Source organism: Bubalus kerabau, chromosome 7 (genome assembly GCF_029407905.1).
Source record: "Bubalus kerabau isolate K-KA32 ecotype Philippines breed swamp buffalo chromosome 7, PCC_UOA_SB_1v2, whole genome shotgun sequence".
Lineage (NCBI taxonomy): Eukaryota > Metazoa > Chordata > Mammalia > Artiodactyla > Bovidae > Bubalus > Bubalus kerabau.
The window spans coordinates 13583875-13655963 of record NC_073630.1 but is presented as its reverse complement, the minus strand read 5'-3'; the positions used below and the strand labels follow the sequence as shown (position 1 = coordinate 13655963).

The 72089-nt window shown below is 37.1% G+C and overlaps 1 pseudogene; it reads right to left on the bottom strand.

Annotated features, from left to right (window-relative positions):
- Positions 1–15667: 15667 nt before the first annotated feature.
- On the bottom strand, positions 15668–53251 carry LOC129657381 (beta-galactoside alpha-2,6-sialyltransferase 1-like; annotated as a pseudogene).
- Positions 53252–72089: the final 18838 nt, after the last annotated feature.

Here is a 72089-nt window from a genome sequence, read left to right as displayed (position 1 = left end):
AGTTTTGATTACTGCTCTGCATGGGGGAGAGACTTTCTGTATTAAAGTCCATATTGTAATGTTACTTTGCCAACAAAGGTTCATCTAGTCAAGGCTATGGTTTTTCCTGTGGTCATGTATGGATGTGAGAGTTGGACTGTAAAGAAGGCTGAGCACCGAAGAATTGATGTTTTTGAACTGTGGTGTTGAAGACTCTGAGAGTCTTTGGACTGCAAGGAGATCCAACCAGTCCATTCTGAAGGAGATCAGCCCTGGGATTTCTTTGGAAGGAATGATGCTAAAGCTGAAACTCCAGTACTTTGGCCACCTCATGTGAAGAGTTGACTCATTGGAAAAGACTCTGATGCTGGGAGGGATTGGGGGCAGGAGGAGAAAGGGATGACAGAGGATGAGATGGCTGGATGGCATCACTGACTCGATGGACGTGAGTCTGGGTGAACTCCGGGAATTGGTGATGGACAGGGAGGCCTGGCGTGCTGCAATTCATGGGGTCGCAAAGAGTAGGACACGACTGAGCAACTGAACTGAACTGAACTGAACTGATGTCCTTGAAAACTGGAAAACCACTTACCTTTTACTTTTTCATATCTGGAACTTTACATGCTATAGAGTAGCCACTCAACAAACACTTTTTGAATTAAGTTAATAGTGTTTCATGGATGAAAAAAAGATATTGTTCTAGTTCCCTGTAAAAGTTAATCAATGATATTTAGATAAAATTACATGATAATATCATAAATTTTATAACTAATACATGCCTAGCATACAGGGGAAAAACAAGGGGCCTAATTTATATTTGCAGGTCAGGAAGTAATTCTTGGAGGAGCATTTAGTTGAGCTTTAGTTGACAAATAACATTAGAGGAGAAAGATAGTGGGTAAGAGAGGTTTTATAAAGAATGATTAATATGTTCAGAACCATAGAGGTGAAAAATATAGGCTGTATTATTAAATCTGATATGGCTGAGGTTTGAATTGCATTTGGTAAAACAGCGAGATATGAAGGTCTAGAGTTAGTAATAAGCAGATAAAGGACTGTGTGCTAAGTTATTAATCTATATTTCATAGCCAAAAGCCAGGAGGAGCCAGTAATAACTTTAAGTAGGGGAATAATACAATGAAATTTGCATTTCATAGAATCATTCTGGCATTGAAGAGAATTAAGACCCTTGTATGGGGACTGAGTATGACATTTTTGTAATAATGTAGTGATGAAGTTCAAACCTATAGCTGAGGCATTGAAAATAAAAAAGAATGGAATAGATTTGAGATGTATTAGAATAAAAATTGAACTTGGGAACCAATTGAATTATGGTAGTAGAGCAAAGGAAGGAATGACTTAGGTGACTGAATATAGGAGGATATCACTCATGGAAATAGATACTAAAGAAAAGTGGCAGGTGATGTGCAGAAGAAATAGAATTAAGTCTGACCTGGTTGGTGGATTTGAAGATACCTCCCTAAAACTCCTAAGCCTTTTTCACTTGCTGGTAAAGTCTTCTCCTGCAGAAATTTAGTAGTAGTAGTTTTCCAAGTGTTTAAGAATGCCCTGGCATTTCAGTCATTTCTAACAAAAAGGAGCTGTTGGGTTTCAGAGAAAGACTTTCCTGCCCCTAAATAATCAGGTGAGGAGAAGCTGCTCCCAGTTTCTGTCTTTGCAACATGCTCTATGTCAACATGCATCTTGGGTCTTCAGGTTATGAGATGCAAGCTTCTGAATCAAACTTGACGCTTTGAGATGATGGAGCATAAAAAAGGAAGTACTTAGGTTTTGATTAAAAAATTTTAACTACTTCACTAATGTTGAAACTGCTCTTTTTCTGTGTGAGGTAATGATGCATCTACATTGTTTAAGTCACCTTTAACAGGGTATGGTGTTTTGTGGCAGCTAAAAACACTCTGATACAAAGGCCTGGGAGCTTGGAAAATAAAAAATAGATTAGAAAATACAAAGATATTAGCATCTAAATGATGAGTTCATTATTACATATAATCCATTTTTAATAGAGAATGCATATCACATGTTATGCATTCCACATCCATTCCACCCTCCTCTAGCTTGCTTTCCTACAATACAGAGGCTGGAAAGATATAAAATGCATTTTCCAAACTTATTGGGCTCTGATTTCTAGATGTGATTTAGATTTGGCAGATCATATGAACACACAAGACATTGGAAGACAGAAGTGAGAAGCAGGCCATATGGCAGCTTCTTTTGCTATTTCACCTGGCAAATACAGATACTGAGGCATTTGCTGTTTTATGCCACACCACAACAGTTGTGCCATAGTTCAGTAACTGGCTCCATGAAAGCAACAGACAGGGTACACACACCAATTTTGTTGATGCAGGTTGTAGTAGGTACAGTGTGATTCTGGAGACAAGAGCAAAATCTGTAATTTTTTTCTTTCTTTTCTTTTTTTTTTTCTGCTTTTTGGCCACGCCATGTGGCTTGTGAGATGTTACTTCTCCAACCAGGCATCAAATCTGGGTCCATGGCAGTGAATGTGCTGAGTCCTAACCACTTGATTGGCAGGGAATTCCCTGTAATTTTTTCAACAGTGGTATCCTGAATATCTGTAGGCATGTGAATATGGGGATTCCTAATTATGGTACATTTTGATTTTTCATAGTTGCTGGTGACAATGTAATGTGGTTCTAGCATTTAAAATTTATAATCTTAAAAAGAAACTTCCTTGGCATACTGATCCCCTGGAGTGATTTGAGTAGTTGTTTCTGAAACTCAACCTTGCATCTTCTCCTTAAGCCTTCTCACTGATTTCTTAAGCCTTTTAATATACTACAATGTTTTAGTCACTAAGTTGTGTCCGACTCTTTGCCACCCCATGGACTGAAGCCCGCCAGGCTCCTCTGTTCATGGGATTTTCCAGGCAAGAATATTGGAGTGGGTTGCCATTTCCTTCCCCAATATACTACAACAATATCCAATTAATATATTTTAATATTCTGAAACAAATTGCCTCTTTCTTAAACTAGAATAGAAATATAAAAAATATAAGTAATCATTATATACACATTTATTCATTAATTGTATGTTTTCTGTGACTGTCATTTTTTCTAGTATCTAGCAAAGTGCTAAGCACATGGCAATTCATAATTTTATACATATATATATAGAAATAAAAATAAATTTATGAACAACCTACCATCATATTCATGTTGTGTTTATTTCAAAATATCTCTTTTTACTGGATTATAAAAATAGCAATAAGAAAGTATGTTATACATTCATTGTGAATATTTTATGATGTAATGCAAAAGGTGAACTGGCATTTAAGGTATAAAATGTATATAGACATTCATTTACAGAAGACGTAGACTACATAGTATGCATCGTTAATGAGAGGTTTTTTAATTCAGTTCAGTTCAGTTGCTCAGTCATGTCCGACTCCTTGCAACGCCATGGATTGCAGCACACCAGGCTTCCCTGTTCATTACCAACTCCCGGAGCTTGCTCAAACTTATGTCCATCGTGTTGGTGATGCTATCCAACCATGTCTGTCGTCCCCTTCTCCTCCTGCCTTCAATCTTTCCCTGCATCAGGGTCTTTTCCAATGAATCAGTTGTTCACATTAGGTAGCCAAAGTATTGGAGCTTCAGCTTCAGCATCAGTCCTTCCAATGAATATTCAGGACTCATTTCCTTTAGGACTGACTGGTTTGATCTTTCAGTCCAAGGGACTCTCAAGAGTCTTCTCCAACACCACAGTTCAAAAGCATCAGTTCTTCGATTTTTATGTTGTCAAAAACAATCTTTTTACAGTGACTAAATTGGTGAATACAGATATAGTGCCTGACCTAATCTCACTCTATGTTTATCTACTGTTCCTAAATAAATTTTCCTATTAATTCGCATAGAGTTTCTGTCCCCAGACTTCCCCATTGACTATTTCTGGTTTACTTTAAAATGTATTCTTCAACTTAATGTGAACAATTACTGGAAAGAAAAGAAGAACCCATAGAGACAACATATATAATGTTGTTCACAGATAGCCATAGGTTGACTGTTAATAAATTTCTGCTTAACATCTATTAGTTTATTAGTCATCAGAAAACAGGACTATCCTTGAAGTAAGTAGCATTCAATCTAGTTTTATTTGAGGAATTATGCATACTTCCTGAAATTACAGCTGTCTCTGGGCTCTGACTACATTGGTTCAAATCTTGAAATCTATCATTTACTAACCAAGAGATCCTGAATAACTAAATTAACTTCTCTGATGTGGAATTTCTGCATGTTTTAATTATCTGTCAATTATTCTACATATATCCATGCTTAATATAGTTATGTTTAATAATAATTATGCTAGCATAGACCTCATAGGAGTTACATAAAGATTAAGCAGGATTTGTTTGCTCCTAAAGTGCTTAGCCTAGTATTTGTCACATAGGTATAAATTCAATAAAGGCTAGTTTTTCTTAATTGTTAAGGAGCATTTGGGGCTCTCCTATTTGAAACATTTCTCTGACAGGTCTTTCAGTGTTTCCAATGAACAATTATAGCCTTAGTGTACAAAAGTTATCTAAAAAAGATATGCATTTAAATTTTGTATGGGCATGAAATTATAACAAATGCATTAATTAAATGGCTTTAAGTGTTTATGTCAAAGAATATAATATCCACCTTGCAGAAAATAAGGATGATATGGTGCAGGCATATATATTTTGACTAGAACAAAGGAGAGTGACAATATATTATGATAACTATAGAGTTGTGAAAGAGAATTTCAGAAAAGTGAGAAATGATAGGTCATTTTTAAAAGGCAGTAAATTAGTTCTGCCATCTAACTCAAGCTTCTTAAAAAAGATGTTAAAAATTTTGAATGTCTAAACAAATTTAACCAAAAAATATATCAAAAGTATGATTGCAATACTCAGAAAACTTGATTTAATGCATGATAGCAAGCTGTGATATCTTTGATATTTCAAATATAAATGTTAATATACTGTATTGGTGTTTTTCTTTCTGGCTTACTTCACTCTGTATAATAGGCTCCAGTTTCATCCACCTCATTAGAACTGATTCAAATGTATTCTTTTTAATGGCTGAGTAATACTCCATTGTGTATATGTACCACAGCTTTCTTATCCATTCATCTGCTGATGGACATCTAGGTTGCTTCCATGTCCTGGCTATTATAAACAGTGCTGTGATGAACATTGGGGTACACGTGTCTCTTTCCCTTCTGGTTTCCTCAGTGTGTATGCCCAGCAGTGGGATTGCTGGATCATAAGGCAGATCTATTTCCAGTTTTTTAGGGAATCTCCACACTGTTCTCCATAGTGGCTGTACTAGTTTGCATTCCCACCAACAGTGTAAGAGGGTTCCCTTTTCTCCACAACCTCTCCAGCATTTATTGCTTGTAGACTTTTGGATCGCAGCCATTCAGAGGGATGGAATGGGGAGGGAGGAGGGAGGAGGGTTCAGGATGGGGAACACATGTATACCTGTGGCGGATTCATTTTGATATTTGGCAAAACTAATACAATTATGTAAAGTTTAAAAATAAAATAAAATTAAAAAAATAAGCAGTATCTACAAATATAAATGTTAAGAATCACTGATCTGATCATTAATCAAATGTACAAGATGTCTTCCTTATTCAATCATATGAATATTTACACAAAAAGTTTATAATGATTTCAATTATTCTTTTAGTTGACTTTTTTGCATTCCTTTAGCAAGACTTAATTAGCTTTCAATAACTTGCATGGAGCACTTGTTAAGGTATAGTAGATATTACAGAGGCTCTGAATACATTAATTTTGTATGACTTGAGCTATTAATATATTATTCCAGCAAGGTTTTTGGACAGTTAATTAAAAATGTTTAACAAGGCTGCACATTGCAAAGTACTTAAGATAATCACCAAAGTAAGACACTTTAATAAAAATACAAAAGAAAAAAAAGACTTTTATCATGGCAACAAAATAATATCTTTGTTACTCTAAATAATATGTATAAAATATTATTCCAGTTTCTAATATTATTGGGTACTATCAGTCACAGTGTGGATTTCATCCTAAGCGGTGAACTGGTATTACTGTAAATGTGTTATGTTCTGATAATACAGTCAGGAGCTAGTGTTGCCACATGACAGAATGTGTTAGAGATATAACTTACTTACTCTGTATCTCCATTTACGCTTTCTCAATATGTTCAATCATAATTTTAAAAAATATCAGTCTCAATATCACATTAATTTCTTTCTCGGAACAAGATATTTATAACCTGTCTGTCTTCTGGGGGCCCCTGTCATTAATATCTTTGAAAGCTGGGTGTATGTTCTGGAGAGAGAAATCACTGTAAACAAGTGCTTGCAGAAATTTATATTGTGTCAGTGGATTTAGAACATGTTTATCATAACAGATCAAAGAGTATAATTTAGTTCTTCATAGAAAATTATAATTTAGAGTTATAAAATGTCTTGAAAATTTATGCTTATAAAAATTTATTGAGGGAACCAAAAGACTGATTTTACAGAGGATGTGCAGAGATTTTAGTTTTGTTCTGATATACCAATTATACCTCACTAAAACTGTGAAATAAAGGCTGAATCCAAGGGAAAGAAAATTGTCTATATGCACAACTAGCACTAAAGCAGAGACCTTCATTCCATGTAACTTTTCAATATAATTTCTACTTGTAAATTATAGTCCAAATGATTAGTAACAGAAGATAATAAAGCTTGTTCAAAATGCAGTGTAAGAATCACTGTATAAAAACTTAAGGCAAGAGCATTTAAATTTCTAGATTCTTGTTTCTATCAACTAAAGCAGGTAGATTATGTTAAAAATTCAACATTTTTGCAGTTTCTTTGAGGTACTCAAATGATCATGATATTAAAGATGCAATTTAAGATTAATTTTTAAAAAATCATAAGGGTCTGCATAAACTTACTTGTAAGGGATTATGATTCACATTGTAGAAGTTCTTTTCTGCTTATGTTCTTTCAACTAGAAACATCTCCAGAGTTAGTAGTTTTCAACAACATGCACACATATTACTTTTAGAGAAATTATCTTAAAAGCATAAATTGAGTCATACCTACATATAGGGTAAAATGTGTGGATCCAGAACATAGTTGTGTATTGCAAAACTTTTTTTTACCATTTTTTTGAGAAACATAATAAGTATTTTTCAATATAGGAACAAAAGTTATAAAAACATGATTTGTTTATTTAATCATTATACATAGTTCCTTCTTGCTTAATGTTCATTAGCTATACTTGCTGTTACAATAGCCCAGAAAGAAATTTTAGAGAGCATCTTTTCTTTTGGGTAAGCCAATATATGTGGATATTATAAATAGTAAGGCCAAAACATTGTGATATTACAAAGGAGATTGAAGATAAGTGAATTTCTTCTTTTAAAAATGACAAAATGATTTTTCTCATGTATCATTATTCCAGCAACACAGAGAAAAACTGAAAAATTACTTAGGGCCCATGCCATTGATTTAATTAATCCAGTTTGTGACTAATTTTCATGAGTTACAGAGGTAGTTACTGGTGATAACAAGATAAAAAGTGTAATTGTTTTCTTGAAGTTGTAGGAGAGGAATAAGTAAAAAAGAAATTTGAAAACAGTGTGCTATGTTCCTAGAACTGAGAGATCCCAAAGGAATGTCAACAAAACACACACTGCTGAACATCATTTGAAATTCTCACAGCAATATTTCAAGGAAGTAATGACTCCCTCTTTGCAGAAGTTAACTGCTCAAACAGGCGAAGTGTTCTTATTTATCTGAGATTGCAACTAATAAAGTTTGATTTCAATCCCACCTTTAACAATAAAAACTCCTTACACTTCGGTCTGACATGGTTCAGAAATTTGTATCCCATATTCATCTTATCTTTTTTACTTGGCTCTACTTCATTTACTCTTCTGCAATCATCAAGTCAGAAAATCAAGTTAGGAATATTTCTAATTTAAAAAATCTTAAAGTAATAATATTTTCTGATTAAGAGTATTTAAAATCTTTTTCTCTCTTACACACTGGTCAATGTAGTATATAGGATATAGGAAGTAATGCTCTAAGTGACATTAAGGTAAAATTCTATAAAAACTCATTAAAGCTACCAAAACACTAAACAAACTGAGGATTGTTTTATGAAGCCTTTTCTTTAGTACTATTCCCATCATCTTACATGTCCAGAAGGAAAAAGGGCTCGACTAAGTACTACAATAATGCTCAACTAAGTACTACATTGAGTAGCTAATGTGGACTACACTTGATTTTCCTAGAGTATATTATGATGCATGTGTTCAATACAAAGTATAGTATTTCATATTCTTATTCTTAAAACACAAAAGAAAACAGGATAAGAGGTCAAGAGCTAATAAAAGAAATGAAGATTTCTGCTTCTGGGAATATGGAGTGAAAGTGAAAGTCACTCTGTTGTGTCCAACTCTTGGTGACCCCATGGACTGTATAGTCCATGGAATGCTCCAGGCCAGAATACTGGAGTGCGTAGCCTTTCTCTTCTTCAGGGGATCTTCCCAACCCAGGCATCAAACCCAGGTTTCCCGCATTGCAGGCAGATTCTTTACCAGGTGAGCCATAAAGGAAGCCCAAGAATACTGGAGTGGGTAGCCTATCCCTTCTCTAGTGGATCTTACAGACCCAGGAATTGAACCGGGGTCTCCTGCACTGCAGGCAGGTTCTTTAGTAGATGTCTTTTTTCCCCCTCTTTCTCCCATTAACAATTAGCAGTGTTGAATACTGCATATTATACAAGAAAGATATGAAAATTCCTAAAGGTATAGAGGAGGAGCCTGACTGGTTGAGACCTCAAGACACAAAGGATGGCACATGAAATTCTTTTTGACTCATTTATCTAAGATTACCCCACTCCAGTACTCTTGCCTGGCAAATCCCATGGACGGAGGAGCCTTGTGGGCTGCAGTTGGGGTCGCTAAGAGTCAGACACGACTGAGTGACTTCACTTTCACTTTTCACTTTCCTGCATTGGAGAAGGAAATGGCAACCCACTCCAGCGTTCTTGCCTGGAGAATCCCAGGGACGGGGAAGCCTGATGAGCTGCCGTCTATGGGGTCGCACAGAGTCGGACATGACTGAAGTGACTTAGCAGCAGCAGCAGCAGCTATGGAAAAGCTGGCAACCTAGAATTGCCAGCAGGCACAACAAAAAGTAAGCTCCAACAAAGGCCTTTCTAATCAAAGGATCAACAAAAGGAAAGCCTAGGAAGACAAAAACTTTTAGAAAATATTCACTGCACTACAGCCAGACACCAAAGCAAAAGCTGTGGGCCCCAACTGCATCCATGGCAGCAAAAGCTGAATGGGGAGCCAGGAGTTCTAACCTTGCCATGCTGCACCGAAATGCTCAAACTCTGCTACAGTGGTGTCAGGGAAGGCCAGGTAGGAGTCAGAGCTTCCGTCACAGAAGATAGGGCCTCCATTGTGGCCCAGTTATGGTGACAGAGAAGACCACAGAAGGGCATGGAAGTCCCCCCATCCAGAAGTACTATGACATATTGTCACCTCTCCTTCCTTGTGGGGTGGTGTCACAGGAGGTCTAGTGGGAGTTAGAACTCTATCAGTCAGTAGAAAATGGACCATCATCTCTTTCTTCATGTGTTATCAGGGGAGACCATTTGGCCTGTGGTAGTGAAGTATTTTATCCTTTTTAACCAGGGTTGAACCTGTGGAGGCCTAGTGAGAAGCTAAGGCTCTCACTCCAGCCTACAGAACCTTCCCCTCAGCCATCATTGGAGGCCAAGTGGAGAATCTGAGCTTCAGTCCAGCCTTGGTCATGACAAGCAAGGCCTCCCACCCAAGCCAGAACAATGTCTGAGGAATATGTCAGTGAGTTCAGTCACTCAGTCGTGTCTGACTCTTTGCAACCCCATGAATCGCAGCACGCCAGGCCTCCCTATCCATCACCAACTCCCGGAGTTCACCCAGATTCATGTCCATCGAGTCAGTGATGCCATCCAGCCATCTCTTCCTCTGTCGTCCCCTTCTCCTCCTGCCCCCAATCCCTCCCAGCATCAGAGTCTTTTCCAATGAGTCAACTGTTCACATGAGGTTTCAGCTTCAACATCAGTCCTTCCAATGAACACCCAGGACTGATCTCCTTTAGGATGAACTGGCTGGATCTCCTTGCAGTCCAAGGGACTCTCAAGAGTCTTCTCCAACACCACAGTTCAAATGCATCAATTCTTCGGCACTCAGCTTTCTTCACAGTCCAACTCACACATCCATACATGACCACTGGAAAAACCATAGCCTTGACTATAGCCTGGACCTCTGTTGGCAAAGTAATGTCTCTGCTTTTCAATATGCTATCTAGGTTGGTCATAACTTTCCTTCCAAGGAATAAGCATCTTTTAATTTCATGGCTGCAATCACCATCTGCAGTGATTTTGGAGCCCCCCAAAATAAAGTCTGACACTGTTTCCACTGTTTCCCCATGTATTGCCCATGAAGTGATGGGACCAGATGACATCATCTTCGTTTTCTGAATGTTGAGCTTTAAGCCAACTTTTCACTCTCCTCTTTCACTTTCAACAAGAGGGTTTTTAGTTCCTCTTCACTTTCTGCCATAAGGGTGCTGTCATCTGCATATCTGAGGTTATTGATATTTCTCCTGGCAGGTTTAAAATTAGATCCAGAGTATCATAACATAATGCCCTCCAATTTTTATGTTTCAATCAAAATAAATGTGTCATACCAAGAACTAGAAAGGTCTCAAATCCAATGGAAAAAGACAATCATTAAAGCTAACACCAAGATCATAGAGATGTTGAAATTATCTGACAAAGATTTTTAAGTAGCCATCATAGGAATGATTAAAGGAACTATTACAAATATATTTGTTGAAGTAAAATAGATTCTGTAAAAAATTCCAATAACAACAGAATTCCCTATGCATGTTGATATGTAGCATAATGTATGGGTAAGATAATTATTTGAGCAATTCAATGGAAAAGTTGTGAAAACCTGAAAGTCGGTCGAAAGGCCAAACTTTGAAAGAAATTTAAGCAGATTGTAGAACACGGATACTGTGTAAAAGTGCAACCCTCTAAAAGGACTGAGGCAATTTTATTTAAATTAATAGAATTTTACCATATGATAAATTAAGTATAATGCAGAAAACTGTATAGGATGAAAAGTAAATATATATCTCTAAAGTATAATCATTTAAACATAGTTTTAAAATATATTTGGGTTTCCCAGGTTGGCTTAGTGGTGAAGAATCCACCTGCCCATGCAGGTGACACAAGATATGTGGGTTCAATCCATAGGTCAGGAAGATTCCCTGGAGGAGGTAATGGCAACCCAGTCCAGTAGTCTTGCCTGGAAAATCCCGTGGACAGAGGATCCTAGAGGGCTACTGTCTATGGAGTTGCAAAGAGTCAGATGTGACTGAACACATATACATATACACACATACACACATGTTAGTTACAACTATATTTTGCTTCCCTTGTGACTCAGCTGCCTGCAATGCGGGAGCCCTGGTTTCAATTCCTGGGTTGGGAAGATCCCCTGGAGAAGGGAAAGGCTACCCACTCCAGTATTCTGGCCTAGAGAATTCCATGGACTGTTTAGTCCATGGGGTCACAAAGAGTAGGACATGACCGAGAGACTCTCACTTTCACCTTAAAATATATAGAGATAATGACTTAAAAATAGCTATACATGTAAATACCTATTCAAACTTAAAACGGTTCTAGGAGAGTGTATAAGACACTGACATTAGTGGCTGTAGGGGTGCAGTGAGTATATGTGTGGGCAAGAAAAGGGGGTATTTATAGATCCATGGTCTATCTTCAGTTGCAAATCTTCATTGGAATATGAGTGGTATGGGCCATTAACATGATTGCTCTGTACTGATGTCCATTGATGTTTCTGTTCTTTTAGGAGAATAATTATGTTCGTTGCTGATGTTTGTGAGCTCTGCTTAGCCTCCAGTAATTTTAGTCTCCCTTTTAATTGTCCCAAGTCTCTTCCAGACCTATTCTTGTTGGACAAGCATCTCTCCACCTCCCCTCAAGATGTTGCAAGTACACGTCCCAACACCAATCTGGACATGGCACTGTACGAACACAATTTCTTCTCCTTTGCCCTAGGAAGCAGGAATCCCTAAATGTAACAGAATAATTCTACATCTCCTATTTCCTGGTCTATGACCTCAACTGTTGGGAGATTCAGGCTAACTGAATCTCATCTCCTGTGTTTCTTCTTTTCTGTCTCTCTTTGAGGTATCTCCTGGAAGCAACTACATCAGTCTCAGAAAGATTTTATTCTTGTAGATTGAGCATATCCCTTACTCATCATTTTATAAGGCAGGGTTCTCCAGAGAAACAAAACTAACAGGCTGTGTGTATATATAGAGAGAGACACATTTATTTTAAGGAACTGGCTCACACAATTATGGAGGGATAATTCCAAATTCTACAGGGTAGATTGGTGGGCTGGAGACCCAGGGAAGTGTTGCAATTCAAATTCAATAGCAGTCTGCTGGCAGGATTCCTTCTTACTTTGCAGGATCTCAGTCTTTCTCTCACTGAGGCCTTCAATTAATGGGATGGGCTCATCCATATTTGCTTTACTCAGGCTCTACTGATTTAAATTTTAATATCATCCAAAAAAACACCTTCACAGAAACATCCAGAATAATGTTTGGCCAAATATCTGGACAGCTTGGCCTGGCTAAGTTAACACATATGATTGACTGTCACACTTGAATCTTTAATTCTTCTTTGTGTAACATGATTCTATGGGAAACCTTCTAAATTTCATCACAAATGTGTGTGTTCAGCAAGTGATAGAATTTATAAAGACCATTTATGTTTTAAAACAAAGATAGGTTTTTGATAATCTCAGTATGGAACTAGCAAATTTGTGGGAAGCAACACTGAAATATTATTTAGGGAGAATGAAAAATAAATCAGCTTAATATTTTCAAAATATTACTCATTTTTAGAAGCATACAGATATGTAAAAGTGATTAATAACCAAAATATGTTGAGATTCTGTCTTCTCTCTGAACCTTATGGTTTTCCTATTTTAAAAACTTTTTGATGGAACATATGGTTGATTTTATAAAGAAAAATAATATGAAATTAAAATAAGTATTTCTGATACAAAGTACATTAGGAGCTTTTGAAAATATAATTGAACATCTATTTGAAAATTTTAAACAAAAGAGAATTTATTCTACAAATTGTTCTATTTGGAGTTTCACCAAGTTACATAGTTATGGGACCTCTGAACTAGATTATGTGATTGATGAATTAATACTTAATAACATCTTCTTTGAGTAGAAGAAAAAATAATCTCCCTGACATGCAAACTCATCAATGCTACTGGTCACTTTTGCATATTTCCACTTGTCCCTTATAATGAATTTTCTGCTTGGGGATTTTTTTTTCCCACAATAGAGACTGAAAAGCAGGTGATATATATTAGACATTGGAACTTGGTTATGGCAGAGGCATTTACTTTATGATCCTTATAGCAGAAGTGGCTAGGAAGTGATAGCCCAAGGTCAAGCTTCAGTCTTCTCTGAAAAGTAAACAATGAATCTTTTTGAAGCATTTTGACAGGGAAACAATTGTTTCCAGCTGAAAGGACATAAGTGTGGGGTGTGTACATTATAGTGCACATGTCAAAATTCAGAAATGATAGTGGCTTTGCCTCTAACATAAGTAGCCCTGTACTGATGGTTCAGGGTATTTTAACTGAAGTCATCAGAATGCACTGTTCCTCTCCTTTTTTCTTGTGGGAAGACTTCTGGCGATAAGTCTTTTTGCAATAAGAAGTCTTTTTGCTCAGTCTATTCTGAAGGAAGAGTCACTCTCTAAAGATTGATTGACACAAGTCAGAGTGTAAAATTTAAGTTTTTGACTTTATATTTTCTACAAAATGCAAACTGTTTACCTAATAAACAATCTAGTTCCAAAAGCATGAGAGGATTTTTGTATATTCAGATCTTGATACAAAGTTTGATATAGAGTATGTGTGCTTAGTCGCTCAGTCGTGTCTGACTCTTTGCAACCTGATGGACTGTATCCCACCAGGCTCCTCTGTCCATGGAATTTTCCAGACACAAATACTGTCTTGGGTTGCCAGTAGTGCCAGTATTTCCTACTCCAGGAGAATCTTCCTGACCCAGGGATCAAACCAGAGTCTCTTGAGTCTCCTGCATTGGCAGGCAGATTCTTTACCACTGTGCCACCTGGGAAGGCCCTTGACCTAGGGTAGGTTTCCAAAAATATTCATTCAATTGAGCTGAATTTGTGTGTTTTGTTCAAAAGTAAATTCGATTATCGTGTTTGTAACTTTCAAAAATAACATAAAATATATGTGATTAAATATAAAGCAGGAACAATTAAAATGGTTTGATATGCTATGTGGTATTTATTCATTCTAATATGTGACACTGGAGAGCGAAATGTTAAAAGTTTCAAAAAACTTATGAAAGCATTTAGAGCCTAAAAGCCTATCCTAGTGCAGGCGAAAAATCGCAAAGTGAAGGGGAGCAATAATGCATAGAATTAAAGGAGTAATTAGCAATAAAGAGTTTTCACTGGACACACAAGTAAAAACAAATTAAACAACAACAACCTCCTAAGATTCAAAGTTTTCTTGGCCCAAATACCTCATTTTTTTTCTTATTTTTCACTTTAACAGATGTTCCTTTCATCAAAGCCTTCTTAAATACATTGGCTTTGTGCATGTGAACTAAGTCTACAAAATACAAATTACCTAAATGTCATTTTCTTTCATTAAATTATATATTATTTGGCATAGGTAAATACTATCCTGGAGATAGTATTTGAAGAGAAGGAAATGGCAACCCACTCCAGTGTTCTCGCCTGGAGAATCCCAAGGACAAGGGGAGCCTGGTGGGCTACCGTCTATGGGGTTGCACAGAGTTGGACACGACTGAAGCAACTTAGCAGCAGCAAATACTATCCAAATTATTCTCAGAGATTCAGAAACATAATATAATAAAAATATATTTATGTTAGATGGCTAAGGCAGTAAATGAGGGCAACAGATGTGGAGATGTTTGAATGGTGTCACTGATTCAATGGACATGAATTTGCGCCAAAACTCTGGGAGATAGTAAGGTACAGGGAGGCCTGGCATGCTGCAGTCCATGCAGTTACAGAGTCAGACACAACTTGATGACCTAACAACAAGGCAGTAAAATTCATGAAAAGTCACTTTTCAAATAGGGCTTATGAACCCAATGTGGCCTTTTATGTTCCTAGATTTGATAGGTTGTCCATAAACACTCTAATTTATGAATTTTAATGAATGCTTATAAGCTTAGGTCAATGAATATTTCATGAATCTTCACTAATGATTCATAAGAATTTCACTTGAAAGTGAAAATGAAAGTGAAGTCGCTCAGTCCTGTCCCACTCTTCCCAACCCCATGGACTGCAGCCTACCAGGCTCCTCTGTCCATGGGATTTTCTAGGCAAGAGTACTGGAGTGGGGTGCCATCGCCTTCTCTGTGAGGATAGAGACTGTACCTTTTTTTCCTGTTTCCCAGGTTCGCAATAACAACATCATTCTGGTGGAGAAAGCAGACCAGTTTTGGCAGCCCTTGTGGGAAAGGTGGATCTTGCATTTACCTAGGTTGGGGGCGGGAGGACCCTCTCTGGAGGGAATGCTAAATGGGTATATATGAGTGAGACAGGAGGCCCTGGGTTCACACACCCCCATGACAACAGGGCAGGCTGGGCTGGGGGCCCTGCCCTTGAGTTTCTGAAGCCCCAGGGCTCTTGCTGCCTGAAGTGTGGGCTGTGATTATTCAGGAACACAGTCTTCCTTCCCAGGCCCGGGGTGGCCAGAAGACCGGCTGTAAAATGCCAGTGGGCAAGGGTGAGGGGGCCTGGCTAGGGAGCTCATGCTCCACAGCGAATTGTCCGGAAGCCAGGCAGCGTGGCTTTTCCAAGCAGGTAGATGTCCTCGTCCGTGCTGAGGTTGAGATGCTTCACCATATTCTTATCAAAGAGGAGTGGGTGGTAGGCGCCCATTGTGCAGGCACTTTCGAAATACCTCTGATGTTAGTAGCACACGTCAGTCTTGCGCTTGGATGGGAGGAACTCGTAAATATCCACCTGGTCACACAGTGACATCGTAATGGCAATGCCGAGCATCCCAGAGGATGGGGGGTTTGGCTGGGTCAGCTCTGAGGAGATTTCTTGAGTGATGTCCCACAGCTCCCAAGGCATCTGGGGCTTGAGGATGAAAAGCGCTGATCAGGATGCAGCTTACGATAGCTCTTGAAGTTATTGAAGAAACTGTAGTCGGGATTCCTGTACCACTTTGGGATATCTGAATGGTAAACAGATGGGTCCTACACAATTAGGATTTCTTCATTGTACAAACTGTCTTTGAGGAAGCCCGCTTCTGTGGTGACCAACTGCTTCTAGCTAGTCCTCCTGGGCTGCAAGCCCTCCAGGCCCTCAGGAATGAGCACTGTTCTCCTTGGATGTCTATTTTACTGGGTCTGGAGGCCAAGGCTCATTCTTCTCAGGATGATCAAAAACATCCCAGAGCCTAGTAAAAAATCAGCACGGGTTATTTGCTTATCTGTGGATGTTTTAGTTAACAGAGTCAGAGTAAAAATACTCAGCATGAAAATCTGCTTACTTTGCTGTATATACCATGCAATCAAGAAGCCCATAAAAATCAAAAGTTTTTAGACTTGTGTCCCTATGCATACTTATATGAAAATATCCTGGTCCAATACTTTGGCCACCTCATGGCTGACTCATTGGAAAAGACCCTGATGCTGGGAAATATTGAGAGCAGGAGGAGAAGCGGGTGACAGAGGGTGACTTGGTTGGATGGCATCACTGACTCAATGGGCATGAGTTTGAGCAGACTCTGGGAGATAGCAAAGGACAGGGAAACCTTGGGTGCTGAATTCCATGGGGTCACAAAGAGTCAGACATGACTTGGCAACTGGACAACAACATCCTTGTCTTATGATTTAATTGTGTATTTGGACTTTCTTTCATTGTCATCTACTTCTTTATTTTTAATCTCTATTTGGTCCCTTCTCCTGTCTTACAAGGAGGAATTTAGGCTAAATGCAGTCTCTGAGAAGGAGAAGGAAGCCTCCAAGAAGTGTGTCATGGCATTAATGTGGATTATATTTTTTTCTTAAATTTGATAAAACTGACAGGGGAACATTCACTCATTGAGCTATCATTTTATTTTGTTTTTAATATAAATTTATTTTAATTGGAGGCTAATTACAATATTGTAGTGGTTTTGCCATACATTGACATGAATTTGCCACAGGTGTACATGTGTTCCCCATCCTGAACACCCCTCCCACCTCCCTTCCCATACCATCCCTCTGGGTCATCCCAGTGCACCAGCCTCAGGCACCCTGCATCATGCATCGAACCTGGACTGGCTATCTGTTTCACATATGAAAATATACATGTTTCAATTACATTCTCCCAAATCATACCACCCTCGCCCTCTCCCACAAAGTCCAAAAGACTGTTCTATACATCTGTGTCTCTTGCTGTCTCACATATAGGGTTATCGTTACCATCTTTCACTCTCTCTGTGCTGCTGCTGCTAAGTTGCTTCAGTCGTGTCAGACTCTGTGCAACCCCATAGACAGCAGCCCATCAGGCTCCTCTGTCCATGGGATTCTCCAGGCAAGAACACTGGAGTGGGTTGCCATTTCCTCCTCCAATGCATAAAAGTGAAAAGTCAAAGTGAAGTCGCTCAGTCGTGTCCGACTCCTAGTGACCCCATGGACTGCAGCCCACCAGGCTCCTCCGTCCATGGGATTTTCCAGGCAAAAGTACTGGAATGGGGTGCCATTGCCTTCTCCAAAAACATCTATTTCTGCTTTATTGACTACACCAAAGCCTTTGACTGTGTGGATCACAATAAACTGTGGAAAATTCTGAAAGAGATGGGAATACCAGACCACCTGACTTGCCTCCTGAGAAATCTGTATGCAGATCAGGAAGCAACAGTTAGAACTGGACATGAAACAACAGACTGGTTCCACATAGGGAAAGAAGTATGTCAAGGCTGTATATTGTCACTCTATTTATTTAACTTATATGCAGAGTACATCATGAGAAATGCTGGACTGGAAGAAACATAAGCTGGAATCAAGATTGCCAGGAGAAATGTCAATAACCTCAGATATGCAGACAACACCACCCTTATGGCAGAAAGTGAAGAGGAACTAAAAAGCCTCTTGATGAAAATGAAAGAGGAGAGTGAAAAAGTTGGCTTAAAGCTCAACATTCAGAAAACAAAGATCATGGCATCTTGTCCCATCATTTCATGGGAAATAGATGGGGAAACAGTGGAAACAGTGTCAGACTTTATTTTTTGGGGGCTCCAAAATCACTGCAGATGGTGACTGCAGCCATGAAATTAAAAGATGCTTGCTCCTTGGAAGGAAATTTATGACCAACCTAGATTGCCTATTCAAAAGCAGAGACATTAGTTTGCCAACAAAGGATTGTCTAGTCAAGGCTATGGTTTTTCCTGTGGTCATGTATAGATGTGAGAGTTGGACTGTGAAGAAGGCTGAGCGCCGAAGAATTGATGCTTTTGAACTGTGGTGTTGGAAAAGACTCTTGAGAGTCCCTTGGACTGCAAGGAGATCCAACCAGTTCATCCTAAAGGAGATCAGTCCTGGGTGTTCATTGGAAGGACTGATGATAAAGCTGAAACTCCAATACTTTGGCCACCTCATGTGAAGAGTTGACTCATTGGAAAAGACTCTGATTCTGGGAGGGATTGGGGGCAGGAGGAGAAGGGGATGACAGAGGATGAGATGGCTGGATGGCATCACCGACTTGATAGACATGAGTTTGGGTGAACTCCGGGAGTTGGTGATAGACAGGGAGGCCTGGAGTGCTATGATTCATGGGATCACAAAGAGTCGGACACAACTGAGCTACTGAACTGAATTGAGCTGAATTTGTATTATTATAGTAACCTTTGATGTCCATTAAAAACAAGATAACAAAATTTCCTTCTGGCTTCCAGAATTCTGATCAAAAGACTCTACATGGATTTCCAATGCATTTTCTTACCTCCTCTTCACCCCACAAAAAGAGACCTTAGTTGCTGCTATTTAAAACATAAATTTTGTTTGTTTGTTTTTTCGTTCCCCAAAATATTGATCCCCATCATAAAAATGTATTAAGCAACGTTTGCTTTGAAAATTTGAAAACAGGCCCAATGAGTGAGAGATTTTATGACTCACCATAGAAACTATGTTGTATTAATCACCTTTAGCTCTACAACAGATCACTCACAAATCTAGTTTTTAAACAACTGTCATTTATTACTTCCCACAGATGTCTGTGTTGATTAGACACTTCTGCTGATGTAGAATATTTTTTGCTGTCCTCAAGTCCGTCTTGTCTAGACATCAGGAGGTCATCTAGGACTAGTTCGTTTAGGGTGGCTCATTCTTATGCCTGGAAACTGTTGCTCCATACTAGTTGGAGTTACAGGGGTAATGTGATCATTGTTTTTTATCAGGTGACAGGCTACTCTAGGCTTTTATTTTTTTAATATATAAACAAGATTGATTATTTCAATAGCACTAAGATAGGGAATGTCTCAGTGAAGATGCAATTTTCAACTTTCTGCTTGTGCTACATTTGCCACTTCACTATTAACCAAAGTGATCTGCATGGCTGTGCTTAGAGTCAGTATAGGAGGCAACCCTCTGGACAGGGAGGACTGAATAAATTATAGCAATCTATGAGAAATTTTATATCTGAATAGTTTTGATTTCTTCCACAAAGATACACAATATCAAAGATTTTATTTTGCAAAGACTAGGTTAGTATGGAAAGGAAGGCTGTGGGAAGAATTGGCTTCAACTACAGAAGGCAATGGCACCCCACTCCAGTACTCTTGCCTGGAAAATCCCATGGACGGAGGAGCCTGGTGGGCTGCAGTCCATGGGGTCGCTAGGAGTTGAACACGACTGAGCGACTTCACTTTGACTTTTCACTTTTATGCATTGGAGGAGGAAATGGCAACCCACTCCAGTGTTCTTGCCTGGAGAATCCCATGGACAGAGGAGCCTGGTGGACTGCTGTCTATGGGGTCGCACCGAGTCGGACACGACTGAAGTGACTTAGCAGCAGCAGCACAGAGAGAGTGAAACTAATAAGAAAAAATGAAGCTAACATAACTGGGTATTGTCCAGGGCTGGTGTACAAACTGATGTTTTCCTTAAAAATTTGTTTTCTTCTCCATTCTGGTCCCCGTGTAAACATTTATAAGCTATTAAGTGCCTGAGTGATTTGAAATACAAACTGATCCAAATTGTCAGTGCCAACAGACTAGAAAATAATAGCTAGCTGACCAAATATGGTATGAAGATAGAAATAAATTATGATTTTTGAAACTTCTGCATACTTTTTGAAAATTAATTTCAGAATAAAATGGTGAATCTGTCCAGATGGCATCTAGACAATTAATAATGTCATAAATCATTACTTTTTTTATGTGAGAAAAAGGTTTACTACAGTCCAACATCATTATTCAGTAAACAGTGAAACTTTATAATGGTAGAACACAGAATAGACACTACAGCCATTCACTTTTGTTTAAATATTCACATTATTTTGATACATTTATATTATTCAGTTTCTTTATGCAAATTTGCATAATTAAAATATGAGTGCTGACTTATAGGATAATTGGTAGAAATAATGAAATTTTACAAAATTTTGAAACTGAACAGTGCTATATATCTTCTATTCCACTGCAATTAGATAGGTGCATTCTTAGAAAAAAATACATTGTTAAAGCAATACTATTATATAAATTATTTCAGTAGAAAAAAGACTGATGAAATATAGAATTTTTTTTACCCATTGCTATGGTTAAAAATATTCAGGCCACCCTGACATAATATACCTCTGAGTCATGACACAGTATTTTTTCCAAATTAGGGTTAGTGTTTCTAGCAGATAGTTCCAAACTGAGTAACATCAATAATGTTTAGTATAATCAAGTCATCTTACATAAGTAATGGATCACATTATAGCAAAATTTCTGTCACACAGCAAAGCATATTCTAAAATACAGAGTAATAAGCAACTACTTGAAATGTTTGTTTTTATGGCATTCCACTAATTACAATTTCTGAGACTTCAGAGACTGTATTTCATCATCAGTTTCTAAATATATACCATATAATATTATGAGAGTATCTACATTTTAGACTTTTTACCCAAGAATAAATATTGATGAATTTTTGTGAGTGATCCTCAAAAGTCATTTGGGAGAATAATTTTTTTGTGAAAATATGAGAGCTTTAAATAAAACAGTGTTTTCAAGGGAATGTGTATGTGTGTTTGTGAGAGAGAATTTCACTTATCTTAACAAAATGTTAGTGCTTAATATGTATTAGACTGTCTTCTCAGAGCACTAGAAATATTATCTCAAAATTATCATAATACACTTATGAGGTAGTATATTAATATTTCACCCACTTTACAATGAGAAAATTGAGGTTAAGCCTTTGCTTAAATTCACATAATTATTACACATTGAAGTACAAAAGTTGATTTTTGAGCCTTTTGTAAGTAGTGTTTAGTTTGAAATTAAATAGTTTATTTGTGTGATTATATCCCAAACTTTGGTCCATTGTTCCTTTCTGAAATGTTTCTATTGTAAAAATACTTAGAATGTTTTGATTATTTTATTCTTTTCTTCCCCAGGTCTGGCCTTAAAAATTCCCCATATTTTAAGAGTTTTCTGATTCATCAAACAGATTTTTTTCTTCAAATTTTGTCAAATTTTTCTAGTTGCTCCTGTCATTAGGTTAGCATGCAATACTGTTCTTTAGGGCTTCCCTGGTGGCCCAGTTGGTAAAGAACCTGTTTGCCAATGCAGGAGATATGGGTTCAGTTCCTGAAAGATCCCCTGGAGAAGGAAATAGCAACCTGCTCCAGTATTCTTACCTGAAAAATTCCATAGACAGGAGCCTGGTGAGCTACAGTCCATGGGGTAGCAAAGAATTTTACATGGCTGAGCATGTATGTACACATGCTTTGTTACCATTCTTAGAAGCAGAACTCTTGTGATCTATTTATATAATAGGATTTCATATTTTAGCTAGACAACATTTCTCAGTTACCAGTAGTCCTACAAGCATGAATCTCTCTCTACTATCCATGAAGGTAATTAGCCACTGTATTATCTCAGATCCTCTATTGCAGATATAAGCATGGGACTGTGCTTAAGGAGATATATTTAAGAAAACAAACCCCCTAAGATAAAGAAGAGGAAGAGCAAAAGTAGGTAGAGAGACCTTGCAGACTGCAGTCTTGGTCTGACATTTGTTCATGAAGGGAAGAAAGGAGCACTGAGTAGAAAGGGCCGTAGCCTGCATTGCAGCCTGGTGGAAGTCTCAGCCAGGCCAATAGGGAGTCCCAGGACAAAGATGACCTATTAGAATTGTCCCAGATTAGGCAGGGATGGCTCAGTTTTAGGAATCCCACCAGGCTCAGTCACTGGCTGGAAGCACCCAGGGTGCATGGCCGTGGCCTAACCCAAGGGGATAGTGTAACCTCGAAGGTGGAGCAAGTGAAGGCTCTTGATTCTCTATATTCCATGCAGCAAGTTTGTCCTGAAGGAAGACCTGGACTGTGAATTTCTGTAGTTGCCACAACTGCAATTTTGCCAATGTTCCCCTGTTTTAGTTAGGTCTTTTATGATTCATTTTCTCTAAATAATGAGATAAACTTAAGTCCTGATTTTTAAGGTTAATGAAAATATCAAAGGAAAAATAGAAATGTATTATGAAAACTTACAGGTGCTATAAAAATACCACTTTTATGTCATCCCTTAGATATAGTTCCTTACCAAAATATTCCATTATTAGACTTAAGAAAATAGATAATAAATTTGAGTCATAGCAAACTATTATCCATTTTGATATGCTAATGATATATATGGTAAAACATTTCTAATAGAAGCAATAGTACCGAAGGCATACTCTACCCTAACTTCATGATTAGAATTTGTCATTGTTTTCCATACGTGCAGTTAAAAATATTTAATAATGTGATTTTCAATGGCCAGCACTTAATTGAGAAATTTTAAATGATTCCAAAATTGTAATCAGCCTTGAATTTCTAAGAAGAAAGTTGCCTCTGAGCAGGTACAAATTCTTGTGAGAGTACACATCATCAACAGAAAACAGGTAAATACATAAAATATGTAGATGAAGGTTCTTCTTTTCAAACCACATGTAATTTTTTTGGTTAGATGAAACTTTTTTTGAAGTCATTTACATTTTAAGAAAATTAAGAAATTAACTAAAATGTTAATAAATTATATAAAATAAACTTTATAATCATAGATATGCATTCCAATTAAAAATCATAATTTTCCTCTGCCTATGAGTTTGTGACACTAGATTCTTTGCTTATTAATACACATATATAAATATTTGAAATGGTAAAGATTATATTCAGTTGAAGAATGATTATTCCTATATTAAAATCACTTTGATTATAGTTGCTCTGGGGTGAATTTAGTAGATAGAGTAGAAGAGGGAAAATTAAAAATTTATGACTAATATGTAATATCATATTAAAATACATTGTTTCAAAATATTGATACTATTAAATCCAAAAATAAAAACAACTTGGCACATGTATTTTAAATATTTTCTATCTTGTTTCACAGCATAGGAATAAGCAAGTAAAACTAAATAACTCCAAAACCACTTTATGGTTTCCTTATAATAAATTATTAGTCCTGTGGAACCTCCATACCACACTAAGAAGTACACATTTATTATTATTTCAAAGGTTTAAGAGAAGTAAATGAACACACATATGAAAAATTCCCATTTGTTGTTGTTCCATTGCTAAGTCCTGTCTGACTCTGTGACCCCATGAACTGCAACACGCCAGGCTTCCTTGTCCTTCCTTATCTCCCAGAATTTGCTCAAACTCATGTCCATTGCATTGGTGATGCCATCTAACCATCTCCTCCTCTGTCACCTCCTTCTGCTCCTGCCCTCAATATTTCCCAGGATCAGGGTCTTTTCCAATGAGTTGGCTCTTTGCATCAAGTGGCCAAAGTATCGGAGTGTCAGCATTAGTCTTTCCAATAAATATTCAGGGTTGGTTTTCTTTAGGATTGACTGGTTTGATCTCCTTGCTGTCCAAGGGACTCTCAAGAGTCTTCTCCAGCACCACAGATTGAAAGCATCAGTTCTTTCAATTGCTCAGCTTTCTTTATGGTCCAGCTGTCACATTTGTGCATGACTACTGGAAAACCTGTAGCTTTGACTGTATGGACTTTTGTTGGCAAGATGATGTCTCTACTTTGTAATATGCAGTCTAGGTTTGTCAGAGCTTTTCTTCCAAGGAGTAAGTTTCTTTTAATTTTGTGGCTACAGTCACCATCCTCAGAGATTTTTGGAGCCCAAGAAAATAAAATCTGTCACTGTTTCTACTTTTTCTCCATCTATTTGCCATGAAGTAATGGGACCAGATGCCATGATCTTAGTTTTCTGAATGTTGAGTTTTAAGGCAGCTTTTTCACTCTCTTTTTTGACCCTCTTCAGGAGGCTCTTTAGTTCCTCTACATTTTTGCCCATTAGAGTGGTATCATTTGCATATCTGAAGTTGTTGATATTTCTCCCAGTAACATTCATTCTAGCTTGTTTCATCCAGCATGGCATTTTGCATGATGCTCAAGAGGCAGGTAAGGTGGTCTGATATACCCATCTCTTTATGACGTTTCTACAGTTTGTTGTGATGCACACAGTCAAAGGGTTTTGTGTGGTCAGTGAAGCAGAATTAGATTTTTTTGTTTTTGGAATTCCTTTGCTTTCTCTATGATCCCATGAATGTTGGCAACTTGATCTCTGGTTTCATCCAGCCTGGAATTTTGCATGATGTACTCTGGATATAAGTTAAATAAGCAGGATGACTGTATACAGCCTTGACCTACTCCTTTCCCAGTTTTGAATCAGTCTGTTGTTCCACATCCATTTCTAACAGTTGCTTCTTTGCCTGCTTGCAAATTTCTCAAGAGGCTGGTAAGGTGGTCTGGTATTCCCATCTCTTGTATGAATTTTCCATAGTTTTTTGTGATCCATATAGTCAAAGGCTTTTGTGTGGTCAGTGAAGCAGAAGTGGCTTTTTGTTTTTGTTTTTGGAATTCCTTTGCTTTCTCTATGATCCAATGAATGTTGGCTATTTGATCTCTGGTTCCTCTGCCTTTTCTAAACCCAGTTTGTATGTCTAGAAGTTCTCAGTTCATGTACTACTGAAACCTAGCTTGAAAGATATTGAGCATTACCTTGCTACTGTATAAAATGAGTACAATGGTACAGTAGTTTGAACATTCTTTGGCATTGCCCTGCTTTGGGATTAGAATGAAAACTCAGGACCTTTTCAGTCCTGAGGCCGCTGCTGAGTTTTCAAATTTGCTGACATATTGAGTGAAGCATTTTAACAGCTTCGTCTTTGATGATTTGGAATAGCTCAGCTGGAATTCCATTACGTCTACTAGCTTTGTTCAAGGTAATGATTCCTAAGGTCTACTTGACTTCACACTTCAGGATGTCTGGCTCTAGATGAGTGACCACATCTTTGTAGTTATCCGTGTCATTAAGATCTTTCTTCTATAGTTCTTCTGTATATTCTTGCCACCTCTTCTTAGTCTCTTCTGCTTCTATTATGTCTTTCCCATTTCTGCCATTTATTTTGCCCATCTTTGCATGAAACGTTCCTTGATATCTTTAATTTTCTTGAAGAGATCGCTAGTCTTTCCCATTTTACTGTTCTCTTCTATTTACTTGCATTGGTCACTTAAGAAGGCTTTCTTACCTCTCCTTTTTATTCTCTGGAACCCTGCATTCAGATGGGTATATCTTTTCCATTCTCCTTTACCTTCCATGTCTCTTCTTTTCTCAGTTATTTATAAGGCCTTTTCAGATGACCATTTTCCCTTCTTACTTGTATCTTTAGGATAATGATTTTCAACTTTTTGTATCCTTTTGTTATACTTCTGATTACCAAATTTGTAGTATATTATTTAATTAAGAATTTTTATTATATATTGGAGCATAGTAGATTAACAATGTGTTAGTTTTAGGTGTACAGCTAATTGATACACTTATGCATATGCATTTATCTATTTTTAAAAAAAATCTTTTCCCATTTAGTTTATTATTGAATTTTGAGCAGATTTCCCTGTGTTGGTGATTACCAAATTTTTTATAATAGATGAGTCAAGTTAAATATTTTAACACACTATATAAAAATACTGAAGATCTATCAATAATACAATAATTTAATGTTGTTGTTCAGTTGCTAATTCATGTCCTACTCTTTGCAACCACGTGGACTGTAGTACATCTGGATTCCCTGTCCTCCACTATCTCCCAGAGCTTACTCAAGTCCATTGAGTCAGTAATGCTATCTAACCATCTCATCCTCTGCCGCCCTCTTCTCCTTTTGATTTCAGTTTTCCCAGCATCTGAGTCTTTTCCAGTGAGTGGGCTCTTTGCATTAGGTGGCCAAATTATTGGAGCTTCAAAATATGCACTATTAAAAAAAATTTGTATTGATTACCTTCTTCTTTTTATATACCCTAAACATTCTCTTACATTTTGAATAGAATTCTTGCCCTGGATACTTGCATGTATCTGTAACTGTAAGATCTTTTTTGAGTGCAAACTTGATTCTGAATCAAATTTATCTTTTAGAGCCTTAAGTAGTATGCTACATTCTAATGGATGGATATCAGTGTAATACTACACATATTCACTATAGAAAATTCTTAAAAAATTAACTTGATTATACGTTGAGAACCTATGCCTAGGTTATGGATATTCAGCTATACTTCACTCACTTCAATTATTATATTATAGTATCTTGAAATCTTTATAGAAACAATCTTTAAGGTAATGCCAAAAGTTAAAGAATAAAAAATCCCTACTTATTCATTATCCTTCTTTTAAGGAATGATTCTGTGTGCTCATTTTTAAAGGGATGAAAGCTTTCAAGCAATGAATAAGAAATTTAAATTTTTTGATGCTAGTATCATTATAGATTAAAATGTTTTCAGAAAACTGACTATCTGCCAAAAATCCAGCTAGCCATATAACAAATTATTAGCAAGAAAAATGTACTCTCCTTTGAAAATTTCCTACAAGATGAAGTATTTAGGAAATAAGCTGATATATATATATATATATAGAATATATTATTTCATTAGTTTAGTAAGATGGGGTGGTGTAAAATTTATGTTAAATAAAAATTTTAACCTATTAGTAATTTATGACCTAAAATACAATCAACATTAATGAAATAAATGTGGTAAGTTTTTAAGTATATATGTCTAAAAACTGATAAGCTTTTATCTCCCCATTTTGCCAGAATTGTTTCTAAAATTGATGATCAGCGAAAACACATGCTGACGAGGAAGAGGGCATAGAGAGTGTTAAGAAATAGAGACTTTTGTGGAGCGGTAGTATCATAGCAAGAATAAATTTAAAATAACAGTAAGAAAGAAACAGAATTTGCTATATGTTATCTGGGAACTGTCTTTACAACCTTGGCCTCATTTGTAACAGAAAATCTATTTAAATTTCTCAAATACTTGTAAATAATCAGCGCCAAACCTACAAAATGTTTTTTTTTTCTTTGCTAGTCATAAAATAACTTGACTTCTGATATCATGAATGAGTTTAATAAGAGAGGAAAAAATGTCAAAGTTGTCAGGACTTTAAAAAGTAGATATTGTCTGTTTAATCAGCTGACCCTAGACCACATAGGAATTTGTGTTAGAACCTGGAACATACAGGATTTTGGTTCAAGATGGTAACATAGAAAAATCTTTGGGACTTCCTTGGTGATCCAGTGGCTAAGACTCCAAACTCCTAATGCAGCGGATCCGAGTTCAGTCCCTGGTCAGGGAACTGGTTCCCATATACTGGGACTGGAAGTTTGCATACTGCAACTAAAAAGGGATTCTGCATGCCACAAATAAGAATCCACATGCTGCATCAAAGATTGAGGGTACTGCATGCAGAAGCTAAGATCCAGCATGACCAAATAAATAATATATATAAAAGAAAATCCATGGCCTCACATTTGTCCTGAGACATGCTGAATCTATATGTATAAAGTAAATGGAACAATTTCCTCTGAAAGAAAACCCTGAAATCTGTCAGGATGACCTCTTCACAAGGGCGAATGACATTGAAGCAGATAGAAATGGCTGAGATACATTTTTGTTTTCCATAAACGCCATCCCCAGCCTAGAGTTTCTATCTTGCATCAGGCACCTCAGCTTTTAAGCTGTACACCTGTGGCTGATTCATGTCAATGTATAGCAAATACCACCACAATATTGTAAAGTAATTAGCCTCCAATTAAAATAAATAAATAAATTTTTAAAAAAAACCCAGCATTTGAGAGAACTGGGAACATACAAACGGAATCAAAATTATGTAATGGAAAAGAAATCTTACCATTAGTTCTAAGAAAAAGTATTGATATTTCAGCACACTAAAGTATAGTCAATCTGAATTGCTTTATTCCCAAATATAGTTGTCTAGTGGTTTATGGTCCTGTTTGATCTAGGTAAAATAATTTTTTGATCTAAGTAAAATAATTTTATAACATACCATTTATAAGTGCATCCCTTTATCTGGATTTTATAAAACCAAAGCTAAAACATGTGAATTTGAGTAAGGAAAACAAAAATTTTAATAGTGACCCATATCTTTTGGACAGAGTAGCCTGGCAGGCTATAGTTCATGTGGTCGCAAAGAGTCGGACAACTAACATATATGTTAGAGCAGAGCAACTAACATATATTTTGGAGGATGTATATAGCTCAGTTCATTTAGGGTTAAAAGCAATTTTAAAATATAAGTGATGACAATAGCCTTTCACAGAGTAATAAGACTTCAGCTTTTAGCACTGCATTTTTCAGTCCTTGACCCAAAACCTTGATGAGAGGGTTATAACTGACATGAGGAAGTGTTATTTAAGTACTTGCACAAAAGATATCTATTGTTGAGGAACAATTTTTGAGTGAGGATTTTATATAGTATCCTTTTATAACCCATAATAAAACTCATGATTGTGTCTGTCATTCCTCAGCAGAGGTAAAAATTATAGTCTAGAATCTGATCAATAGTATACTTAAGAGGGAATAAAATGTGGTATATCAATATTTTCACTATCATTATTTTCTCAAAACCCATTACCTAATATGTGTGGTAGTTACAGAAGAAAAATACAATATATAAGTTGCAAAATGATATATAATATACCATATAATGATGCTATTCTAAGGCATTTCTAATCAAGTTTTTGCTCTTTGCTAAATTTTATGTTTTTCTGATATTAACCCCAATGTTGCAAACTGGAAGTAAAGCACACAATGCAGATGATTCAAAATTTCTCTCATTGTCTTCAAATACCTTCTTGCAATCTGATTTCCGCTGGCCCAAACTGAAAATGAAAACAGCGATTATGAGGAATGGGGAGATTCATATTCCTTAGATTGCTTTTAACATATATACATCTTGTTTACTTGCTAAGTTGTCCTACTGTCTGCAACCCTATGGACAGCAGCCTGCCAGTCTCCTCTGCCCATAGGATTTCTCAGGCAAGAATGTTGGAGCGGGTTGCCACTTCCCTCTCCAAGGGATCTTCCTGACCCGGGGATGAAATCCATGTAATCCTGCATTGGCAAGTGGGTGCTTTTACTGCTGAGCCACCAGGAAAGCTCATATGCCTCTAGAAGATTTTTATTTCATTACTATGGGAATGACTTGCCTAACAGAGGAAGAAGCACAAATTTCAGAAAGGACTTTCTCTTTTTTGTTATTTATAAGTACTATCTTCGAAAAGGAGTTTCTTTTTATGGACTTCTGCTGAATCAGAGAAACATTCAGAGGACACCAGTTATATAAGAATCCTTAGAAAGCTACCATGAAAGACTATGCCTGCTAACAGTGACTTAGTCAAAGTCAAGGACCCAAGTATGTGACTTCTGAATTAAAAAATGATCAACCATAATGATGATGATGAAGTTAAAAATGTTATATAACTAATATATATATGGAGAGAGTACCTCCTGTGTGATAAGATCTATATTAAGAATTTAAGAAGTATTTTCTTTATTTAATGACTTAAAAAAGAAAATTCTAAATGATTTTTTCCGAAGATTTAGCACTTGTAAAACTCACCAACAAAAACTCAGAGTCTTCAATATCCCATTGTATGAATAAAGACATTAAAACTTAGAGGCATTAAATAATTTACCCAAGGTTACATAAAGTGACAGAGTCAAGATTCCTTCCATACAATTGAATTTAGAAACAGCTGTATATTTGTATAGCTGCAACATCAAAGTTGGTGATAGACAGAGAGGCCTGGCATGCTGCAATTCATGGGGTCGCAAAGACTCTGACACAACTGAGCGACTGAATTGAACTGATCAGATCAGATCAGATAAGTTGCTCAGTCATGTCCGACTTTTTGGGACCCCATGAATCACAGCACACCAGGCCTCCCTGTCCATCACCAACTCCCAGAGTTCACTCAGACTCACGTCCATCAAGTCAGTGATGCCATCCAGCCATCTCATCCTCTGTCGTCCCCTTCTCCTCCTGCCCCCAATCCCTCCCAGCATCAGAGTCTTTTCCAATGAGTCAACTCTTCGCATGGGGTGGCCAAAGTACTGGAGTTTCAGCTTTTGCATCATTCCTTCCAAAGAAATCCCAGGGCTGATCTCCTTCAGAATGGACTAGTTGGATCTCCTTGCAGTCCAAGGGACTCGCAATAGTCTTCTCCAAACCACAGTTCAAAAGCATCAATTCTTCGGTGCTCAGCCTTCTTCACAGTCCAACTCTCACATCCATACATGACCACAGGAAAAACCATAGCCTTGACTAGACGAACCTTTGTTGAGAAAGTAATGTCTCTGCTTTTGAATATACTATCTAGGTTGGACATAACTTTCCTTCCAAGGAGTAAGCGTCTTTTAATTTCATGGCTGCCGTCACCATCTCTAGTGATTTTGGAGCCCAGAAAAATAAAGTCTGACACTGTTTCCACTGTTTCCCCATCTATTTCCCATGAAGTGGGGTGCCATGATCTTCGTTTTCTGAATGTTGAGCTTTAAGCCAACTTTTTCACTCTCCACTTTCACTTTCATCAAGAGGCTTTGTAGTTCCTCTTCACTTTCTGCCATAAGGGTGGTGTCATCTGCATTTCTGAGATTATTGATATTTCTCCCAGCAATCTTGATTCCAGTTTGTGCTTCTTCCAGTCCAGCGTTTCTCATGATATACTCTGCATATAAGTTAAATAAACAGGGTGACAATATACAGCCTTGACGAACTCTTTTTCCTATGTGGAACCAGTCTGTTGTTCCATGTCCAGTTCTAACTGTTGCTTCCTGACCTGCATACAAATTTCTCAAGAGGCAGATCAGGTGTTCTGGTATTCCCATCTCTTTCAGAATTTTCCAGTTTATTGTGATCCACACAGTCAAAGACTTTGGCATAGTCAATAAAGCAGAAATAGATGTTTTTTTGGAACTCTCTTGCTTTTTCCATGATCCAGCAGATGTTGGCAATTTGATCTCTGGTTCCTCTGCCTTTTCTAAAACCAGCTTGAACATCAGGAAGTTCTTGGTTCGCATATTGCTGAAGCCTGGCTTGGAGAATTTTAAGCATTACTTTACTAGTGTGTGAGATGAGTGCAATTGTGCAGTAGTTTGACCATTCTTTGGCATTGCCTTTCCTTGGGAATGGAATGAAAACTGACCTTTTCCAGTCCTGTGGCCACTGCTGAGTTTTCCAAATTTGCTTTCACAGCATCATCTTTCAGGATTTGAAATAGCTCAACTGGAATTCCATCACCTCCACTAGCTTTGTTCGTAGTGATGCTTTCTAAGGCCCACTGGACTTCACATTCCAGGATGTCTGGCTCTAGGTCAGTGATCACACCATTGTGATTATCTGGGTCGTGAAGATCTTTTTTGTACAGTTCTGTGTATTCTTGCCATCTCTTCTTAATATCTTCTGCTTCTGTTAGGTCCATACCATTCCTCTCCTTTATTGAGCTCATCTTTGCATGAAATGTTCCTTTGGTATCTCTGATTTTCTTGAAAAGATCTCTAGTCTTTCCCATTCTGTTGTTTTCCTCTATTTCTTTGCATTGATCGCTGAAGAAGGCTTTCTTATGTCTTCTTGCTGTTCTTTGGATCTCTGCATTCAGATGTTTATATCTTTCCTTTTCTCCTTTGCTTTTTGCTTCTCTTCTTTTCATAGCTATTTGTAAGTTCTTCCCAGACAGCCATTTTGCTTTTTTGCATTTCTTTTCTATGGGAATGGTCTTGATCCCTGTCTCCTCTACAATGTCATGAACCTCATTCCATAGTTCATCAGGCACTCTATCTATCAGATCTAGGCCCTTAAATCTATTTCTCACTTCCACTGTATAATCATAAGGGATTTGATTTAGGTCATACCTGAATGATCTAGTGGTTTTCCCTACTTTCTTCAATTTAAGTCTGAATTTGGCAATAAGGAGTTCATGGTCTGAGCCACAGTCAGCTCCTGGTCTTGTTTTTGCTGACTGTATAGAGCTTCTCCATCTTTGGCTGCAAAGAATATAATCAATGTGATTTCGGTGTTGACCATCTGGTGATGTCCATGTATAGAGTCTTCTGTTGTGTTGTTGGAAGAGGGTGTTTGTTATGACCAGTGCATTTTCTTGGCAAAACTCTATCAGTCTTTGCCCTGCTTCATTCCGTATTCCAAGGCCAAATTTGCCTGTTACTCCAGGTGTTTCTTAACTTCCTACTTTTGCATTCCAGTCCCCTATAATGAAAAGGACATCTTTTTTGGGTGTTAGTTCTAAAAGGTCTTGTAGGTCTTCATAGAACCGTTCAACTTCAGCTTCTTCAGCGTTACTGGTTGGAGCATAGGCTTGGATTACTGTGATATTTAATGGTTTGGCTTGGAAACGAACAGAGATCATTCTGTCGTTTTTGAGATTGCATCTAAGTACTGCATTTCGCACTCTTTTGTTGACCATGATGACCACTCCATTTCTTCTGAGGGATTCCTGCCCGCAGTAGTAGATACAATGGTCATCTGAGTTAAATTCACCCATTCCAGTTCATTTGAGTTCACTGATTCCTAGAATATCTACATTCAGTCTTGCCATCTCTTGTTTGACCACTTCCAATTTGCCTTGATTCATGGACCTGACATTCCAGGTTCCTATGCAATATTGCTCTTTACAGCATCGGACCTTGCTTCTATCACCAGTCACATCCACAGCTGGGTATTCTTTTTGCTTTGGCTCCATCTCTTCATTCTTTCTGGCTTTATTTCTCCACTGATCTCCAGTAGCATACTGGGCACCTATTGACCTGGGGAGTTTCTCTTTCAGTATCCTATCGTTTTGCCTTTTCATACTGTTCATGGGGTTCTCAAGGCAAGAATACTGAAGTGGTTTGCCATTCCCTTCTCCAGTGGACCACCTTCTGTCAAATCTCTCCACCATGACCCACCCATCTTGGGTTGCCCCACGAGCATGGCTTAGTTTCATTGAGTTAGACAAGGCTGTGGTCCTAGTGTGATTGGATTGACTAGTTTTCTGTGAGTATGGTTTCAGTGTGTTTGCCCTCTGATACCCTCTTGCAACACCTACCATCTTACTTGGGTTTCTGTTACCTTGGGCGTGGGGTATCTCTTCACGGCTGCTCCAGCAAAGCGCAGCCATTGCTCCTTAACTTGGACGAGGGGTATCTCCTCACCGCCGCCCTTCCTGACCTTCAACGTGGGATAGCTCCTCTAGGCCCTCCTGCGCCCGCGCAGCCACGGCTCCTTGGACGTGGGGTTGGTCCTCCCGGACCTGTACATCAAAAAATGTTTTATTCTTCCTTATGGGCAGTCACTAGTGTCCCAGCTGCCATTAACAGAGTGCATTCCTTTAGGGAACATGTTATCCCTTAAAGAACATGACTTTAGTCTTGTTTAGAACTTTAAAAAATTGTATTGACAATTTCATGTTTAAACTAGACATAGACCTTTGAGATAATATACACATTCTAATCCTAGTACTATATATTGATGACCTGGTTGTTTAAAGAGGTTGTTGGTAGATGGGACCTCTGTTGGCCCAAAAGCCAGACCCTGATAATCAGAGGCTCCTTTACCCATTTCCCTTCTCCTTGGAATTTATGCTCTGCTCACCATTTCCATTGTGGGAACCATTTTCATGGATTCAGCCTTGACAAAGCAATGTGTGGCTGAGACAGCATAGACTGTATATGTGATTGACCCAGTTAATTTCTTTCTATAAACTTTTAAGATTCTTGTGGGAGAGGGTGGAGATCTACTCATCTTATGGCAATCCAAGATAAGCCTTGTATTTAAGTTCCTTTGCTCATTAAATCTGTCATCTACCAGTCTGGAGTGGCCCACTTCTTTCTTCAGTTTATCCTCTACCTCTGTGTATGGGGGCTAGTTTCACATTTTTCCTGGGAAGCTTCTAAGGTTTTGAACCAACAATGGTGCAGTGGGTTATTTCCAATTTCTTATTTTAGTCTCAAAAATAGGAACTTCCTACTACTTTGTGAACAATTAAGAAAAATTATTTTATTCTCTTCACATCACATTTGCTCCTCTGTTTCTAGACAAAGATGCAGCAGTAGCAGCAGCTACTTTGTGTATAACAGGCATGGGACATTTCTGTTTGTGTCTGGGTTACCTTAGTTCAATGTAGGAAGAAGTAGATGAAAGTCCAAATTCCCTGTAAGTCCTAGATCATGTTTTAAATCGTATTTTACTAGCTGATACTGTGGTTAGCCACTTTAAGTAAAATTCAGTAACTAAAGCAATCACTGTTCTTTATAATTATCATATGATAGCATGTGCATTCAATTATTTCACTCATTTTCTCATTTCTTCTCTTTTTATTTATAGAATTGTGCATGTGTTGAATAATCAAGAAGTATTAAGAATAAATGTGCTGGCCTTTAAAGAATGACTTTAATGGTGAGTTTACATTACTATAAGTACATACTTGCATCTATATAAGTGCATAAATACATTATGCATTAATTTGAAGAGCTGATATGACAGAGATCAATTTACGCTTAGAATGCAACTATAGTATTTCTCTCAGAAAAGTTAATATACTTATTTTCCATGATAAAAAACTTCTTAAGAGCAGTGGTATTAAACTTAAGAAAACATGCCTGCCTGGTAAGGGAATGAATTATTAGGTTAATACTTTAAATCTTATTTCAGATTCTTTGACATAAGTGGTGAAATTAAAATATATATTCCTATTTTATTGTTTTCTGCTTATTGTATTTTCTGCATGTTTTACTATAAGGATATTACATGCAATGGAAATCTTTTTAAGTTTGGGGACAATTAGGATAATTTGAAGAAATTACAATTCTTAGCAAGTCTTTGAACTGGGTAATATATTGTGTCCATTTCCCAATATGGTGTAGCTGAAACATATATCTGCACAAAAAAATCAAGCTCAGATTTCATTGCTTGATGGGGAGAGGGGAAATCTAGGGGTGGAGGTGGGAGAAGTATAAATTATTGGGTACAAAGGTCTCATGGTTGTATTATACAACAGGGGGAATATAGCCAATATTTTGTAATAATTGTGAAGTGAAAGTAACCTTTAAAAATAATGTGTGTATATCTATATATATGTATTTAATTTAAAAATATTTAAAAGTTGACTATAAGTGTGGGGTTTTTAAAAGTCACTTTAAAAATACTTGATATTTAATAAATGTATTGAAAAAGTCAAAAGCAAGTTTGTAGTGAGAAAATGAATGCTGGCAATGTACTCCCGGAACAAATATATCTTTGTCTAAGCTATGTGAGACTTTCAAAGGACTAAATGAGGTTTACATTTTTAATCCATTCTAAGTAATTTCATTTAATAATCTGTTATAGTCCATGTAAGATTTAAAATCAGACAAAATTAATAAGATGCTGAATCTTTGATTTTATAAAATAATTAAATGTTTATTTCTAAGCAAGCCATTCTATTTTTAAATCTATCTTCCTAAAGAGAAGTTAAGACTCATTTCTGCTTTTCACTCAGTTGGTAGAGAATGTGGCCCGTCACAACTCCTTGGTTTTATTTCCAAGTGTTAATTGACTGAATCTCCATTTCCTTATAGCTCAAATGTGTAAACAAAATAAAATTAAAAAAAAAAAAAGAATTTTTGTTATTGTTTCTATATGAAGAAATAAAAAAGTGATCCATTTAATTCTTTATCTATCAAAGGAATTTTTTAGTATCATTGAATTTTTTTTTTTAATTTTATTTTATTTTTTAAACTTTACATAACTGTATTAGATTTGCCAAATATCAAAATGAATCTGCCACAGGTATACATGTGTTCTTATATGGTTGGAAAACTTATCTAAAATATCTTTAAGAGCACAGAGAAACCACATTTGGTTGACTACGGTAAAGTTTTGCTGCTACTACTTATAGACTAAGTAGCTGATGTATCAGTTCAGTTCAGTACAGTTGCTCAGTCGTATCTGACTCTTTGCGGCCCCATAAACTGCAGCATGCCAGGCATCCCTATCCATCACCAAATCCTGGAGTTTACCCAAACTCACGTCCATCGAGTCGGTGATGCCATCCAGCCATCTTATCCTCTGTCATGCCCTTCTCCTCCTGCCCCCAGTCCCTCCCAGCATCAGAGTCTTTTCCAATGAGTCAACTCTTCGCATGAGGTGGCCAAAGTACTGGAGTTTCAGCTTTAGCATCAGTCTTTCCAATGAACACCCAGGACTGATCTCCTTTAGGATGAACTGGTTGGATCTCCTTGCAGTCCAAGGGACTCTCAAGAGTCTTCTTCAACACCACAGTTCAAAAGCATCAATTCTTCAGCATTCAGCTTTCTTCACAGTCCAGCTCTCACATCCATACCTGACCACTGGAAAAACCATAGCCTTGACTAGACGGACCTTTGTTGGCCAAGTAATGTCTCTGCTTTTTAATATGCTATCTAGGTTGGTCATAACTTTCCTTCCAGGGAGTAAGTGTCTTTTAATTTTATGGCTGCAATCACCATCTGCAGTGATTTTGGAGCCCCAAAAAATAAAGCCAGCCACTGTTTCCACTTTTTCCCCATCTATTTCCTATGACGTGATGGGACCAGATGCCATGATCTTCATTTTCTGAATGTTGAGCTTTAAGCCAACTTTTCCACTCTCCTCTTTCACTAGCAAGCACTTAATTTTATATTAGCTTATACTAAAAGTATAGTATTACTTATAGCAGTAATAATAACAGTATAACCACAGTCATATTCATTATGGTTTCACTGGTCACTAAGTTGTGTCCGACTCTTGTGACCCCGTGGACTATAGCCTGCCAGGCTCATCTGTCCATGGTATTCTCCAGGCAAGAATACTGGAATGGGTTGCCAATTCCTTCTCCAGGGGATCTTCTCAACCCAGGAATAGAACCCAGGTCTCCTGCACTGCAGGCAGATTCTTTACCGACTGCGCTACAAGCTGCTGCTGCTAAGTCGCTTCAGTCGTGTCCAACTCTGTGTGACCCCATAGATGGCAGCCCACCAGGCTCCCCCATCCCTGGGATTCTCCAGGCAAGAACACTGGAGTGGGTTGCCATTTTCTTCTCCAATGCATGAAAGTGAAAAATGAAAGTGAAGTCGCTCAGTTGTGTCCGACCCTCAGCGACCCCATGGACTGCAGCCTTCCAGGCTCCTCCATCCATGGGATTTTCCAGGCAAGAGTATTGGAGTGGGGTGCCATTGCCTTCTCCAAGCTACAAAGGAAGCCAGTAATTATACTGAAATTCAAACATTCTAAAAATTGTGTTTTGGTTTTAAACCATTTTGGCAGCTAAATCTTATCTTAGTTGACCTGAACTCAGGTGATGATAAAACCAAACCAGAACTGAAGCAAATCCATTCATAGTTTTTTGTAAAGCCCAACACATGTGGTATGCTTTTAGTTTGCTGAAGTAATGTGAATGCATTTCACTGAGACATGTTCCTGGGCTCAACTGAAGGTGGTAAGCGATGTAACATGTATGAAGCTTGAAAAAAAAAAAAAAAAAGAAATTTAAAGCTCAGTGGCCCCATGAGTTTCTGATGGAGTATAGTAGATCTATAATCACATCTTCTAGTCCTAGTTCTTGACAAAGAAACAGTAAAAATCAAAATACAAACATCTTACTTAAACCTAAAAAGCATGCCTCCAAATATGCCCAGTCTCTCTGATCATCTGCATGTCCTTTACTTGACCTCTTCTATTCCCTCTACTTTTTGTTGTTATATATATATTTTTTCCTATATCTGTCTCACTAACAGCCTTTGCTAATAACCCCCTCTCTCACAGTACATATTCTATTCCACCAGTTAATTTCCTTGTTTCTTGCTGACTGAGCTTTCAGACTAGATTTTCCTAGTAGCTTAGCAATACTTCTGTAATTTTCCAATATATTACTTTGATGTGACATAAAAAGTTACATAAAGTTAGTAAATCAATTAGACTGTGATTAAAGAAAGTATAATTTCTATAGGAATTAACTTAAATAAAGTTTAAAATGTGAAAAAAAAAAAAAAAAGGCAGTTAACCTGTGGTAGCTATAACTGGTTGATGAGTCAGCATCTATCCTCTACTCTGCCTTGATAAGAAACCTTGATCTTTTTTAACCCTCCTGTGAGAATCCATGTACTTCTGTGAAGACTTCTGTCAAGGTTTAATAAGTTATAGTGAAGTCATTCCTTTTTACCATTTTTATTTGTGGAGAATATAAGACACATAAAGAGACCTTTTCAGTGGACTTCTAGAAAAGGTTTGTATACTATTTGCAAAAATGGTAAATAAGACCCAGATAGCTTCTTAGGGCAATTCTCCCAAATTTGTATATTCAGATTAAAGTGTTCTGAAGCATAGAAAAAGGGCAACATTTAAATCATTTGTTTATAGTGAATATACCCTTAGTCTGTTACCAAAACAAGAAAAGAATTAAAATCAAAACAACCCAGTACAGGTAAACATAACTTATGAATGTTGATGGAATGCTCTTAAATAAAATATCTGCAAAATAATAAAATATTTAAAAAATACATCACCAGTTTGGGTTTATTTCAGGAATGCAAAGATTATTCAATTTTAGAAATATAGTAAGTTTATCATGTTGATAGTTATAAGAAAAAGGGTCTATGATTATGCCCACAAATACTGTTAAAAACATGTCAAAGTTTATCACTCATTCCTATTCATTGATATTTGAACTTATATCTCTTTTTTTTGGCATAATTTCTAGCAAATCATTCAGAAAAGCTAAGCAAAACATTTGTTAGGTTTCTTGTGATAAAGTTTTATAAATTTCTGTTTTTTACCTTTGATTTTTCTGTTTTAATCAATACCTTTGATTTTTCTGTTTTAATCAATACCTTTTATATTTTCTTTTTTTGTTTTTGATCAATCTTTTAAAGTATATTGTTAACACATCAAAAAACAACTTTTGACTTTGTTGATTTTATTTATCCCTGTTTATTGATTTGCATTTTAATTTTTATTGTCCTGTGTTTCTACTGTTTATTCTTCAGCTGACTTCTTATATTAGCTACTGATTTCAATATTTCAACTTCTGTCTCCCTCTGGCTTATATCAGCGTATTTTAAGACTTTATTTTTTAGAATGGTTTTAGGTTTACACAAAATTGTGAGGAAGGTATAGAGACTATCCATATATTCTCTGCCCATATACATGCATAGCTTCCCTCATTATCAAAATCACTCATCAGAATGGTGTACTTTTTATCAAGAACGAACCAGCATTAACATATCATAACCATTCAAAGTTTATGGTTTACTTTAAGGTTAATTCTTGCAATTGTACATTCTATTGGACAAATGTATAATGGACAAATATATAGTGACATGTGTCCGTTAGCATAGTATGCACAGACTATTTTCATTGTTCAAAAAATCCTCTGTGCTCTCCCAATTCATCATTCCCCCCCAAACATCCCTGGAAACCACTGATCTTTTTATTACCTCCATAGTTTTACATTTTTCTGAATCCATGTAATTGGAATCATATAATATTTATCCTTTTTCAGATTGACTTCTTTCACTTAGAAATATGCATTTAAGATTTGCCATGTCTTTTCTTAATCATTTTTTTAGTGTGGAATGATATTCTATTGTCTGGATGTACCACTGTTTATTTGTCTAGTCGTCTATTGAAGGACATCTTGGTTGCTTTCAAATTTTTGCAAATAGGAGCAATACTGCTATACATATCTGTGTGTAAATATGTATATCTGTGTGCACATATTTTAAAGATAGAAATTTTCAGCTCCTCTGGATAAATATCAGGTAGCCTGGTGCTGCTGCTGCTGCTGCTGCTAAGTCACTTCAGTCGTGTCTGACTCTGTGCGACCCCATAGACAGCAGCCCACCAGGCTCCACCGCCCCTGGGATTCTCCAGGCAAGAACACTGGAGTGGGTTGCCATTTCCTCCTCCAATGCATGAAAGTGAAAAGTCAAAGTGAAGTTGCTCAGTCATGTCCGACTCTTAGCGACCCCATGGACTGCAGCCTACCAGGCTCCTCCATTCATGGGATTTTCCAGGCAAGAGTACTGGAGTGGGGTGCCATTGCCTTCTCCAGGAAGCCTGGTAAGAGTATGTTTATGTTTCTAAGAAACTGTTAAGCTATCTTCCAAATGTCTGTACCATTTTCCATTCCTAGCAGTAATGTATGAGTGCCTGTTGTTTCATATCCTTGTCAGCGTTTGGTGATGTCAGTGCTCCAGATCTGGCTATTCTAATAGGAATGTAGTAATATCTTATTGTCTTAAATTGCATTACTTATGACCTATGATGTAGAGCATCTTATCATATGCTTATTTGCCATCTGTATATCTTCTTTGACTAAGGTTTGTGAAGTTTTTTTATTGTTGTTGAAGTATAGTTGATTTACGATGTTGTGTTAGTTTTAGGTGTACAGCAGAGTGATAAATATATATATATATATATATATATATATACACATACACACACACACACATTCTTTACAGATTAATTTTCCTTGTAGTTTGTTATGAAATGTTGAGTATAGTTCTGTGTGTTATCTGGTAGGTCTTAATGGTTATCTATTTTATACATAATATTTATATATGTTTATCCTAAAATCCTCTTGTACCCCACCCCCCTCCTTTGGCAACCATAAGTTTGTTTTTTATGCCTGTGGGTCTATTTCTGTTTTGTATAAATTAAGTTATATCTTTTTTTTTAGATTCCATTTATAAGTAATAATATATGATATTTGTCTTTGTCTGGCTTACTTCATTTAATATGATAATCTCTAGGTCCATCCATGTTGCTGCAGATAGCATTATTTTATTCCTTTTAAACTGCTGAGTAAAATTTGATTGTGTGTATATATGTTTATACATATATATATATGTACACACACCACATCTTCCTTATCCATTCATCTGTCAATGGACATTTAGTTTGCTTCAATGTTTTGGCTATTGTAAAAGTGAATTTTTAAGAGTTCTTTGTATATTTTGAGTAACAGTCCTTTATCAGATGTGTCATTTGAAAATATTATCTCACAGACTGTGGCTTGTCTTGTAATTCTTTTGAAATTGTCTTTCACAAAGTTGAAGTTTTTAATTTAATAAACTCAAGATTGTCAATGAGGTGTTTTTTTTTTTTTTTAATTGATAGTTTCTTTGGAGTTGAATATAAGAAGTCATTACATGTCCAAAGTCATCTTGGCTTTCTCCTACATTACCTCCCAGGGGCTTTATAGTTTTGATTATACCTTTAAATGTCTGATCCATTTTGAGTTAATCTTTTGTGGAGTGTGTATAGTTTGTGTTTTAATTAATTTTGTGTGTGTGGATGATCAGTTGTTCTAGCATTATTCACTGAAAGAGTGTCTTTGTCAAAGATCAGTTAACCATATTATGTTGTTCTGTCACTCAGTCATGTCCGATTCTTTGCAACCCCATAGACTGAAGCATGCCAGGTTTCCCTCAGTTTCAGTTCAGTTCAGTTCAGTCACTCAGTCGTGTCTGACTCTTAGCGACCCCATGAATCGCAGCACACCAGGCCTCCCTGTCCATCACCAACTCCCGGAGTTCACCCAGACTCACGTCCATCGAGTCAGTGACGCCATCCAGCCATCTCATCCTCTGTCGTCCCCTTCTCCTCCTGCCCCCAATCCCTCCCAGCATCAGAGTCTTTTCCAATGAGTCAACTCTTCGCAGGAGGTGGCCAAAGTACTGGAGTTTCAGCTTTAGCATCATTCCTTCCAAAGAAATCCCAGGGCTGATCTCCTTCAGAATGGACTGGTTGGATATCCTTGCAGTCCAAGGGACTCTCAAGAGTCTTATCCAACACCATAGTTCAAAAGCATCAATTCTTTGGCGCTCAGGCTTCTTCACAGTCCAACTCTCACATTCATACATGACCACAGGAAAAACCATAGCCTTGACTAGACGAACCTTTGTTGGCAAAGTAATGTCTCTGCTTTTCACTATTCTTCACCATATACCAGAGATTGCTCAAACTCATGTCCATTGAGTCAGTGATGCCATCCAACCATCTCATCCTCTCTGGTCCTCTTCTCCTCCTGCCTTCAGTCTTTCCCAGCATCAGGGTCTTTTCCAATGAGGCAGCTCTTTGCATCAGGTGGCAAAGTATGGGAGCTTCAGTATCAACATCAGTCCTTACAATCAATATTCAGAATTGATTTCCTTTAGGATTTACTGGTTTCCTGCAACAACTAATACCCCCAAAAGGTGTTCTTTTCATTATAGGGGACTGGAATGCATAAGTAGGAAGTCAAACAACACCTGGAGTAACAGGCAAATTTGGCCTTGGAGTACAGCATGAAGCAGGGCAACGGCTAACAGAATTCTGCCAAGAGAACGCACTGATCATAGAAAACACCCTTTTCCAACAACACAGGAAAGACTCTACACATAGACATCACCAGATGGTCATCACCAAAATCAGATTGCTTATATCCTTTGCAGCCAAAGATGGAGAAGCTCTATACAGTCAGCAAAAACAAGACCGGGAGTGGAATGTGGCTCAGATCATGAACTCCTTATTGCCAAATTCAGACTGAAATTGAAGAAAGTGGAGAAAACCACTAGACCATTCAGGTATGACCTAAATCAAATCCTTTACAATTATACAGTGGAAGTGAGAAATACATTTAAGGGTCTAGATCTGATAGACAGACTGCCTGATGAACTATGGATGGAAGTTCGTGACACTGTATAGGAGACAGGGAGCAAGACCATCCCCAAGAAAAAGAAATGCAAAAAAAGCAAAATGGCTGCCTGAGGAGGCCTTACAAATAGCTGTGAAAAGAATAGAAGCTAAAAGCAAAGTAGAAAAGGAAAAATATACCCATTTGAATGCAGAGTTCCAAGGATACCAAGGAGAGATAAGAAAGCCTTCTTCAGATATCAATGCAAAGAAATAGAGGAAAACAATAGAATGGGAAACATTAGAGATCTCTTCAAGAAAATTAGAGATACCAAGGAACTATTTCATGCAAAGATGGGCACAATAAAGGACAGAAATCATATGGACTTAACAGAAGCAGAAGTGGCAAGAATACACAGAAGAACTGTACAAAAAAGATCTTCATGACCCAGATAATCATGAAGGTGTGATCACTCCCACTCATCTAGAGCTGAGATGAATGGGAGTGATCAGGTGGGCCTTAGGAAGCATCACTATGAACAAAGCTACTGGAGTTGATGGAATTCCAGTTGAGCTATTTCAAATTCTAAAAGATGATGCTGTGAAAGTGCCACACTCAATATGCCAGCAAATTTGGAAAACTCAGCAGTGGCCACAGGACTGGAAAAGGTCAGTTTTCATTCTAATCCCAAAGAAAGGTAATGCCAAAGAATGCTCAAACTACCGCACAATTGCACTCATCTCACATACTAGTAAGGTAATCCTCAAAATTCTCCAAGCCAGGCTTCAGCAATATATGAGCAATGAACTTCCAGATGTTTAAGCTGATGTTAGAAAAGGCAGAGGAACCAGAGATCAGATTGCCAACATCTGCTGGCTTGTGGAAAAAGCAAGAGAGTTCCAGAAAAAACATCTATTTCTGCTTTATTGACTATGCCAAAGCCTTTGACTGTGTGGATCACAATAAACTGTGGAAAATTCTGAAAGAGATGGGAATACCAGACCACCTGACCTGCCTCTTAAGAAACCTGTATGCAGGTCAGGAAGCAACAGTTAGAACTGGACATGGAACAACAGACTGGTTCCAAATAGGAAAAGGAGTACATCAAGGCTGTATATTTTCACCCTGCTTATTTAACTTAGGTGCAGAGTACATCATGAGAAATGCTGGTCTGGAGGGAGCATAAGCTGGAATCAAGATTGCTGGGATAAATATCAATAACCTCAGATATGCAAATGACACAACCCTTATGGCAGAAAGTGAAGAACTAAAGAGTTCTTGATGAAATTGAAAGAAGAGAGTGATAAAGTTGGCTTAAAGCTCAACATTCAGAAAACTAAGATCATGGCATCTGGTCCCATCACTTCATGGGAAATATATGGGGAAACAGTGGAAACAGTGGCTGACTTTATTTTTCTGGGCTCCTAAATCACTGTGGATGGTGATTGTAGCCATGAAATTAAATGACATTTGCTCCTTGGAAGGAAATTTATTACCAACCTAGAGAGCATATTCAAAAGCAGAGACATTATTTTGCCAACAAAGGTCTGTCTAATCAAGTCTATGGTTTTTCCAGTAGTCATGTATAGATGTGAGAGTTGGACTATAAAGAATGCTGAGCACCGAAGAATTGATGCTTTTGAACTGTGGTGTTGAAGAAGACTCTTGAGAGTCCCTTGGACTGCAAGGAGATCCAACCAGTCCATCCTAAATGAGATCAGTCCTGGGTGTACATTGTAGGACTTATGTTGAAGCTGAAGCTCCAATACTTTGGCCACCTGATGCGGAGAGCTGACTCATTGGAAAAAACCCTGATGCTTGGAAAGATTGAAGGCAGGAGGAGAAGGGGACGACAGAGGATGAGATGGGTGATGGCATCACCGACACAATGGACATAAGTTTGGGTGGATTCCAGGAGTTGGTGATGGTCAGGGAGGCCTGGCGTACTGCAGTTCATGGGGTCGCAAAGAGTAGGACACGACTGAGAAACTAAACTGAACTGACTGGTTTGATCTTATTGCAGTCCAAGGGACTCTCAAGAGTCTTCTCTAAGACAAAAATCAAAAGCATCAATTCTTCAGTGTTCAGCCTTCTTTATGGTCCAACTCTCACATCCATATATGACTACTTGAAAAAGCCATAGCCTTTACTAGATGGACCTTTGTTGGCAAAGTAATGTCTCTGGTTTTTAATATTCTGTCTAGGTTGGTCATAACTTTCCTTCGAAGGAGTAAGTGTCTTTTAATTTTATGGCTGGAGTCATCATCCACAGTGATTTTGGAGCCCAAATATAAAGCCTCTCACTGTTTCCATTGTTTCCTCATCTCTTTGCCATGTAGTCTTGGGGCCAGATGCCATGATCTTCTTCAGCAGTACAGTCAGCCCTTCATATCCATGGATTCCACATCTGCAGAGTCAATGAAATTTGGATAGAAAATAAGTTAACTCCGGGAGTTGGTGATGGACAGGGAGGCCTGGTGTGCTGTGATTCATGGGGTCGCAAAGAGTCGGACACGACTGAGCAACTGATCTGATCTGATCCTTCCTTACACCCCTTTCCAGCCAGCAACTTTTTGAGCAACGCGATTGTAGCCCTATTTATTGGATACTTAATTAATTTTTAAATAGCATTTTTATTAGGATTGTTACTGTTTATTAGTGTTGCAGTTACAATGTAGCATAAATCTTGAGTGATCTGCCTTAACCATGGTTTTCCCAGAAGTCATGTCATATTTAGTGCACAATTCTGCAGAACACAGTATTGCTTGGCATTTGATGTGACATATGTACATATAAATATATATCATATGATTGTAGGAAAAAAAAAAAGAAAATAAGTTTTAAAAATTGCAGGAAGTTCCAAAAAAGTATAGATATTTACCTAGCACTTACAATGTACTGGGTTTTATAAGTAGTCTAGTAATGATCTTAAGTATTCTGGAGGTTGTGTGTCAGTTATGCATAAGTACTCTGCTATTTTACACAAGTAACTTTTTGTATTTAATGTTAATCTTTGAAGCCAATCCCTTGACGATACCAAGAGATGACTATATTCACAATAGGAAATAGTCTAAATCCTGAGAAGTGCTTAATAGAACAGATAAATCCATTGTGATATAATTACATAGCAGAATATCATGTAGCAGTGAAAATCAATGATTAGACCTACTTAGATAACAGAATTGAATCTAACAATATTTAGTGAAAAAATAGTCCATGAATATTCCATATAATGTGATCCTGTTTTTATAAAGTTAAAACAGAAAGATAATCATATGTATTTTAGATAATTTAAAAAACAGATAAATGATAACACCAATTTTGGATTGTCTCTAATGTGGGGAGGCAAAAGTTGAAGGAACTCATTGTAAGTTTTCATTGTTTCTATTTTTCAAGCAGGGGTGTCATTCCCAGGTTATCCTGTTAGCTGTTTTAGAGATTATTACAAAATTTTACCAGGCTAGTAAAATCCACGTGGTATGTTTATGGATGTTCAGTTCAGTTCAATCGTTCAGTCATGTCTGACTCTTTGTGACCCCATGGACTGCAGCAGGTCAGGCTCCCCTGGCCATCACCAACTCCCAGAGTTTGCTCATACTCATGTCCCTGGAGTTGGTTATGCCATCCAACCATCTTATCCTCTGTTGTCCCCTTCTCCTCCTGCCTTCAACCTTTTCCAGAATCAAGGTCTTTTCCAATGAGTCAGTTCTTCATATTAGGTGGCCAAAGTATTGACTGGAGTGGGTTGCCATTTCCTTCTCCAGGAGATCTTCCCAACCCAGGGATTGAACCCGGGTCTCCCGCATTATGGGCAGATGCTTTACCGTCTGAGCCACCAGGAAAGCCGAAGGAATTAAAAATGCTTTTAAACTATAATGTTAAACTTTATTGTAGAGGATTGGAGTTCTAATTTCTATAATTCTGGGTTATAAGATGATCTACAAGACAAATATCTTTCACCTGTTAAAATAATTATTCCTAAACGGCTATATTAGTTGCTGACCATGCAGCATAAAACTAAGACATGGTCTATTGCTTTAGACCATTTCCTTCATGTAAGATGTTAAATGTCTTATAAAAATTTGTTTGGCAACTAGACAACAGTTAAAGATAACATGAGCTGTTTTTTTCTTTTTCTTTTTCCCTTAAAAAGAAAAATGTCAAAATGAATCTGCCACAGGTATACATGTGTTCCCCATCCTGAACCCTCCTCCCTCCTCCCTCCCCATACCCTCCCTCTGGGTCGTCCCAGTGCACTAGCCCCAAGCATCCAGTATCGTGCATAGATAAAATAAAATTTAAAAAAAAAAAAAGAAGAAGAAAAATGTCCAATATAAAATAAAAAATTTAAATAAAATAACAAAATAAAGGGAAAACAGAGAAAAAAGTCATCAAACTTATTTTTAAGTGTGGCAGAATAATAATAATCAATTTCTTAATAAAAAAAAAGTATCATATTTTGCATGACCAGGCAGCTAGCAGTATAAAGAAATTATGTAGACTCTATAAGTACATATGTATATGGGTTGTTTTTGTTTAGTTGCTAAGTCCTGTCCAACTCTTTTGTGATCCCATAGACCATAGTCTGCCAGGCTCCTCTGTCCATGGGATTTCCCAGGCAAGAACATTGGAGTAGGTTGTCCTTTCCTTCTTCAGGGGATATTCCCAACCCAGGGACTGAACTCACCTCTCTTGTGTCTCCTGCATTGGCAGGCAGATTCTTTACCACTGAGCCACCACGGAAGCCGTGTATACGGGTGCACACAGGTATATCTGCCATGTCAACTGTACTACCACTACCATCATTACAAAGGTAAAGCTGTTGGAGTTGCTGTCCCCAACCCGGTGTAGCGCCCTTGATAACTTATCCTAGGTAGATTTTGTTTTTTATCCATTCAAGAAGATAAATAATGTGACTTGCTAGGAATCAAAACTTTTTTAATGAGGAGACCCTGGGTTCTATAAGCGCTTTTAGGTTTGGTCCTGGGTAACAGTCTGGGCCTTTGGTTATGTTCTCAAATATTAGCACCAGGTATAAATATTTTGGAGAAGGAAATGGCAACATACTTCAGTATTCTTGCCTGGGAAATCCCATGGATAGATAAGTCTGGTGGGCTACAGTCCATGGGGTCGCAGAGACTTGGACATGACTTAGTGCCTAAACAACAACAAGAACAGAAATATTTTTAGCTCAGTAGTTTCAGCAAGAATCTCTTTAGTAGATTAGAATGAGAATGATATAATTTGTAAAATCTTCTAGTAAATTGGTTATTTAAAATGAACAATGTATTTGTCTATAGACACTATAGTAAGACAATATTTTAAAAAGGAACAACTCTCTGCTTTTAATTTGCTTTCCCTCAGACAGTTTATTGTAAATGGAGTTCCTCTAGTTAAAGTAATTATGTTTTTTATTTTAACTATAAGTTACTCAGAAGTCCACTAGACTAGGGTTTCCACACATGCCTGGTAATAGCAGCTTGAGGTGCTTAAGAAAAATGTAGTTTTCTAAGACCTTTCTAACAAATTGAGTTGAAATTCCAGGAGACAATTTGACAATCTCTGCTTTTAACAAGGTCACTTGATATACCTTTCCATCAGATAAATTTGCAGGATATTGCATTAAACTGTAGGCTTCAAGTGACTAGGGACCATTGCCTGCCCATCAGATCAGATCAGATCAGATCAGTCACTCAGTCGTGTCTGACTCTTTGCAACCCCATGAACTGCAGCACGTCAGGCCTCCCTGTCCATCACCAACTCCCGGAGTTCACCCAGACTCATGTCCATCGAGTCAGTGATACCATCCAGCCATCTCCTCCTCTGTCGTCCCCTTCTCCTCCTGCCCCCAATCCCTCCCAGCATCAGAGTCTTTTCCAATGAGTCAACTCTTCGCATGAGGTGACCAAACTACTGGAGTTTCAGCTTCAGCATCATTCCTTCCAAAGAAATCCCAGGGCTGATCTCCTTCAGAATGGACTGGTTGGATCTCCTTGCAGTCCAAGGGACTCTCGAGAGTCTTCTCCAACACCACAGTTCAAAAGCATCAATTCTTCGGTGCTCAGCCTTCTTCACAGTCCAACTCTCACATCCATACATGACCACAGGAAAAACCATAGCCTTGACTAGACAGACCTTTGTTGAGAAAGTAATGTCTCTGCTTTTGAATATGCTATCTAGGTTGGTCGTAACTTTCCTTCCAAAGAGTAAGCGTCTTTTAATTTCATGGCTGCAGTCACCATCTGCAGTGATTTTGGAGCCCAAAAAATAAAGTCTGACACTGTTTCCACTGCCCATAATAAGTGCTTAATGTATTTGTTAGAATGAATGACATTAAAATATACTGTTTCTTTTTCCAGACTTTTAATAAAGATTATCTGCTTAAGCAGTGATTGACATCTATAAAGTGCAGTAGATATTTTTCTAAACTTGTGTTTATTGGATGATGCTTCTGTTTTGTGGTGGTTTAATTGCTAAGTCAAGTCTGACTCTTGTGACCCCATGAACTATAGCCCACCAGGCCCCTCTGTCCATGAGATTTTTCAGGCAAGAATAATGGAGTGGGTTGCCATTTCCTTCTCCAGGGGATCTTCCCAACCCAGGGATTGAACCTGGGTCTCCTGCACTGCAGGCAGATTCTTTACTAACTGAGCTACCAGGGAAGCCCTGTACTTCTGTATATTGCCTCAACATATGACATAAGCAAGCATTCACAAACTTCCTGTAAGGCATTTCTTTCCATGAAATCTTCTACCTCTGAATTTAGAATAAAAACAAATAAGCCATACCCCAAATATATCTGTGCTACACTTTTCTCCTAATTGTTTTTCTTTTCTTGGTTCAGAGAAAGAAAGAGGGATCACATTCCAAATACTGAAATCTCTTAAATGGTTACATTTAAGTGGACATCATATACTGTTGGATATCTACTTGTGTACAGTAGATTTTTTTTCTTTTTATCATTTTTTTCTTTTCTATCTTAACCTCAGTTTCCTGCACCTGACTTAAACATTGAGTTGAAGGTTAAGTAACAGCAAACATAGCATTGAAAGGAGTAGTCTCCTATGCACAGTCTTTCAACCTTGTTGTGTATGCCTGGACCTTGGTTGGGCCTTGAATACTTCCTTACCAAGAAATAAAGAGCCCAAGCAATCCGTATCTTTCCCTTTTGCAAATTCATTGAGCTTTCTACTTAAGTATGTAAGTACTCAGTGAGTTTGTTCTTCTTAAGTATGTAAATCAGTAGTCCTAAGGCACACTGTCAGCTTTCGGACTCCTTGTGGATAATGTGTGTGGATCCTTATACAGAAGCACAAGACAGGTGTCTTGTGTTGGCTGCCAGAGCGATGCTCTAGCCGTGGAGGGGCACACGTTGTTGGAGCTGACTTTGCTCTGTCTCTTCCCTACCTGATTTAAGTGTGGTTCAGTTTAGTGCTTGACTGCATTGTGTTGACTGCAATGTGTTGTGTGGTGCAGCTTGACTGTGTGTGTTGACTGCGCTGTGCTGATCTCAAGATGCATTATTGAGTCTTCTCATGGGACTGGTAACCAGTGCGTGGTGTTCTGCTTGACACATGACATCTGAAGTTCAAAGAGTCTTCATTCATAAATTGCTTTCTCAATGGATATTATTTACCAACTTTGTCATCTACTAAGTGACATAACCCTCACTGGATTAATTTGGTCTGAGCCATTATTAAATGCCATCTTTCAGGAAATATTTTTGAAACATACAAGTTATAGTAAAATGATTATGGAAAATTAAATAGTATAATGTTCTCCAGAGATATTAAGTTGAAGAAAAATTCATATATTAAAATAATTTTCATGACAGTTATATTGTCAATACCTGGTTTGGCTTCAAAAATTTGGCTAGTGTGCCTCTTAGGTCTTCTATATAAACATAGATTACTACAATAAACGTAGACTTTATACAGCACAGCATTTGCTTAGCCATCTGTTATATTTACATAACCAGTGTCCAGGTTGCTCCCTGGTGTTCTACAACTTAATCAAGTACTCTGTTCACACAGTCATGTATTCCCTGAGAGCTGCCTCTAGTGAAGCTTACCCTGCTAAATCTATCAATAAGTTCTAGCTACAAGCCAATCAGTTAATAAAACTGGAAAGCTAGGTCAAAGAAGAAAATCTTAGTTAAAATTCCTTTATCTATCTCACAAGATTATTTTAAAATGCTGAAATTGAGGCATTCCTCCATTTGCTTATGAAGTAATGAAATACAAAGTAAAGGGGCTGTATTCTTTGTAGATAACTTAAAAACAATAAAAACCCTACTGAAAGTTATCTACTTTTTATTACACCAGTGGTTCTAAATGTTTTCAGTGATAAAATACTCATTCACTAAAAAATCCTTTGTGATTTAAGTTCTAATTAAAACAAGTGTAGCACTTAGTGTTGTTTTATGCATGCTTATACATATCTTTTATACATGTACATATGTGTACACTATATGTATATGTGTGTATTATATATATGTGTGTGTATATACGTGTTTCAAACTGATCTCAGGTGGACTCGGCCTGAGCACCTTGGAGCAGTATTTCTGTTCTCCAGCCAGAGGATGAACTCAGGTCATGGCAGTAAGCCTGCTGAATACCAGCCACTAAACCACCTGGGACCAGTGGTCATTGACAATGCCTGACCAGTAACAAGGGCCTGGCCAGTACAGCTTTGCAGAAAATCAATTTCCATGAAGAAATGGAAAGTAGTGAAACAAGTAAAGTATTTATTAGGAGCAAAAGAGTATATATGAATAGGCACACATGGGTGGGCTCAGAGAGAGTTATGCCCTTGTGGTAGTTTGAATCACTTATATGGGCATTTCTTCTGCCTTTCTTTTGGCCAATCATCTTGCTTTGCCTGGTTCTGAATCCATATTTGGTTTATCTCAGGGTCCTCCCATGTGTGTGTGCACATCTCTTAGCCAAGTTGGATTCTACTGAAGAGGTTTATGGGTAGGTTGACATCACCTATGATGGGGTGAGGCCCCCTCCCTTTTGACCTCCAAAGAGCATTTCTGCACATGTGGAGTCAGGAAGGTCTCCTTGCCCTCAAGAATGAGAAATATGTGGTCTCCTCTTGGCATGGCTCAGCTCCTCTTCCTCTTCATCTTGGAGTATCTATCCACAGGGGACAAACTCCAGCTATTCAGCCCAGGGCCCACCTATTTCCTGCCTTAAAGCTAGCACTGCTTTATTACTTATCTTTTTATAAAATATATATATATATATATATTCTACATGAAGGGTTACTCTGATTGACAGTGATTCAGCTCTTTGCCCTGGGGAAAGGGGAAAGCCTTTCTCCAGGCTAATCTATATTTCCAAAACAGGCTATCCATGTGGAATGTGTCAGGAGCTACCTTCAACCTTGGCTGTAAATTAATCCCCCATCTGTCCATAGCATGGGAATTCTCTATGCTCTGTACCGGTATTTACTTTAGCGACAGTCAGGTCTGTGCTGTTTCCTCTGACTCACATGCCACTGAAGGGCACTGGTTTCAGGCATTGTGGATGCTGCCCTTCTGGTCGGATGGGCCTGAAGACAGTCTTCACAGAGGATGGGAGCATAACTCAGTTTCTTGCTTGGGTGTAGTAAAACTGCACTATAGGGCTCACAAAACTGCTCATTTGAGGGTCCAAATCAGGCAGGTCTGCACCCCACTGAATTCCTTCATCAGAGTGTGCCCACGACTTCATTCTGCAATGAGCAAAGCCAGAGGGTACTACTTGTGTACCACAGGTGTGAACTTGGTCTGCCAAGATCTAAGTGGCAGTTGTTTCCAAGCCCCTCACTCTGTCTGTCAGTGGTGGAGCCCTGCAGATTTCCTGGTCCCTAGTGTGTTCTCTTTTCTCACTGCGGGAACCAGAGCCCTCTCCACATGGTCTTGTGCTGGCCTTGGGGAGGGGCCATAGTCTACATGTAGCCACTTCTCTTAGCCTTCTATTCTGTCTTGATCTCTTTGGTACAGGGGGCAATTCAACTTCACCCATATGTTTTAGGATTCTCTCAGTGATGTTCTTAAATCGTCGTTACTTGTTCTTCTTGGGAAGGGGGATGAAGTTATGAACAACCTATGTAGCCATCATCACGATGTGATTCTTCTCTCCATGGCTTTTTGTGGCTTGAAGCTTCTTTCCTTTTATTGCTGAGTAATATTTTATTGTATAGATATACCCCAATTTGCTTCATCATTAACCTATTGAAGGAAAACTTGATTGCTTCCAGTTTTAGGCAGTTATGAATAAAGTTACCTCAAACATTTATATGCATTTTTGTATGTGTGGGTATATATTTTAAACTCATTTGGGGAAACACCTGGTAGTATAGTTGTGGATCATATAATAAGACTATGCTTAGCTTTGTGAGAAACTGCTGAACTCTCTTCCAGTATGGCTGAATCATTTCACATTCTCACCAGCCTTTAATGTTAGTTCCCTGCTGCTTCAGAGCCTCAGTAACATTTTGTATTGTTAGTTTTAAAATTAAAGAAAAAAAATTAGCCATTCTAATATATGTGTATCTCATTGATATCACATTGTTGAAGTTGCAGTTGCCTAATAACATCCTGTTGAGCACTTTTTAAAATGTTAGTTTGCCACCTGCATATCTCCTTTGTTGAGGTTAGGATATTTTGCCCATTTTTTAATTGACATATTTATTTTCTTATTGTTAAAATTTGAGTCCTATGTATGCTTTTGATACAAGTTCTTTACCAGACATGTGTTTAGCAAGTATTTCTGCTGTCTTTTTTTTTAATGGTAACTTTTGCAGAGCAGAGTTGTTCATTTTAATAAATTCCAATTTATCAGTTTTTTTCTTTAGATCATGCCCTACTGCCTTACTCTATACCCTTTCTCCTCTCTAACACTTCCTTTAAGATTTATCCAATGAAAGCACCTCTAAAATTTACAATATGGGGCCTTGCATTAGTTTTCTAGGGCTACTTTACAAATCACCACAAAAGAGTACAGCAAATTTTCTAGAAGTCCAAAATCATGTTGTAAGGAGGGTTATTTCTTCTTCAAGGCTCTGAGAGAGCAATAAGGAGACACAAGCTTGTACCTTCTACATTTTACTTGGCAATCTTTTCAGGTAAATGTTCAAGCTCATTGCTCACAAGTTCTATTTCACACTCAATAGTTGAACACAATTTAAACAGTTTCTCTTGCTTTATAACAAGAAACACCTTACCTCCAATGTTCAATAACACATCCTTCATTTCCATCTGGAATCTCATTAGAAAGAACTATTATAATTCAAGCAGTGTTCTGTTGTTAATTATATATGTGTATGTGTAAATGAAAGAAGCTTTCTCTCTAGCTCTCTTCACTTCTTTCTGAGTAGTCACTATGTGCTGAGTCATGTCCAACTCTTCACCACCCCATGGACTGTTGCCCACCAGGTTCCTCTGTCCATGGGAATTATCTAGGCAAGAACGCTGGAGTGGGTTGCCATGCCCTCCTCCAGGGGATCTTCCTAACCCAGGGATCAAACACAGGTCTCCTTCATTGCAGGCAGATTCATTACTGTCTGAGCCACTAAGGAAGCCCGGGTTTGCACCATTATCAGCTATAATGTCTATATTTTTACTGTTTGATTTTTACTTCAAACAGTAAAAATATAGACAATCACTTTAAGGCAATCCAGGCTTTTTCTGTCACTTGCTTAAAGCTCTTCTAGCCTCAATCTATTACCCACCTCAGATGCAACTTTCATATTTTTCGATATTTGTTGTGGCAGAACCTCACCTCCCAGTGTCTAAATTTTTTTAGTTAGGGTTCTACAGAGAAGCTGACCAACAAAAGATCATATCTATATCTGATTATGTGTCTATCTATAACGCCTATATATCTCTCTGTCCATATATCTGTCTATCCACCTGTCCATCTATGAAGAGATGTATTTTAAGACTTGGCTTATGTGACTGTAGATGTTTGCAAGTCCAAAATATTTAGGGCAGTAAACAGACTGGAAAGTCAAGTAGGAGTTGGTACTGCAGTCTTGAGGCAGAATTTCTTTTTATCATAGGGATACCAGTTGTTAGATAAGAACCTGTGCTGTTCTGGTATAAGCTTATCTTGGTCATTTTACCTTGATTATATCTGCTGCTGCTGCTGCTAACTCACCTCAGTTGTGGCCAACACTGTGCGACTCCATAGACGGCAGCCCCCCAGGCTCTCCCGTCCCTGGGATTCTCCAGGCAAGAACACTGGAGTGGGTTGCCATTTCCTTCTCCAAGGCAAGAAAGTGAAAAGTGAAAGTGAAGTTGCTCAGTGGTGTCTGACTCTTAGCGACCCCATGGACTGCAGCCTACCAGGCTCCTCCATCCATGGGATTTTCCAGGCAAGAGTACTGGAGTGGGGTGCCATTGCCTTCTACATTGATTATATCTACAAAGTTCTTATTTTAAAATAAAGTAACATTCACAGTTACCAACAGTTTGGACTTAGATATATCTTTTGAGAGGACACAGTTCAACCTACATAATGATAGAAAATTACAAGTATCAAAAACCTTTTAGCAGTAAAAGATTATATCATTTTCTAGTGAACCTGAGAGTAAGTAATATAAAAATATTTTGCATTGGCTTGCTTTTTAAAAGTCATATTGATTATAACATGAATTTTGTGATAGGTAAATGTCACCTGCTAACATCTCAAAAGCTACTTAAGAAACACAATCAAACAAAACTAAATCTACTAGACTTAGTGCATTAAGGGCAGATACTGATCTTAATAGAGTCTCAAAAAGAAGAAATTAGAGAAAGGTATTTATAGTATTAGGTCCTGGACTGGTTAATTTGAAAGCAGGTCTTAAACGTTAGAGAACTTGTTGGAATTGTGCAGAGTTTCTGACACTATAGATTTCAACTGATTTGTACTGTGCAGAGGGAATCTTGATGTGAGAAGTTTGATAAACAAGGGGGTTCAAGTAGTTTAAAGCCTCTCTTCCATGGACAAATATTTTATACCAGGAAATAAATAAATTTATATGTGTGTGTGAATGTACAGAATATATTTTTAAGCTTTTATTTTTGGAAGCATCTCAAAAATGTTTCGAGTCCACTAAACCTTTTGAGAGAATCACAAATCTGCCTAAGCCAAAAGATTTTCCAAAGGGTCATTTGTTTTTCAAATACTATAGAGTGTTGAATTTACTAAGATATAAACAAAACAAAAGGAATCATTTGAAAAATAGAAAAATGGAGTCAAGAGAGAAGTGGTGACAAAATGATAATATTTTGATAATTTATAAAAACATTTTTATACCCTTCATTCTCTCTTCCTTGTCTTCTTAATATTAAAAGTAAAGCAGCAAGACATATAGACATAGTTCAAAGGAAAAATTGATTAAATGTAAGCCAGTATCACAAATTAAAACATTACCTGTTTGATAAATGAAAAAGAGTTTCAGGAATCTATGCATATAAAATATTAATATAGTTTCATTGCCTTAGGTCAGTTAACATGGGATTGTCTTCTTTCACCATTGTTCTCTGGATGCCCTAAGTACTTCTATCTCTAGAATAGAGTTGTCTTAATTTTCACAAACTGTCAGGCAATGAGATATGCCTTTTTCTTTTTATATTTATGGGTAGCTAAAATTCCTGAGGGGATGAATTACTCAAGATAGTTAAAGATGGTAAAACAAGAAGTAATGGCCCGAAACATGAAGAGAGAACTCTTAAGCTAGATAAGATGAAGAAATTCTTAGTCATGAGGTCAATGAGGCAATCTAATAGGGTGCCCAGGGATGTAGTCAAGATACCATCACTAAGCATTATTCAGACTCAAGGGAAAATTTAAAAGACAAGCTCTGGATAGGAGAATGAGAAATCATATATTTTTAAACAAGGAAGAAATAATCTATTATAGGCAAGCTAAAATGCAGCTTTTAAATAGTTAGCCTATATAAAAATGTTAATTTTAATTGGAATGAAAGTAACACATCTTAAGAATTAATTTTACATTTTAAAGTGATTTTTAGAGGCTTCAAACAGTACTTATTTAACAAATATTTGCTTAGTCTCTACGATATACTATGTGGCAGGAACTTTTCTAGGGTTCTTTAATATATACCTGTAGGTGCATGGAATGTTGGTTTCTAATAAAATACACTAGTGACCTCAGTTGGTGACCTCAAACAATACACACACTTAAAATACACTAATGCTTTACATATATAGAGCACACAGTCATATATATTAGTACTTGATATACATGTTTCTATGAAAACAGCATGATGTTTCTTCAGTTCAGTTCAGTCACTCAATCATGTCCGACTCTTTGCGACCCCATGAATTGCAGCATCCCAGGCCTCCCTGTCCATCACCAACTCCTGGAGTCTACCCAAACTCAGGTCCATTGAGTCGGTGATGCCATCCAACCATCTCAACCTCTGTCATCCCCTTCTCCTCCTGCCCCCCAAATCCCTCCCAGCATCAGGGTCTTTTCCAGTGAGTCAACTCTTTGCATTAGGTGGCCAAAGTATTGGAATTTCAGCTTCAGCATCAGTCCTTCCATTGAACACCCAGGACTGATCTCCCTTAGGATGGACTGGTTGGATCTCCTTGCAGTCCAAGGGACTCTCAAGAGTCTTCTCTAACACCACAGTTCAAAAGCATCAATTCTTCAATGCTAAGCTTTCTTTATAGTCCAACTCTCGCATCCATATGACCACTGGAAAAAACATAGCCTTGACTAGACGGACCTTTGAAAGTAATGTCTCTGCTTTTTAATATGCTGTCTAGGTTGGTCATAACTTTCCTTCCAAGGGGTAAGCGGCTTTTAATTTCCTGGCTGCAATCACCATTTGCAGTAATTTTGGAGCCCCAAAAAATAAAGTCTGACAATGCTTCCACTGTCTCCCCATCTATTTCCCATGAAGTGATGGGACCAGATGCATGATCTTAGTTATCTGAATGTTGAGCTTTAAGCCAACTTTTTCACTCTCCTCTTTCACTTTCAACAAGAGGCCCTTTAGTTCTTCTTCACTTTCTGCCATAAGGGTGGTGTCATCTGCATATCTGAGGTTATTGACATTTCTCCTGGCAATCTTGATTCCAGCTTGTGCTTCCTCCAGCTCAGCATTTCTCATGATGTACTCTGCATATAAGTTAAATAAGCAGGTGACAATATACAGCCTTGATGTACTCCTTTTCCTATTTGGAACCAGTCTGTTGTTCCATGTCCAGTTCTAACTGTTGCTTCCTGACCTGCATATAGATTTCTCAAGAGGCAGGTCAGGTGGTCTGGTATTCCCATCTCTTTCGGAATTTTCCACAGTTTATTGTGATCCACACAGTCAAAGGCTTTGGTATAGTCAATAAAGCAGAAATAGATGTTTTTCTGCAACTCTCTTGCTTTTTTCATGATCCAGCGGATGTTGGCAATTTGATGATGTTTCTTACATGCTTTAAATTCTGTCAATCAGTATTATTTTCCCCCTACTGTTTCAATATACTATTCAACAGAATAATTATTAGTTTATACCTCTTTTTTGTACAGATTAATTTATCCTATAATGAAAAGTCTGAAAGTTTTAGTCGCTCAGTCATTTTCCGACTCTTTGCAACACCATGGACTGTACATGGAATTCTCCAGGCAAGATTACTGGAGAGGGCTGCCATTCCCTTCTCCAGGGAATCTTCCCAAACCAGGGATCAAACCTGAGTCTCTGGCATTGTGGGCAGATTCTTTACTGTCTGAACCACCAGGGAAGCCCCTATAATAATTAAATATAAAAGCTATATTTTAAAAATCTATGCTTATATAAGTAAGGTAAGTATTTCATTCGGGGATTGTATTATGTAAAGTTAAATCAAATCTGATATGTAAAAAGTCCTATAAAATGACCGTAATATTTACATTATACAATTTGATTAGTTGTGATATATGTATATGCTTGAAACCATCACTACCCATCACTACAATTAAGGTAAGGAAAATAAATGTCACATCCACAAATAATCTATGGTAATTTCTTTATCTCATCTTCCCCTATCCCATACCCATCAGCAGGTAGCCATTAATCTGCTTTCTCTTATTACTTGTTAATTTGAATATTCTATAAATTTATATAAAGGTATCATAAAGTATATATTCTTTCTTATCTGGCTGCTTTCACTCAGCATAATTATTTTGAGATTCATTTTTACTGTTGGATGTCTCAATAGTCTATTCCTTTTAAATGTTGAGTAGTATTTCATTGTATAAATATACCATTATACCTTGGAGTAGAATGACTAGGACCTATGTTTAAAGTTTTAGGAAATTCCCAAGCTGTTTGCAAAATGTTGTGTCATTTTACATTCACCTAGCTGTGGAACACTCTTACCATGGAGTCATTCTATTAAGTGTATAACAGTATTTTACTGTGGTTTTAAGTGAAATATTTCTAATGAGTAATGGTGTTGAATATATTATCTCTTGCAATCTATATATCTTTCTATATGTCTATCTATCTTTCTTTGTTAATGCTCTTCAGATCTTTTGCACATGTTAAATAGATTATGGGCTGTCCAGTGTATAACTTGAAGTTGTCTTTTCATTTTCTTAGTGTCTTTCCAAGAGCTTAATTTTGATAAAATCTATTTAACATTTACATAGTTAATGGATTATACATTTAGTGTCTAAAAAAATAAATTTCTCTAACTCAAGTTCACAAAGATCTTCTCTTACTTAGTTTTTTGAAATTTTAAGTCTTTTGTTTTATATATAGATCTATGATACAATCTAAGTTAAGGTTTTTATATGGTGGTAAGTATGGATCAAAATTTGTTTATATGTAAATATAACTTCATTTGTAGAAAGAGCTATTTTTCTCCAAGCAATTGCCTTTATACTTTGTCAAAAGAAATTGTCCATCTAAGTGTGAGTCTATCTCTTGACACACTATTGTGTTCCACTGATATATTTGTCCATCTTTGCCATGGTATCTATTCTCTTAATGACTGTTACTTTCTAATAAGTCAGTTTGTCAATATCTACTGAGATTTTGACTGGGATTATGAGAAATCTGCTAAATCAGTAGAGGCAGAATTAACGTTTTAACTATATTTTTGTGTTAACACTGCGTATCTCTCCATGTATAATGTCTTCTTTCTTTAATATGTTCAGCAATGGTTTATATATTTTAGTGTATATGTCTTTTACAACTTTTATCATATTTATCCTTAACTATTTAGAATTTTCATGTTCTTTTAAACAGTATTCTTTTCCATTTAAACTTTTGACTTTTTATTATTAGTATATATGCATTATAATTTTATGTTAATTTTATATCTTGCAACCTTGCAAAATGCAATTGCTATTTCTAGTAGCTTTTGGTAGATTCCATAGACTTTTCTACATAGATTATTATGCCATCTGCAAATACAAAAGTTTATTTCTTCTTTTCCAAAATTGATTTGCTTTATTTCTTTTTGTTGTTGTTTATCGCACTGCCTAGAAGTACAAGTAAAGTGTTGAGTAGAAATGTTGAGAGTAGCTTTCCTTTCTTTGTTCCTGAACTCAGCAAGGAAACCATTCACTTTCTTATAATTAAGAATGTGGCAGAAAGAAAGCCTACAGATCTTTCCTAGTCTCCTTTCTCAGGTTGAGGAAGTACCTATATATGAGAGTTTCCATGAGAACAGATATTGTATTTTAAGTGCAATATCAGTAAATAGTTTGATAAGGTATTTTCTATAAATATCCACATACTTTTCAACGTCACAAGTTGTGTTCTCAGTCCAAGCAAGTTGAGAATTCTGTTATATCATATGGCATTGTTTATAGGATTTTGAATGAGATAGTGATTTGAACAAGAGCATTATCATTCTTTGGAGAAGGGAAATGGCAACCCACTCCAGTATTCTTGTCTGGGAAATCCCATGGACAGAGGAGTCTGGCAGGCTATAGTCCCTGGGGTTTCAAAGAGTCAGACATGATTGAGCAACTAAGCACAAAGGCACATTGTCATTCTCCTCTTTATGTGGTTCAGATATTACCAGAGATTTATTGAAGAAAATGGGGCAGTTTAAGTGATGAAAAAATACTTTGAAAATTAATTCTAGTCCTTTTTGGCTATACTTATGAAACATATTAGAAAACTAATAAAGAGAATATGTGTTGTTTATCAAGTTTACTTGTAATGCACAGTATTGATACTGTTATAATAAATGAAATATTTTCAGAAATAACAGGTAGGAGTGCAAATTAATTGAAGTTTGAGACAACCACAATATACTATTAGGTAAAATTCCAAGTTACAAAACAAAATATACAGCATAATCATATTTTTGTAGTGTAGGTTAACTATAAAACAGTACAGAAAATAATTAAAAATACATGCAATATATACTTATAGATTACTGAATGATTGATTATATGAATTCTATTTTCTTTCATCTCGGCAACTTTGAGAGAAGGAAATGGCAACCCACTCCAGTATTCTTGCCTGGAGAATCCCAGGGACAGAGGAGCCTGGCGGGCTGCTGTCTATGGGGTTGCACAGAATCGGATACGACTGAAGCAACTTAGCAGCATCAGCTGCAACTTTATGTTTTTGAAAATTTTGCACAACAGCTGCATTGCAGGATGTGTTTCTCAAAATAGATTTTAAGCAGAGATTAGCATGCAGGAGGGGAGTGCTCTGGGGATTACAGCCTTTAATGGAAGGGAAGAACACAGAATTTGTCAAAGGAAGAAATCAACCTGCGATTCAATTTCAAAGAAAACATCATCTATCATGCTTTTTTTGAAAGGGAATAATTTATTTGCCAAAGAAAACTGCTATTGGGTATTTTCTCCAAGTGAGAACATGATTTTTAATGTTATAAATTATACTTTCATTATAAGCAGCCTGGAGACTTTATTGAATAACATAAGAAGTATTTCTAGGAGTACTGAGATAGGTTAAGAAAAATGACTTCAAAGCAGCTATTATAAAAATACTTAGAAAACTAAAGGAAACTATGCCTAAATAATTAAAGAGAGGTATTATGACAATGTCCCACCAAGTAGAGAATATCAATAAAGAGATGGGAATTATACAATAGGAACCAAATGAAAATTCTAGAGATAAATATAAAACAACTGAAGTAAAAAATTCACTAGAGGAGCTCAACAGTACATTTGAACTGGCAGAAGAAAGAATCAGCAAATGTAGATAGTGATTATGCATTCAGAAGAACAAATAGAAAAATGAATGAAGAAAAAGGAACAGAAACTTAAAGAAATGTGAGACACCTATTTAAACATACCATCATAAGCATAATGGGATTACACACAAAGAGAGGAGAAGGTGCAGTAGAAAAATATCTGAAAAAATAACGGCTAAAAACTGCTAGAAATTTGATGAAGAATATTACTCTATACAAACAATAATTTAAATTAACTTCAAGTAGGATATATAAACAAAAAGATTCATACCTGTACATATCACAGTGAAAATGTTAAAAGCCAAAGAAAAAAAAGAAAATCTTGAAAGTAGAAAAAGAAAAGTGAGTTGTAAGAACTAACAAAGCAGTCCAGCAATGTTGACAGATACAAAATTAAAATACAAAAATCAATTATAATTCTCTGTAGAAGTAATGAGCTATCTGAAAATAATACTATGAAAAATATTTTTACTTAAATGATAACATCAATAGAATAAAATATCAGTAGTGAATTTAACAAAAGAAATGGAAATTTGCATTAAAAATTGCAAAGCATCCATGTTGTAGCATGTATCAGCATGTTATTCTGAACATTTATGCATTTCATGAAAATCCAAAATGAAACAAATTTAAGAAAAAGCCCTGAAAAGATAAATGCACAAATCAAATTATAGTCAGAGTTTTAAACCCTCTCAATAATTGATGGAATAAGAATCGAAAAAATTCAGTAAGTGTGTGGATGACTTAAATAACAAACTTGATATTTATATTACATTTTACTCAACAGCAGACTGAACATTCATATCAAAATAATACAGAACATATACTAAATAGACCATATTCTGGGCAATAGGGCTTATATGAATATGTTTAGAAGGATTCAGCCATACAAAATACATTCTTTGATCACATGAAATCAAATTAGAAATACATTTCAGAGGAATATCTGAAAAACAAAATATTTGCAAACTTAAACACGTTAAAAAAAGAAACCTCAATGAATCGAAGAAGATATTACAAGGAAATTAGTATTTGGCATTGAATTAATATGAAAACTCAACAAAAAGTTTTGTAGGATTCAATTAAAGAATATCAAGAAAGAAAGAATTGTCTCTAAATAATTTAACTTACTTTCTTAAATGATTAGAGGAAAATCCACTAAGTCAAAATTAGCAGGAGAACTATGTAAAGGTTGTTGCTGCTGCTGCTGCTGCTGCTAAGTCGCTTCAGTCATGTCGGACTCTCTGTGACCCCATAGACAGCCTCCTACCAGGCTCCTCTGTCCCTGGGATTCTCCAGGCAGGAACACTGGAGTGGGTTGCCATTTCCGTTTCCAATGCATGAAAGTGAAAAGTGAAAGTGAAGTTGCTCAGTCGTGTCCGATTCTTAGCAATCTCATGGACCGCAGCCTACCAGGTTCCTCTGTCCATGGGATTTTCCAGGCAAGAATACTGAAGTGGGGTGCCATTGCCTTCTCTGATGTAAAGGTTACACTTGGGAATTCCCTGGAAGTTCTATCTGTGTTGAGGGGAACTAAGATTCTGCAAACTGCATGGCATGGCTGAAAAAAGGAAAAAGAAAGAAAAGGTTACATTTCTCTACAAATTGATCTATTGATTCAGTTTAATCCTAATCATATTTCTAGAAGTGCTTTTGTAGAAAATGCCAATATTATTTTTTAAAGTACATAGTTATGTATAGGATCTTGAAAAGCCGAAGCACATTTGACATATAAGAAGAAAATTATAAGATTTCAAGATATTATGAAACTATAGTAATCAAGACAGCATCAGTTCAGTTCAGTTCAGTCGCTCAGTCATGTCCGACTCTTTGCAACCCCATGAATTGCAGCACGCCAGGCCTCCCTGTCCATCACCAACTCCTGGAGTTCACCCAAACTCATGTCCATTGAGTTGGTGATGCCATTCAGCCATCTGATCCTCTGTCGTCCCCTTCTCCTCCTGCCCCCAATCCCTCTCAGCATCAGAGTCTTTTCCAATGAGTCAACACTTTGCATGAGGTGGCCAAAGTATTGGAGTTTCAGTTTTAGCATCAGTCCTTCCAAAGAACACCTAGGACTGATCTCCCTTAGAATGGACTGGTTGGATCTCCTTGCAGCCCAAGGGACTCTCAAGAGTCTTCTCTAACACCACAGTTCAAAAGCATCAATTCTTCGGCATTCAGTTTTCTTCACAGTCCAACTCTCACATCCATACATGACCACTGGAAAAACCATAGCCTTGACTAGATGGACCTTTGTTGGCAAAGACAGCATAGTAAACCCAAAAAGACAGACAAACAGTGAGACATAATAGAGAGTCCAGAAATATATATATATATATATATATATATATATATATATATATATATGAATGGTCATTAATTTTTGATAAAGGTATTAATGTAATTTGATTGGGGAAATACTAGGTTTTTAAGAAATGATGCTGTAACAATTGGGTAGACATATGTATTCACCCCCCCAAAAAAAACACAAAAAAACAAAAACAAAACCCGAATTTCAAATATTACCTCAAACCACACACAAAAATTAACTCAAAATGCATCATAAAATTTAGTTTAGAGTATACAATTTCTCAAAAAAGATAGTAGTTTTTGTTAGAGAAGTATTTTCTAATTAGGATATGACATGTATGAACTGTGAAAGAAATTTTTTAAATTGTACTTCCTCTAAATTAAACACTTTTTAATGCAAAATGCCACTTACACAAAAATGAAAATGTAAGCCACTGCCTGGCAGAAAATATGTGCAAACATATGTCAGACCAAGGGTTTACATCTAGAAAAGATAAAGAACTCTTATAACTCCAAAATAAGAAGACAAAAAATCTCTATTAGAAATGGCCAAATTGTTTGAAGATTTTCTCAAAGATTTATATGAACAATAACTAAACACATGAAAAAATACCTGCATTAGGAAAATCCAGTTAAACTCATAAAACATACCATGACATTATACTCCCACAAGAATGGGAAATATGAAAAGGATTGAAAATACTGAAGAGTGGGATTGAAGTGAAGCAAGTCTATCTCCCCTGTTACCGCACTCTGTGCTGTGCCGTGCTCAGTCCACTCCATCTCTTTGTGACCGCATGGACTATGGCCCGCCAGTCTCCTTCGGTCAGTGGAGATTCTCCAGATCAGAATACTGGAGTGGGTTGCCATGCCCTCCTCCAGCGGATCTCCCCAACCCAGGGGTCGAACCCAGGTCTCCCACATTAAAGGTGGATTCTTTATAGTCTGAGCCACTAAGGCAGCTCTTAGAGTACTATAAAATGATACATCTGGAAATAGTTTTGCAATTTAAGACAATTTCTATCCTATAACCCAAAACTCCCATCCCCTAGATATTTACCTAAGGGAAATAAAAAGCACATAAAGACGTGCACACAAATGTTCAGAGCACTATATTTAAAAAGCCCAAACTGCTAAAAACCAAAAAACTCAACATGTAAGTGAATAAATTAGTATTTAGCTATATAATGCATAGTATTCAGCCATAAAAGGGAATGCACTACTTAAACATACTTTAATAAGGATGAATCTTGAAATACTTACTTTGAATGAAAAAAAAAGCAAGACATTCTCTATGGTTTCTTTATGTAAAATTATAGAAAATGCAAACTACTATATAGACAGATTAGAGGTTACCTGGTGATGGAACAGCTAGGAAGGGGAAGCGAAAGAGTGAAATAGCTCAGTCATGTCAACTATTTGCGGCTCATGGACTATAGCCTGGCAGGCTCCTCGGTCCATGGTATTTTCCAGGCAAGAATACTAGAGTGGGTTGCCATTTCCTTCTCCGGGGATCTTCCCCACCCAGGGATCAAACCTGGGTCTCCCGCACTGCAGGCAGACTCTTTACCTTCTGAACCACCAGGGAAGCAGGAAAGGGAAGAGAAAAGAAATTTAAAAACCGAAAGAGGAGACTCTGGTCTGGTGGATTTCATTATCCTGATGTAATAATTTCAAAGTTATTTGTTTATGTCAAAAATTCATTAAATTGTGCACAATTGAATATGTTCACTATGTTGTTTGTGAGTTGAACTTCAATAATTCAGTAGCCACCTGATGTGAAGAACTGACTCATTGGAATAGACCCCGATGCTGGGAAAGATTGAAGGCAGAAGGAGAAAAGGATGGCAGAGGATGAGATGGTTGGATGGCATCATGATGCAATAGACCTGAGTTTGAGTAGGCTCAGGGAGTTGGTGATGGACAGGGAGGCCTGGCGAGCTGCAGTCCATGGGGTCACCAAGAGTCGGACATGACTGAGTGACTGAACTGAACTGAATTCAGTGGCAGTTTGTATTTTAAGCTTTAGTCATGGAAATCCTGAACAACTGAAGAGTAATGACTATAGGAATAAGAAACTTTTACTAATAACCCTAGTTTTGACAGCTTGTAGTGTTATTTTGATATTAAATTCAGAGCTTCCCTGGTGACTCAGGTAGTAAAGTGTCTGCCTGCAATGCGGGAGACCCGGGTTCGATCCCTGGGTTGGGAAGATCTCCTGGAGAAGGAAATGGCAACCCACTCCAGTAATCTTGCCTGGAGAACTTTTAAGTTTTCTACTCTATCTGTGGCTCTGCAAGATCAACTAAGAAAGTATTTGATAAATTTAAGCCAATCAGTTTGTATCATTCTCCTGACAGGTGCTATTATTCCAGAAATAGTCAACTTGACCCAATAAATTTGAAGGGAAGAACTTACAGTTCTTTTGTCCATTTCTCTTTTCTCTTCTTCATTCCCATGATGAACATATAGAAAAACAAAACTAAAACACTTTCACACCCAGTCATCTTGCTACCGTAAGGGTTGCCAGCATTAGGAAAACAGAGAAGATAGAACAGCATAAAGATGAAAAAAAAAAAAAAAGTCTTTGATGAAATGTTTAGTTGATTGTCTAGATTTCCAGTTACTGAGATAAAAGACATTTTTATTGTTTAAGTCATTTGAAATAGTTACTCTTACACACAGTTCACCTAAAATCGGTTAATATATTTTATTTTCCTACTAAAACAAAGGCTAAAACACTGATGAAAGTAATGCCTAGTTAGTGACCATATTTTCCTAAAACATTGGTAAATTACACACAAAAATTATTTTGATTGTAGTTTAAATCAATCACTTAATAAATGACTAAGTTAGTTAAGATAATTTAATTCTTTACTGTTCATTTTGTGATTTTTAAATTGATGTGTTAATATATTACTCATATAAAACTATATTATTTTAATAATTGAGATGATCTCATTGTTTACCTTCAAATATATAGATTTATAAAAGATATGTATGCATTAGATTCATTTTTCTACCATTTAGAAAATGTTATTTCCATTAAAGTAAATATCTCAAGAGAAAAAAAAAAGGCCAACATTTGTTTTCTTTTTTCAGTGCTTAACACAGTATTTAACATAACAAAAATATCACTTCCTTAATGAGAATTAAATTTGGGACAGTACTCAGCTATAAATAAATCATTAAGAATTATCTCATGGCCAAATGCTCTACCAAACACATAACAATATTGAATTAATGTAATTAATGTAATTATGTTCATGGAAGGTTGACCAAAAGTCTTTGTAGATATCGATTCTTGGCAGATTATAATTAATACTTGTAATAATACTTATGAGGGATAAAATAAAATTTTATACATTTGCCATTTCTGTCAATTTATAAAGATATCTTTTATTATATAAGGAATATCACAATGAAATTAGAGTAACTTTTTCAAATTCTATTTAGATTCTCCCTAACAAGAATTGAGAAACAATCTGATATCTTTTAAATCTCCTCTTTTGGGATAGTTATTGAATATTTATGTGCTTGGTAATAAAAGATAAGGGCATTCAAATATTTAAGAATTCTCAGAAATATTTCTAGATTTGTTCTCTATTTCCCTATGCTATGGAGTTCAGTCGGAGAAGGCAATGGCACCCCACTCCAGTACTCTTGCCTAAGAAAATCCCATGGACGGAGGAGCCTGGTACGCTGTAGTCCATAGGGTCGCTAGGAGTTGGACATGACTGAGTGACTTCACTTTCACTTTTCATTTTCATGCATTAGAGAAGGAAAGGGCAACCCACTCCAGTGTTCTTGCTTGGAGAATCCCAGGGACGGGGGAGCCTGGTGGGCTGCCATTTCTGGGGTCGCACAGAGTCGGACACGACTGAAGCGACTTAGCAGCAGCAGCAGAAGCAGCAGCAGCAGCAGCAGCATAGAGTTCAGTGAAAACCAGATAGGTGTTTTAATGACTTGACCACACTCTAAACATGAATGGCACCTATTTCAATAAGAAAGCAATAGCTTCTCAAACCAGGGAAAAGATTTTTACTTAGTGAAAATGAAAATATCACCAACTAATTTAGGTGGCTCCATTACAATTGTATTTTTATCCTTAAAGAAAAATTTAGGCATCTAAAAAATGAAGTATTAGTTGACAATTCTATATTTTAAAATTAGGATGTCTAGAAATTTCCTTAAAAAGTGGTGAATAAAACAGTAAATATCAGACTTTCTTAATCTTCATCAATTAATCATACTAAGATACTCATTCTTCCATTATATTTACTGTGCTCATTGTGGGCTAAAGATAGCCTAGATATTAGGGATTCAGGAATAAATAAAGTTTTGATTTGTTTCATTAGATCTTGGAACTTAGATTTTAGTAATAGATGTCATCCTCAATATCACTGAGGGTAAGTTAACGGCTATGTAGTAGTTTTTGTTTAAGTGAGACTAAATGACGTAGGAATTTCTTTAATAACATGCCAAACATCTTTGCAATATGTATAAAAAGTCTTTTCACAATATATAGTACACTACCCCTTAATTTCTGCAGGAAATGTCAAATTCTGAAAATTCATATCTTTGCACCCCAGAAATGTAAAGAATTTTTATATAGATAGAATATACATACTTAAAATGTTATTTTCAAGACATGGAAACCTGAGAAGGCAATGGCAACCTATTCCAGTACTCTTGCCTGGAAAATCCCATGGACGGAGGAGCCTAGTAGGCTGCAGTCCATGGGGTCGCTAAGAGTTGGACACGACTGAGCGACTTCACTTTCACTTTTCACTTTCATGCCTTGGAGAAGGAAATGGCAACCCACTCCAGTGTTTTTGCCTGGAGAATCCCAGGGATGGGGGAGCCTGGTGGGCTGCCATCTACGGGGTCGCACAGAGTCGGACTCAACTGAAGTGACGTATTAGCATACCAATCATAAGTGAAAATGATGCAAATTGCCTTATATATATTAAATGTTTTCAGAAAAATTCTACGTTATTGCATTTATTATTGATTTCAAAGAAAACTAATTTTAAGAATCAAATGTTCCACACTTAGCATAGACTTATAACTTTTTTTATATTCCAACTGTGTACCGAGTAATATAGTACCCCTTCCCCCAAACTTTATGGCAACCTCAGAATATGATATTATTTGGAAACAGAGTCACTATAGAGGTAATTAGCTAAGATGAGGTCAAACTGGAATAGGTTAGGCCCTAAATCAGTTGACTTTTTTTTTTTAATTTAAATTTATTTATTTTAATTGGAGGCTAATTCCTTTACAATATTGTATTGGTTTTGCCATACATCAACATGAATCTGCCACGGGTGTACACGTGTTCCCCTTCCTGAACCCCCCTCCCGCCTCCCTCCCTGTACCATCCCTCTGGGTCATCCCAGTGCACCAGCACGGAGCATCCTGTATCCTGCATTGAACCTGGACTGGCGATTCATTTCATATATGATATTATACAGGTTTCAATGCCATTTTCCTAAATCATCCCACCCTCTCCCTCTCCCACAGAGTCCAGAAGACTTTACTATACATCTGTGTCTCTTTTGCTGTCTCGCATACAAGGTTATTGTTACCATCTTTCTAAATTCCATATATGTGCGTTAGTATACTGTATTGGTGTTTTTCTTTCTGGCTTACTTCACTCTGTATAATAGGCTCCAGTTTCATCCACCTCATTAGAACTGATTCAAATGTATTCTTTTTAATGGCTGAGTAATACTCCATTGTGTATATGTACCGCTGCTTTCTTATCCATTCATCTGCTGATGGACATCTAAGTTGCTTCCATGTACTGGCTATTATAAACAGTGCTGCGATGAACATCAGGGTACACGTGTCTCTTTCCCTTCTGGTTTCCTCAGTGTGTATGCCCAGCAGTGGGATTGCTGGATCATAAGGCAGTTCTATTTCCAGTTTTTGAAGGGATCTCCACACTGTTCTCCATAATGGCTGTACTAGTTTGCATTCCCACCAACAGTGTAAGAGGGTTCCCTTTTCTCCACATCCTCTCCAGCATTTATTGCTTGTAGACTTTTGGATCGCAGCCATTCTGACTGGCATGAAATGGTACCTCACTGTGGTTTTGATTTGCATTTCTCTGATAATGAGTGATGTTGAGCATCTTTTCATGTGTTTGTTAGCCATCTGTATGTATTCTTTGGAGAAATGTCTATTTAGTTCTTTGGCCCATTTTTTGATTGGGTCATTTATTTTTCTGGAATTGAGCTGTAGGAGTTGCTTGTATATTTTTGAGTTTGACTCTTAATAAGGACTAGTGTCATTATTGGGCTTCCCTCGTAGCTCAGCTGGTAAAAAATCCATCTGCAATGCAGGAGACCCCAGTTTGATTCCTGGGTCAGGAAGATTTCTTGGAGAAGGGATAGGCTATCCATTCCAATATTCTTTGGCTTCCCTGGTGGCTCAGACAGTAAAGAATCTGCTTGCAATGTGGGAGACCTGGGTTCAATCCCTGGGTTGGGAAGATCCCCTGGGTTGGGTAGATCCGCTGGAGAAGGGAATGGCTGCCCACTCCAGTATTCTTGGCTGGGGAATCCCCATGGACAAGAAACCTGGCTGCCTACAATCCACTGGATCACAGAGAGTTGGACACAAATGAATAAGCACAGAGCAGTGTCATTATTAAGCAGGCCATAGGAAGACACAGAGAACACCTTGTGATGATGAAAGCAGAGCACTGAGCAGAGCCAAGGAACCCATAGATTCCCAGCAACCACTGAAACTAGAAGACGGATATGGAAAATGTTCTCGCTCAGGATCTCCAGAAAGAACCAAACTTGCCAACACTTTGATTTCAGACTTCTCTCCTCCAGAACTGAGAAAAAATAAATTTCTGTTGTTTCAAGCGAGTCAATTTGTGATTATTTGTCTTGGCAGTCCTAAGAAAGAAAGATAAAGCTAATATTAAAAACCACAAGCATTTTTTCTATTAATAGAAAACTGTAGAACACTAGAAAACATTTTGAAAAATTAGAACAAGGATAATACTGTGCCATATAAAATTGTTATTTAAGTAACATTAAACAACATAATATTCTGATTATTCTTGATTCAATGCCATCATACAATTTTTCTCAGTGACATATATGTATTCTATGTTTCAGTGCACAGTTAACTAATATTAAACTCTTGGTTTTAGTTTTTCCCTTTAATTTTAGAAAGGACAAGTCTTCTTCAGTTAGATGTATTATTAGAAGGTGTGAATAAATTTTCAATACCAGTCAAGAGTATGAGAATTCATGCAATTTCTTCATCATA